The following is a 60,948-nucleotide window of genomic DNA, read 5'->3' as shown; positions in this document are numbered from 1 at the left end:
TGTTAAAGCAGACCAGAGGATGAAAGTTAGGGGGTGCTCAAGTCCTATCTCTAGTCTTCATCAGGTGACACTAGAAGTCTATAGTCACAGGCAGGTTCTGGTAGTGGTTTTTTTCTGAGGTAGACAATGCACATGAGGAAAGCTATGTCCTCACTTTAAAAAATTTTCTCTCCCTTTGGTCTGTTTACTGTTTCATGTCGAGGTAAATCTAGCTGTGAAATCATAATTTATCTCTCCTTTTGACTATGCTATGCTTACAGAAAATGTTAGCCATCCCTTTTATAAGATCTAAATTCAAATGTGCATCTTAGAGAATCCTTTAGTATAGAGTCGGTTTCTCACCTTGAAGAGAATAGAGGAATGAGGGAAGAAGTCAGGCTTAGAATAGAGAAATGAGGGAGGAAGTCTCAGATCGCTTACTGACAATAGCAATATCAAATAAACACTTAGAAAGCTATTTCAACCGTTAGATAACAACTTAGGAAAACATTTACCAGAAGGTCCAATGCCTTCTATAAATTCTAAGAATACATGTATTTGGAAACATCTTTTAAATATCTAACATGGTGTAGCTTGTTTAAGCAGCAAACTCAAGCACAAACATATAAAAATGTTTTTAGTTTCTTTGTACCAACAGATTTAAAACATCTGATACAGAGATTCAGGTCACATGGATCAAAATGTATCTTTGATTAATTTCAGCAGTTTAAATCAATGCGCAATCTTTTTATCTATAAGCCAGTTAAAACAAAGCTCTTAATAAATCTTCCCATGGGCAAACTGTTGAAATCTTTACCTAATATATACTAAACTGATCTTCTGTATATAAAGAGAATTGAAAATGAATCATGATGTGATTGGAAGGGGAGAAGGAGTGGGAAAGGGGAGGATTGCAGGTGGGAGGGAAGTTATGGGAGGGGGAAGCCATTGTAATCCATAAGCTGTACTTTGGAAATTTATATTCATTAAACAAAAGTTTTTTTAAAAAATAAATCTTCCCATGAAGACATACAATATGTGCACACACGTAACATACAAGATAGAACAATAAAGCAGTTTCAGTAATAGCTTCTTGAAATCTTTAGGTCTTTTTTATTACCATATACAAAACTGTAGATGTCAAAAGATTAAATTGCCACATTAAAAATTATAACCTCATTAACCAACAAGAGGCACTTGCTTACTCCATTGTTTTTGAAAGCACCTGTAGTATTTTACAGAACATTTAACCCTTTAGGCCTCTGGGCCTTTCTCATTAAGATAACCATCACGTCTAGTAACACAAAATCATTAGACTTTTTAACTTTCAGACATTTATATCAGGGGCATTTTATATTATCAAAACTTAAAATTTAACACCATATCACATCTTGATAGTACTTTTGATATAATCCAAATAGCCAACAGACACATGAAAAAATGTTCAAGATTACTAGCCATCAGGGAAATGTAAATCTAAACCACAATGAGATTTCACCTCACCCCAGTTAGAATGGCTCTCATGCAGAAATTAACAAACAAGAAATGCTGGTGCGATTGTGGGGAAAAAGGAAACCTAATCCACTGTTGGTGGAATGTAGACTTGGAAAACCATTATAGAAGGTAGTTTGGAGATACATCAGAAATCTGAATGTAGTCCTACCATATGACCTAGCCATCCCACTCCTGGGAATTTACCCAAGGGAAATGAAATCAGCATATGCAAGAGTTATCTGCACTCCCATGTTTATTGCAGCTCAAATCATAATAGCTAAAATATGGAATCAACATAAATGCCCATCAACTAAGACTAGGTAAAGCAATTTTGGGATATGTACTCTATGGAATACTACACAGTGGTAAAAAAGGTGAAATCTGATCATTTGCAACAATGACTCTGGAAAACATCATACTTAGAGAGAAATAAGCCAGTCCCAAAGGGTCAAAACCATATGTTCTCCATGATCTGTGATAACTAACAGAGCACCTAAAAGGAAAGCTGTATAAAAATTAAACTGTCACTATGAGAAGCAATGAATTAAACAACCTTTGTCTTATCTGTTGAGGAGCAGTTTTTTAAATTTTTTAAATTATTATTATTATTTTTTTTACAGGCAGAGTGGATAGTGAGAGAGAGAGAGAGACAGAGAGAAAGGTCTTCTTTTTGCCATTGGTTCACCCTCCAATGGCCGCTGCAGCCAGCGCATCTTGCTGATCTGAAGGCAGGAGCCAGGTGCTTCCTCCTGGTCTCCCATGTGGGTGCAGGGCCCAAGCACTTGGGCCATCCTCCACTGCCTTCCCGGGCCATAGCAGAGCGCTAGCTTGGAAGAGGGGCAACCGGGATAGAATCCGGCACCCCAAATGGGACTAGAATCCAGTGTGCTGGCGCCGCAAGGTGGAGGATTAGCCTGTGAAGCCAGATTAGCCTGTTAAGCCGTGGCACCGGCCTATTTTTTAAAATTATTTTTATTTTTTCCTACTTAATACCATTGGTTGAACTCTTTCTTTAACATAGAATTAATTAAAAAAATAGAATTTATCATATGTTTATAAAGTCAATTGAAAGCAGATCCCTGTAAATAATAAAGGTGGAAAGAAGAGAGAGAGAGAAACTGTATAGTTTTGCATACATCCCCATGGACTTACTTCTAAGGGTAAACCTAAAATCTCACTCTGATACTGCAAAACCCATGAAACTAGGCGGTAATAATGCCATCTTACATGTTAAAGTGATCATATTATGTTTAATTGATCATATAGATAAGATTAAGTGTCAGAGGGATCATATAAATAGGATCAAGTGTTTGGTAATAACAATAGAGAGAATTAAAATGGAGAGAATGATACAACGTGGGAAGTAGTCCACACGAAAGACTTATAGAATGACAGGCGTCCTAAGCAGCAAACAGTGTGTATATTTTCAGGGATAGCCCTATCATATAAAATGACATTGGTATTTATAACTTGCTGGTCAGCTCTGTTTCAGTTTTAAATATCACTCTTATTTTTTATTAAAATATTTCTAGATGACATTGTGTTTTTTGAGAGGTAGAGAGAAATGGAGAGAGAGAGATGGTTGAGAAACCAACCTTTCACTGCTTCACATCTCAGTGCCCACAGTAGCTGAGCCTGAACTGAGGCCAGAGCCAGGATCCAGGAAAAATGCAGACTGAAAGGGACCCAATATCTCTGAGTCATCACCACTCACTCAAAGGGTTTATTTCTTGGGAATCTGGGGTCAGGGGTCAGAACCAAATTACAAACCAAAATAGTGTCATGTGGAACAAAGTGATCTTTTTTTTTTTGGTAAATAAATCCACTTTATTGCAGAATCTATAGCAGAAGCAACAAGAAACTTAAAATTTAATATAAAAAAGATCTGACTTTATAATAGCAACAGAAGTTATACATAGAAAAAAAGCTGACAGACATACAAGAGTTTTATCACCAAATTAGAAAATGTTTTTTGAAGGATATTTAAAAATCAACATAATATTAATATATTGGATGACAGAATTTTATAAAGATGTCATAGCTCCCCAGCTTGAACCTATAAATTTAACTCAGCAAAATACCAAAAAAAGATTTTTAGTGGAACTCGACAAAACTGATACTAAAGTTAGTATAGACATCCCAAAATAGATAGTACAATTCTAAAAATGAACAAAGGTACACACGCTTCTAAATATCAGAATTGTTTATTATACCACAGTAATTAAGAGTGTGACATTGGCTCAGAATTGGTTTGATCAGTGGAAAAGAACAAACTGGGGAAATATCCATGCATATATGGAAACTGTACAATCATGGAACAAGGTGATCTTAATTGCTAGGCTAGATGCCTAAACAAAACGATTTTTAGTTTTGCTTATTTTACAATGTTGGATTACAAGCTCCCTTTGATTACAAAGTTGAAAATGTGAAGAAACACATGAGAAAAATTTCAGGATCTCCTAGAACTGCATTGGTTCTTTAAAGCTTTCAAAGAATTTTTATCAGGTTTTATGAGAATAATGTAGCACTTGGGAACAAAGATGCAGCCCAGGAGCCCTGCACTGGAGACCAAGATGGAGAAGACCTCCACAGTCACCATGACCTTCCCCTTGGTGCTGTGGTAGACAGGCAGGAAGGTCACCCAGACACTGCAGAACACCAGCATGCTGAACGTCAGGAACTTGGCTTCATTGAACGTGTCAGGGAGATTCCTGGCTAGGAAAGCCACAGTGAAGCTGGCCAGGGCCAAGGAGCCCAGGTAGCCCAGGACACAGTAGAAGGCAGTGGCTGAGCCCTTATTGCACACCAGGATGATGTGGTCAGGCACAGAGTGTGTATCTAACTCAATAAATGGAGGAGAAGTTCCCAACCAGATGCCACAGAGAGCCAGTTGGATCAAGGAGCAGATGGGAATGACAGAGTTAGAAGCTCCTGATACCAGCAATCGCCTGGTAGTTCTTCCAGGTTTCAGAGCTTTGAAGGCCAGAATCACAGTGATGGTCTTGGCCAGCATGGTGGAAACAGCCACTGTGAACACAAGGCCAAATGTTATTTGCTGGAGGAGGCAGGTGGCTGTGTTGGGACGGCCAAGGAAGAGTAAGGAGCAGAGGAAGCACAGGAGGAGGGCGATGAGCAGGATGTAGCTGAGGGTCCGGTTATTGGCCTTGACGATGGGAGTGTCTCGGTGCTTCACAAAGACCCAGAGGACCGCAGCTCTGAGGACAGAGAAGCACAGAGCTACACAGGCCAGAGCCATCCCCAGGGCATCCTCAAAGGCTAAGAAGGTCACCAGCTTGGGGAGGCAGTGGTTTCTCTCCTGGTTTGGGTACTCGTGATCTGCACACGGGATGCACTGCTCTGCATCTGTGGAGAAAAGGAAGACTCAGTGTTTCCATTTCACAATTTGCTCCTTTTTCCCTGTTAAGGAAAATGGTCACCTTTGCAATGTCATGGTGAGTCCAGCCTGTTCTGATGTATGCCAGGACACACTAAAGGATATTTCTGCACTCCTGACCCAGAGAGAATGCTCGTCTCTAGGTGTAGGAAACTCATTGAAACAATCTCCTTAGCAAATGGGGCTCTGGGGACTCATTTTGTCACTCAGAGATATTTCTTTCAGTGTTTTATTTTCTAAAAATGATGAATTTCCTGTATTTCACATGGGCATAGATTCTTCCAAACCTTCTTCACTACTGTCCCTAGTGTTTTTCTCTGGAGAACCTTGTATTCACATGGGTTATAACATTTTTCTGACGTTACCAGGTTTAGGTTTTTTTTATACTCAAATGGAGATGACCTACTTAAAATATCTATCACTCCTGGGACATCCATACATCATTCAATACTCTAATTTCCTGGACTCATCACTCTTTCCACATAAATGCTGAGATACTGTGATTGTATAGAAAAGAATTATTGCTACTAGTTTTTATACGGTTATATGGGAGTGATATTTTCATCCCAGTATTGAAAGAGAACTTTCCACTCATTTCACGGAAAGAATGGCTTGTTCATCATTTTAGTCATGTGAACTCCACATGGGCACCACATTGTCTCTGTTGAAGTAATACACTGCTGCAGCAGCAGCATGAAAGAAGTCATTAAGAACAGGCCAGTTTGTGGACATGTGTCTCTTTCAATCATATGTCAATTTAATAAACAAAAACAGATTCAGTGTTGTGGCATGATATGTAAAGCCACCACCTGCAATGCCAGCATCCCTTATGGACATTGTTTTGTGTTCCAGTAATCTATTTCCAATCCAGCTCCCTGCTAATGGCCTGGAAAAAGCAGAAGAAGATGGCCCAAGTACTTGGGTCCCCATGTGGAGACCCAAATGAACCTGGCTGCTGGCTTCTGCCTTGCCAAACCTGGTCAATTGGGTAAGTCTGGAGCATGAATAAGTAGATGGAATCTCTCTCTCTCTCTCTCTGTCTCTCTCTGTCTCCTCTGTAACTCTTTGAAATAAAAAAATAGTTTTTAAAAGAAAGGAAATGATATTAGTTGGCCCACACTTGTAGTAAAGTTCTACTCAGGTTTTAACTTGGTAATCATACAAGCTTCATGGACTGGAGGTGTTATGTAGTTGCATAGTTATTAGGATGTTTTGTCTGTGTATTTCACTCTTATTTTCTCTTACTCTAGTATAGAAAATAAAAGAACAAAGGAGGCATTCATTATGTGTACTACACAGCATGCACTACGTAAAAGACCCAGCACAGAAAGTAATACAGTATTCCCATCACAATTCCTGTGAAGTAGCTCCCTGCTTCTCAGTTGTGTATGAAAGAGTTTTGATTTCAAGATTTCTAGAAATCCTTAGGGAGCCTTAACAAACACTCATCTGATATTTTTTGTTCAGACATTAGTAGGCCTACTAGAAGATCTCAGATTGAGACAGTCTCATCCAGCACTGGATGGAAAAGAAGGATGTCGGAGAGAATCAGTGTCAGTGTTGAGCTAGAGAGGATGAGCACCACCAGACTACAGCTTACACATAATGAGATGGCGAGAGTGAGCATACAACAAGTGTATGGAAAGAGTGAGTGAAAGTGTGCATGGAGAACAATGGGACACTCTTTTCCTATTATAAATATTCTTGGTTTCCTTTTTATCTAGAAAGAGTTAAGATGGTGGAGTTTTCATAGTGAGTTATATGTTTTCTACCTGTATGATTGGAAATGTCTCTCTCTGGACAAATAACACAAATGTAGCAGCAGACAGCTCTTCCTTCCTGTGGCATTTTCCTGAATCCTGGACCACACCTCTGGCTACATAAAGACTGTGGAGTCTGAGGGGGAAAGAGAAGTGATGGTCATTGTTTTGCACATCATTAGGCACTGTGATAAGATGTCTCTATTTGCCCCATCACGCTGAAGGTCATCACTGTCTTCCCCAGTCTGTGTCTTGTTGATTTTTTCATACATCCAATTTGTAGTCTATGATGCTCGTTCCAGGTTTGTCAATTGTCTACCAAACATTATGAGGGTACCTGATTGCTGTAATTTTGTTCATCACCAGATCTATTCTTCTAGGCCTTTTTTTCTTTCTACTACATTTCTTCCTCTGAAATCTTTAACATTCAGATTATTTTTCTGTAATGTGTATATTTGAGACTGAGTATTCAGAAAGAGACAAGGCCACAGAGAAATGATGAACAAATGTTATAAAAACATGGATTGTGTATCTAATCCTCTTCTGGACTTCCAGATGCAGGGAGAGTATCAATTTCAAGAAACTAAGAATGCACTTTGGGCATAAAGCATGATAGTTGTACAAATGAACCACAAAATTCCCTGGGGGATTTCAACATTAGAATGATGATAAAACATTTGATCACAGCTGTGAGATGCTATGCAGAAGAGAAACTGAACTTATTGGCAACCACAATGACAATGAAAATGAGAATGGTTTCTACAAATAGGCGATGGATAAATCAACTTATAATCTACTTGTGTTCATGCTGCATTAAAATATGTGACTCTCATCATATTTGTTTAAGATATCACTGTTCTTCTAAATCTGTATATATATATAATACATGAAATGAAATTTTTTTCACCTTATATAAATAAAAAATTGAAAAAATTTAGAATTTCTGTACACATGTATTTTGTAATTTGATGTCTATATACTGATCTCTATCTCTATTCATTAACATTGCTCATTTTAGTCACTCAATATCTGAATGCATAATTATTTCCAAAGTAAAAACAACAATAACTGATACAGATGTACACTTCTAATACACATTGACTCATATATGTGTTGGGGACACCATATCTTTTGAAGCCAAGATGATAATTGAGAATTGAATGCTTATTTAAAATCTCACACTTAATCTCCTCTCAGACACTCTGTATGTATCCAATTTTCCATGGATCCACACCTTCTTGAATGCTATAGGCCATTCTATCATCTCTTCATTGAGGACCAAGCCTTGGTCATGTGCACTCTCAGAGGAGAACTCCCCAATTTTAATCAGCAAACGAAATCCAGCAGGAAAATTCACAATGTTGTGGATATCATAGTGTGCCATACGGTGTCTTGTTTCATGGAAGGAAACATCCTCCCCAACACTGTTGGTAAATTGGATTTTCCTCAGGAGTGGATGAAGCTGGAGGGGCGGCACAATTGGAAAGAGGGAGAACATTCAGATTAGAGTTGGGAGGTGCATATGACTGAGAAATCCTTCTTTTGCCTCCTGTCTATCCTCAGGGTTTCTATTTGGTGGAGGCTGACTTTTGTCTGGATGATCATCATATCATGTGTTCAAATGCAGGGAATTCTACCCCCCACCCCCGCTAAAATGATGGGGATCATTTGAATCCAGAGAAATCACAGGATGTGTCCCACAGGGTGGCTGACTATGAAAGATTGGTTAGAGGTTTAGGAAAGCTCATCTTAGTTTTCCAAATGTGAACAACATGGCTTTATATATGCAATATCTTCATTATTGTGATGGTTCCACAGGTGAATGCAAACATGTGCACTTTTCAAAATATACCCCCTCCCAAATAGAATGAAATCTTCTCTTTGACAAAAAATGAGTGCAACTGAAGACCTTTATGCTTATGTTTACTGAAATAAGCCAGTTCCAACCAGAAAATACCATTTGTTTTCTGTGATGTGTAGTAGTTACTATAAATGTAAAGAAAAACCAAACCATGTATCAAAATGAAACTGATATCTTAGATTTCATTTTTGCTTATCATCTTGTGTAAGTTCCTGTGGAACATGGTCTTTCTACTTTTCATTTATGAATCATTATGATTACTGTGGCATTACACCTGTGATTATAAAGGAAATTGAAATGATATTTTTGCAAAAATTAAAAAGAAAGGAAGGGGGGGGAGAATGAGAGAGGGAGGGAAGGAAGAATGGATATCTTCTTAGAATTGCATCTATGAAATATATGAAATCTATCCTTTTCCTATCAAAATTTTTTTACTTTAACAAAATTTGGGCTGGTCTTGTGGTGCAGCAGGTGAAGCTGCTGTCTTCAGTGCCCAGCATCCCTGTGAGTGCTGGTTAAATTACAGTTGTTCTACTGCTGGTTCAGGTTTCTGCCAATGTACCTGGGAAAGCATTAGATGATGGTCCAAGTGCTTGGGCCCCTACGCTTACATGGGAGACCCAGTTAAACTCCTGCATCCTGGCTTAGAGTGTTCCCAGTCCTGGTCCTTGCAGCCATTGTGGAGTGAATCAGCAGATGCAAGATCTGTCTCCTTTTCTCTTTCTGTCTCTCCCCCTCTCACAGTAACTTTGATTTTCAAATAATTTTTTTATAGTTTAACAATATTAAATGAAATATCAGTTGAATTCTGTTAAATAAAATAGAAATCCAAGCATAATTTTTCATAACAAAGTTCCTGGAACCTGACATCCCTGGCTGCTGCTGGCAAATCCAAACTTGTAAAAATGTTTATACTGTTTATGTGTAATTCTATTTGTATAACATTTTCAATGAAATAATGTCAGAAAACTTGCAACAGAGGCAAATTGATAGAAACAACCAAATTCAACAAATACTCAGGGGCCCCAACAAATTAGACCAGAAGAGAAATTCACCACAACACATTGGGGCAACACTCAGCTCAGTGAAACACAAAGAACAAATCCTAAATTGTTCCAGAGAGAAACGACAAATCACATTCAGGGATAATTTAATCAGACTCACCCCAGACTTATCGCAAACACTACAGGCAAAGAGATAATGGCATGATATAGTCCAAGTTTTAAAGACAAACAATGCCAACCTAGAATACTATACCCAGAAAAGCTATCATATATGAATGTAGGGGAAATAAAGATCTTCCACAACAAACAGAAACTGAAAGAATTTGTACTCTCACGTCCAACCCTACAACACTAGCTCAAAGACTTGCTGCACACAGAAATACAGAAACAAGAACTTCAGTACAAAAAAGGTGAATGTAGAAAATGAGCCAACTAAACTACAAACAAATCTCAAAATACATAAACAGCTTATTTAAGGAAACATGACTGGAAAAAGACAGCATTTAATAATAGTCACAGTGAATGTAAATGGCCTCAACTCTGCAACCAAGAGAGACAGACTAGCTGATTGAATTAAAAAAGAGAATCTATCTATGTGCTGCCTTCAGGAAACACACCTTATCAGCAAAGATGCCTGCAGACTGTAAGTGAAAGGATGGAAAAAGATACTCCAAGCTAACAGAAATCAAAAAAGAGCTGGGGTGGCCATCCTAATATCAGACAAAATAGACTTTAACACAAAAACTATTAAAAGAGAGAAGGGCATTATATAATGATTAAAGGATCAATCCACATGAAGACATTACTATTATAAGTGTATATGCACCTAATTATAGGGTACCTGGCTACTTGAAAGAATTACTAAAGGACTTAAAGGGAGATATAGATTCAAATACAATAGTAACAGGGGAATTCAACATGCCACTCTCACCAATGGACAGATCAACCAGACAGTAAACCAACAAGTAAACAACAGAGCTAATTGGTGCTATAGACCAAGTAGACCTAGTAGATATGTTCAGAGCCTTCTACCACACAGCCACAGAGTTCACATATTTCTACCCAGTACATGGAATGTACTCTAGGGTTGACCATATGCTAGGCCATAAAGGGAGCCTCAAAAAATAAAAAAAATGAAACTATACCATTCATCTTCTCAGACCATAGTACAGTGAAACTAAATCAACAACTCGAGAATCTCTACACCATATGCAAACACATGGAGAATGAACAACATGATTCTGAATGAACAGTGGGCCATAGAAAAAATCAAAAGAGAAATCAAAGGATTTCTAGAAACAAATGAAAATGAAATTACAACCTATCAAAACTTGTGGGATACAGTAAAAGAAGTCCTAGGAGGAAAGCTTATAGCAACTGGTGCCTACATCAAGAAACTGGACAGGAACCAAACAAATGACCTCTCAATGCACCTCAAGGATATAGAAAAACAGCAGCAAATCCAACCCAAACTCAGCAGCAGAAAATAAATACTATAGATTAGAGAATAAATAAACAGAATTGAAACAAACAAACAAAAAACAATACAAAAGATCAACAAAACTAAGAGCTTGTTCTTTGAAAAAATAAACAAAATAGACACATCATTGGCCCAACCTACCATAAAAGGAGAGGGAAGACCCAAATCTGTAAACTTAATGATGGTAATGGAAATGTACCAACACACACAACAGAAATAAAAAGAATCATTGGAAACCATTACAAAGAGACGTAAGCTAACAAATTGGGGAACCTGGAAGAAATGGAGAGATTCCTGGACCCTTACAACCTTCCTAAACTGAGCCATGAAGATATAGAAAACCTAAACAGACCCATAACCATGAAAGAAACTGAATCAGCAACAAATGCACTAATGAAAAAGGCCCAGGACTGGATGGCTTCACCGCTGAATTCTACCAGACTTTTAAAGAACAACTAACCCCAGTTTTTCTCAAGTTATTCAAAACAATTGAAAGGGAGGGAATCCTCCCAAATTCTTTCTATGAAGCCAATATCATCTTTTCTTTTTGACAGGGGAGTTAGACACACACACAGAGAGAGAGAGAGACAGAGAGAAAGTCTTCCTTCTATTGGTTCACCCCCCAAATGGCCGCTGCAGCCGGCATGCTGCTTCAATCTGAAGCCAGGAGCCTGGTGCTTCCTCCTGGTCTCCTGTGTGGGTTCAGGGCCCAAGCACTTGGGCCATCCTCCACTGCCTTTCTGGTCCACAGCAGAGAGCTGGACTGGAAGAGTAGCTACCAGGCAGAACCAGCACCCCAACCGGGACTAGAACCAGTGCCGCAGGCAGAAGATTAGCCTAGTAAGCCATGGCGCTGGCCACCAATATTTTCTTAATTCCTAAGCCCTGGAAAGACACAGCAGAGAAAGAAAACTATAGACCTATCTCCCTGATGAACATAGATGCAAAAATACTCAACAAAATCCTTGCAAACCGAATCCAACTACACATCAGAAAGATCATTCACACGAACCAAGTGGGATTTATCCCTGGTATGCAGGGATGGTTCAGTGTTTGAAAATCAATCACATTAACAAGTTGACAGACTGAAATCATAGGATTATCTCAATAGCAGCAGAGAAAGCATTTGACAAAACAACACCATTTCATGATGAAACTTTAAGCAGATTGGGGTTAGAAGGAACATTCCTCGACACAACTAAGGCAATTTATGATAAACTCATGGCCAGCAACATATTGAATGGGGAACAGTTGGAGGCATTTCCATTGAAACTGACATCAGACAGGGATGCCCACTCTCACTATTGCTATTCAATGTAGTCCTAGAAGGTTTAGCCAGAGACATTAGGCAAGAAAAAGAAATTAAAGGAATACAAATGTGAAAAGAGGAAGTCAAACTATCCCTATGAGCAGATGACATGATCCTATATATAGGGGATCCAAGAAATTTTTCTAAGAGAATATTGAATCTCATAGAAGAGTTTGGTAAAGTAGCAGGATACAAAGTTAATGCTCAGAAATCAACAGCCTTTTTATACACAGACAATGCTGTGGCCAAGGAAGAACTTCTAAGATCAATCCCAATCACAATAGCCACAAAATATTGAAGTACCTTGGGATAAATTTAACCAAAAATGTCAAAGATCTCTATGATGAAAACTACAAAATCTTAAAGAAAGAAGCAGAAGAAGAAACAGCCCAGGTCAGAGCCACAGATCTTATTGGCTCTAAGCTGAAAAGCCCTTCACTCAGCCCAACTTCCAAAGTGACCACTGCAGCTGAGGGGATGGTCAAGTAGGGTCAGCAACATTGCAGGCAGAACTGTAAATTTCTTGTTAGAGATACCACCTGCCTTTACCTGGCCAGCTCTCCTCCCAGCCCAGCCAAGTCATGAAAGTCAACAGAGTGCCTTCCCCTAGGAGGTTCACACCTCCCTTAGGATATACCCCATGTGAAGAGATAGATAGGTCTGGGCCTCTTAACTTACAAGGCCTAAAGCCCACCAGATTATTATCAAGCCCCTTCTATCAGGTTCTATTTGCCTCTCAATCAGAAAACTTAATTGTAGCTTAGACAGTACCTTTCTTAGCTCCTCTAATAATGACTCTGTCCTTTGTTCTAGACCCTGTCTAGCGTACTTGGGCCTCATTCCTTCGTAATCATAACCTCTACTCTGCCACCAATGGCTCTACTCCCAACCTGTGTGTACTGATGGTCCTCTTCCCCACTTAATGCTGTATAATTGTTCAAACCTGGTAAATGCCACTCTTAGGATCATTGGTTACTATCCTCACTCTGTCTTTTATGACCTGGTCTAAATATGATCAGAGTCGGCAAACTTGGAAGGCTTCCATAGCCTTGGCAACTCATGACGACAGCCTAGGATGGTTACTGGCGCCATAAACTAGAGTGTCAATTTGTTGGGTCAACAACAGGAGCCACTGTGCACTTGCTCCTCATGTGGGATCTCTGTCCTTAATGTGCTGTCCATTTTGATTTAATGCTATAACTAGTACTCAAACAGTATGTTTCACTTTGTGTTTCTATGTGGGTGCAAACTGTTGAAAGCTTTATACTAAATTGATCTTCTGTATATAAAGAGAATTGAAAATGAATCTTGATGCAAATGGAAGGGGAGAGGGAGCGGGAGTGGGGAGGGTTGTGGGTGGGAGGGAAGTTATGGGAGGGGGAAGCCATTGTAATCCATAAGCTGTACACTGGAAATTTACATTCATTAAATAAAAGTTAAAAAAAATAAAAAGGAAAAAAAATAAAAAACAAAAACAAACAAACAAACAAACAAAGGGAAGAATCTGCCATGTTCACGTATTTGAAGAAACAATATCATCAAAATGTTCATTCTCCCAAAAGCAATTTACAGATTCAATGCAATACCAATCAAAATACCAAAGTCATTCTTCATAGACCCAGAAAAATGATGCTGAAATGCATATGGAGAAACAGGAGACCATGAATAGTTAAAGCAATTCTTTACAATAAAAACAAAGCCGGAGTCAGACTTCAAGACATACTACAAGGCAGTTATTATCAAAACAGCCTGGTACTTGTTCAAAAACTGATGGACAAACCAATGGAATAGAATAGAAACACTGGAAATCAATCCAAACATCTACAGCCAACTCATATTCGACAAAGGAGCTAAAACCAACCCCTGGAACAGGGACAGCCTCTTCAACAAATGGTGCTGTGAAAACTGGATGTCCACATGTCGAAGTATGACGCAAGACCCCTATCTAACACCATATACAAAAATCCACTTAACATGGATCCAAGATCTAGATATATGCCGTGACACCATGAAATTAATTGAGAGCATAGGGGAAACCCTTCAAGACAATGGAACAGGCAAAGAATTCCTGGAGAAAACCCCAGTGGCACAGGTAGTCAAAGCTAAAATAGCCAAATGGGATTACCTCAAATTGAGAAGTTTCTTTACAGCAAAAGAAATAGTCAGGAAAGTGAAGAGGCAACCAACATGATGGGAGAAATTATTTGAAAACTACACGACTGGTAAAGAATTAACAACTAGAATCTATAAAATGATCAAGAAACTCCACAACAACAAAACAACCAACCCAATATAAAGATGGGTCAAGGACCTTAACAGCCATTTTTCAAAAGAGGAAATCCAAATGGCCAACAGACACATGAAAAAATGCTCAGGATCTTTAGCCATCAGGGAAATGCAAATCAAAACCACAATGAGGTTTCGCCTCACCCTAGTTAGAATGGCTTACATACAGAAATCAACTAACAACGATGCTGGAGAGGATGTGGGGAAAAAGGGACACTAATCCACTGTTGGTGGGAATGCAAACTGGTAAAGCCACTATGGAAGACAGTTTGGAGAGTCCTCAGAAACCTGAATATAGCACTACCACAGGACCCAGCCTTCGCACTCTTTGGAATTTATCCAAAGGAAATTAAACCGGAAAAAAAGAGCTGTGTGCACCTCAATGTTTATTGCAGCTCAATTCACAATAGTTAAGACATGTAATCAACATAAATGCCCATCAACAGATGACTGGATAAAGAAATTATGGGTATGTACTCTGTAGAATACTGTACAGCCGTTTAATAAATGAAATCTGGACATTTGCAACAAAATGGAGGAATCTGGAAAACATTATTCTGAGTGAATTAAGCCAGTCCCAAAGGGACAAATAGCATATGTTCTCCTTGATTGGTGACAACTAACTGAGCACCTAAAAGGAAACCTGTTGAAGTGAAATGGACACTATGAGAAACAATGACCAGATCATCTCTTGTCTTGACTGTTGAGGAACAACTTACTATTTTATTCCTTTTAGTATTTTTGTTTGTTCTACTTAATACCATTGTTCGAACTCCTTAGTTAATACACAATCATTCTTAGGCATTTAAAATTAACTGAAAAGTGATCTCTGCTAAATATAAGAGTGGGAGTAAGAGATTGAGGAGATATACAGTTTGGCACATGCACACTCAACTTACCTCCAATGGTAGAGTTAGAAATATGCCAGGGGATTCCAATTCAATCCCATCAAGGTGGCATGTACCCATTCCATCTCACTTGTTAAAGTGATCATTTGAAGTACATAATTGATCAAAAAGGCTAAGTTTCAAAGAGATTGCACAAATAAGACCAGTGTATGCAAATAATGAAGGATAGAATTAAAAGGGAGACAACGATCCTACGGGGGAAGCAGGATACACAGCAGACTCATAGAATGGCAAATGCCCTGAACAGCACTCCAGACTCAGAATCAACCCTTGGGGCATTCAGATCTGGCTAAAAGGCCCATGAGAGTCTCACAGGCATGGAAAGCCAAGGCACTGTGGCAAAAACAACCTGAATGAAACATCTCGGTGAATGAGATCCCAGCAGAAAGAATGGGCCATCAAGGAAGGAGGCAGCTTTCTCTGAAGGGAGGAATGGACCCCCACTTGTGATATGGCCTTGACTAAGTAAGATCAGAGTTGGTGAACTCAGGAGGCTTCCATAGCCTTGAAAGCTCATGGCAAGAGCCTCGGGTGATTACTGACGTTATAGATAAGAGTGTCAATTGTTAACTCAACAATGGGAGTCACTGTGCACCTGCTCTCCATGTAGGATCTCTGTCCTTAAAGTGTTGTACTATGAGAATTAACAGTAAAACTACTAGTCAAAGAGTACTCTATATCTTGTGCGGTTGTGTGGGTGCAGTCTGTTGAAATCTTTACTTAGTATATACTAAGTTGATCACCTTAGTATCACCTTAGTAAGTATCAACTTAGTACTAAGTTGATCACCTTAGTATCTTGTATATAAAGATAATGAAAATGAATCTTGATGAAGACTGGGATGGCAGAGGGAGTGGGAGATGGGGTGGTTATGGGTGGGAGAGAGGTTATGGGGGATAAAGCCACAACAATGCAAAAGTTGTACTTTGTAAATTTTTATTTGCTATATATATATATATATATATATATATATATATATATAAAACAATACCCTGATGGCAGTTAGTATCTGAACAGTGTGTATTAACTCTTGACTTTCAGAGTCTCCTGACACCTGTTGTGGGACAGCCAATTTTTTATTTATTTATTTATTATTATTATTTTTAAATTTAATATACTTTATTATTCAGCCGCTTGTAATCAGAGTTGCTAAATTACATTATTTCTTTTTTTTAAAACTTTTATTTAATGAATATAAATTTCCAGTGTACAGCTTATGGATTACAGTGGCTTCCCCCTCCCATAACTTCCCTCCCACCCGCAACCCTCCCCTCTCCCGCTCCCTCTCCCCTTCCATTTGCATCAAGATTCATTTTCAATTCTCTTTATATACAGAAGATCAATTTAGTATAAAGGTTTCAACAGTTTGCACCCACATAGAAACACAAAGTGAAACATACTATTTGAATACTAGTTATAGCATCAAATCACAATGTACAGCACATTAAGGACAGAGATCCCACATGAGGAGCAAGTGCACAGTGGCTCCTGTTGTTGACCCAACAAATTGACACTCTAGTTTATGGCGCCAGTAACCATCCTAGGCTGTCGTCATGAGTTGCCAAGGCTATGGAAGCCTTCCAAGTTTGCCGACTCTGATCATATTTAGACAAGGTCATAAAAGACAGAGTGAGGATAGTAACCAATGATCCTAAGAGTGGCATTTACCAGGTTTGAACAATTATACAGCATTAAGTGGGGAAGAGGACCATCAGCACACACAGGTTGGGAGTAGAGCCATTGGTGGCAGAGTAGAGGTTATGATTACAAAGGAATGAGGCCCAAGTACGCTAGACAGGGTCTAGAACAAAGGACAGAGTCATTATTAGAGGAGCTAAGAAAGGTACTGTCTAAGCTACAATTAAGTTTTCTGATTGAGAGGCAAATAGAACCTGATAGAAGGGGCTTGATAATAATCTGGTGGGCTTTAGGCCTTGTAAGTTAAGAGGCCCAGACCTATCTATCTCTTCACATGGGGTATATCCTAAGGGAGGTGTGAACCTCCTAGGGGAAGGCACTCTGTTGACTTTCATGACTTGGCTGGGCTGGGAGGAGAGCTGGCCAGGTAAAGGCAGGTGGCATCTCTAACAAGAAATTTACAGTTCTGCCTGCAATGTTGCTGACCCTACTTGACCATCCCCTCAGCTGCAGTGGTCACTTTGGAAGTTGGGCTGAGTGAAGGGCTTTTCAGCTTAGAGCCAGTAAGATCTGTGGCTCTGACCTGGGCATCCTTCGACTCCAGGCAGGTCCATTTCCAGTGATCCAACTCTTGGCAGAGCTGCCAGGGCTCTTCACAAGCTGACTTCTGCTGAAGCCCAGGCTTACCACATTGAAAGCCACTGCAGTGGACTGGCCTGTTGGGTCTCCTTGAGGGCAGATCACTGTACAGATCAGCCATTAATAGGCCTGCCACCCATTGCTTCTGATGCCTAGCTTTCTTTTCCTCCTGGTTTGTGTTAAAGTAGACCAGAGGATGCAAGTCAAGGGAGTGCCCGTGTCCCATCTCTAATCTTCGGTGGCCTGAACTACAAGTCTATAGTCACAGGCATGTTCTGTAGTAGTTTTTCTAAGGTAGACAATGCCCATGAGGAAAATTATATTCTCACTTTAAAACTTTCTTTCCCTTTGGTCTGAAAGGGAGGTTTTTTCTACTTACTGTATACTTTGCTGATGGCGAAGTGAATCTAGCTATGAGATTATTATTTAAATTCTTATTTTGGCTATGCTATTACAGAAAAATTTTAGCCATCTCTTTTATAAGGTCTAAAGATTAAATTGTGCGTCCTACAGATTCCTTCATAATAGAATGAGTTTCCTACCTTGAAGAGAATAGAGAAATGAAAGAACAAGTTGGGCTTAGAATAGAGAAATGAGGGAGCAAGTCCTAGATCGCTTGCTGACAATAGCAATATCACATGAATACTTAGCAAACCATTTCAACCATTAGATAACAACTTAAGAAAACATTTACCAGAAGGTCCAATGCCTTCTATAAATTTTAAGAATCATGTATTTGAAAACACCTCTTAAATATCTAACATGGTGTAGTTTGTTTAGCCAGTAAACTTAAGCACAACCATCTAAAATGTTTTTAGTTTCTTTCTACCAACACGTTTAAAACATATGATACAGAGATTCAGGTCACACAAATTAAAATGTATCTTTGATTGATTTTAGCAGCTTCAATTTATGGACAATCTTATCTATAAGCCATTTAAAATAAAACTCTTTATAAAATTTCCCCATGTGGACATACAATATGTACACACATATAACATAGCATAATAGACCAATATAGCATTTTTAATAATAGCTTTTAAAATCTTTAACTCTTTTTGTAGATTGCCAATTGATTTGAATTGCTTTTTTAGTAACCTCAGTTAACCATACTTTCTCTCAGTTGGTACTGTTAATACATTATTGGCTTCATCTGTTTACAGAGCCATCCCAAAGTACTGAGTACAATAAAAGTGGCTGGAAAAAGTCCATAGGAACCTATAGGAGGACAGTTACACACAGAACCAACAATGCTTTAGTTTTATGAGCAGCACATCATATATAACTGTGGATGACAAAAGACTTTAAGTTGCCATGTTTAAAATTATAAACTCATAGACCAAATTTGATCTTGTTACAAGGTGATTATTCAAATCTTTGAAAATAAGCACATATTTACATAACCCATAGCTCTTAATAAAAATTCAGCTGTTTTTGAACAATTAGAATTTAACAGACATCAAGAGAACATAATAGATTACTTTAACACATTGCTTTAACAGAGCATCAGAGTTTAATTCTATGTCAAAGAGAAATTGAGCTTCCTGTGATCTTTTGCTGTGAGGTTTCCTTCCTTTACCTTCTTTCATATTGGTGACCATGTTGTTGTGTTTCTGTGTGTAACACATCTTTAAGCATCTTTTTCAGGGCAGGATGAGTGGCAACAAATTCTTTCAGTTTCTGTTTGCTATGAAAAGTCTTAATTTCACCTTCATTCACAAATGAGAGCTTTGCAGGATATAATATTCTGGGCTGGCAGTTTTTCTCTCTTAGTACCTGGGCTATGTCTCGCCATTCCCTTCTAGCTTGTAGGGTTTCTGATGAGAAGTCTGCTGTGAGTCTAATTGGAGATCCTCTAAGAGTAATCTGACGTTTCTCTCTTGCACATTTTAGGATCTTTTCTTTGTGTTTCACTGTGGTGAGTTTGATTACGACGTGCCGTGGTGAGGATCTCTTTTGGTCATGTTTATTAGGGGTTCTATAAGCTTCCTGTACTAAGATGCCTCTGTCCTTCTCCAAACCTGGGAAATTTTCTGCTAGTATCTCACTGAAAATGCCTTCTAATCCTTTCTCCCTCTCCATGCCTTCAGGAACTCCTAGAACCCGAATGTTGGGTTTTTTAATAGTATCCTGTAGATTCCCGACAATATTTTTTAGATTTCTGATTTCTTCTTCTTTTCTTTGGTTTGCCTGTTTCCTTTCCTGTTCTCTGTCTTCTAAGTCCGATATTCTCTCTTCTGCTTCGCCCATTCTGTTTTTAAGGCTCTCTAATGTGTTTGTCATTTGATCTATTGAATTCTTCATTTCATTATGATTTCTCGTCACTATCAGAGTTTCTTGTTCCACTAATTGTTTCATATCATTTTGATTCCTCCTTAATATTTCACTTTCACGAGAGAGATTTTCTATCTTGTCCATGAAGGATTTCTGTAGTTCAAGAATTTGTTTTTGAGAACTTCTTAATGTTCTTATCAATTTTTTGAGATCTGCTTCTTGCATTTCTTCGATCTCATCATCTTCATAATCTTGCATTGGGGTGTCTTTTTCATTTGGGGGCCTCATAGTGTCTTCCTTGTTCTTGTTACCTCGATTTTTGCATTTGTTGTTTGGCATGTTGGAGATATTTGGTTTCTTCACTGTGGTGTTTTTTCTTGTTACACTATGGCTCTATATTAAGTGGACTGTCTGCTTTCGGTGGAGCCTTAGAGGCTTGAGATGAGTGTGGACTGAGAGCTGTGTTTGGTTCCTCAGGGCTGAGGGTGTGTCAAAGATGACACTCCCAGGTTAGGCGTGGTAAATCTCTCTTTCTTTTTTTTTTTTTTTTGATTCAAAAGGGAAGTAATTCCACACAGCTGAACGTACTTGGAGGTAGTTAGCAGGCAAATGATATACCCACAGGAGCCAGAGATTAGAAGCTCTTTCCCAAGGACCACACAGGGAATCTGTGCTGCCCTCAGTGTGGGCTCCAATTCTCCTGCAGTCTCCCACTGGGTTGCCAAGTTAGATCCTAATCTCCTGTTATTTCACCCCTCCCCCCAGAGTCAGGTTTTCTGCTAGGCTCAGGGCCGGTGCAGACCTGAGGTCGCCCTGCTTATGACGTATGTCCAAAATGGCGCCTGCTCTTTGTCTTGCTCGCCTTTGAGAGGTGAGCGGAGAGAGAGAAACTCGTGTCCATATCGGTCACTTTTTTTTTCCTCTCTCTCTTCTAGTTAGCCTGGTGAACTTTTCCCCACGGAGTTTCAAGCCTCGTTCCCTCTAGCCTCCTCTTTCCGCTTGCCCGCTGGCGTCTCGGGGTATGGAGGTTCGGCTCACCTCGCGTTCCAGCGCTGGTGCGTTGAGTCTGCCGCTGGTGTCCCGAACTTGGGCTCCCACGCCCTCCACGCAGGTCCACTGTGAATCACTAGTTCCGGAAGAGTTTCCTCTGCTGTTTCTTCCCCTATTCTTCCTTGACCCTGCAGTATCTCCACTTATATTAACGTGTGTCTTGACGAACTATCAATGTGCTCCCTTCCTATTCTGCCATCTTGCCGCTCCTCTCGACAGCCAATTTTTTAAAGGACTATCATTGTGTCTTCACTAATTTAACCATGAACTTCATAAATATTCTATAATCTTATATTTGTAAGCCTTCTTGGCCAATACACTTACTTTTAAAATGTGAGTCTATCAAATCACAAATAGTATGTTACTTAATATTGGATGTAATCCCAGAAATTACATTGTGAAGTAAACATGCTAAAGTCAATTTAATTTACATATATGTATAATATAGAATATATATTTATCTTCTGTGAGACATTCAATTTATTTGATATACTCAAATAATTTGATCAGGATATTTTCCTGTTTCAGAGTCATTTTATGATAAACTGTGCACCCCAATGCTATTTGCCCCAGTAATGTCTCACAGAGGGCATGGACTGCAGCACACAGCTGTAGGGGATATTATTATAGGATACATAGCTGCTATGGGATATGTCCAGAGTCCACATTTCCTAGCCTTACATACATTCCAACAAAAAGAGTACTTTTGATCATTTTTTCTTCCCAGTCTTTGCAATGAGCTGTGTTAAGATATTTTAAATATTGCACCATACTGTGAGGAACATTATTCTATGATTTGTCATTATAGAGTCTGAACTGAAAATGTTACATGGAGCTAAACTCACTCCCTAGAAAAAGTCTCTTCAACAAATGCAGACATTTGGATTTCCACATGCAGAGATTTTAAATCAGACTGCTACCCTACACCCTATACAAATATGAACTCATAGTTTATCAAGGATCTAAACCTAAAACCTGAAACCATCAAATTACAAGAGGAAAACATTGGAGAAACACTGCAAGTCATTTCCCTGGCAAGAATTTTTTGGATAAGATCCCAGAAGTAAAGGCAATAAAGGCAAGAATATACATTAAGCTAAGTAACTTCTCATCAGCAAAAGACATACTCATCTAAGTGAAGACACTACTTACGAAATGGGAGAAAATATTTGCAAAACATGGATCCAATACAGTGTTAATCTCCAGATGTATAAGGAGTTCAAGAAAGTTAACAATAACATAACCAACAATCTAGTTAAGACATGAACTAAGGATATGAACAGGCATTTTTCATAGGATGAAATACTAGTGGCCAAGAGAAACATGAAAAGATGTTCAGGATCACTAATCATCAAGGAAGTACCAATAAAAACTAAGGTGGCATTTCACTTCATCCCACTTTGAATGAATATTATCCAAAATTTGAAAAACAGCAAATTCTGTTGAGGATCAGGAAAAAAGGTACCCTAATACAATGTTGATGGGAAGGATTGTAAGCCAGTAGAAACATAATGAAAGACAATAGAGGAACTCCTCAGAAAACCAATATTGGTTCTACAACATGGCCTAGTTGTCTCACACCTGGGAATGTATCCAAATGAGTTGAAATCAGCACAAGAGTGAGTCTCCTGCACTCCCAATTCTATAGAAGCTCAATGCACGATACCTAAGGTGTAGAATCATCTAGATGTCCACCAACTAATGACTGGGAGAAGGAATTGGTGAGATACTTATATATATATATATATATATAATATCATTATATCATATATATGAATATTACACAGCCATGATTAAGAATGAAATCTTGACCTTTAAAAGTGGAGGTCATCACAGTAAATTATATAAGCCAGAGCTACAAAAATATTATGTTTCCTCTCATTTGTGTTAGTTAGTATATGAGTATAAAATTGTGTGGACTTTAGATCATTTCCTATGTAATTATAAATAGTGCTTCCCTAAATCAAATCATATTACTGACAATATGTTCCTCTTTCACAGACTAAAAATAAAATTGAGTGGTGTCTACTTAGGATGCTTGAAGTACTAGTAATGCTATGTTCTTCATTTGGGTGTTGGTTATGAGTGTGATAAGGTGACCAAAAACTCATTTATCTCTAGACTTATGTGCATTTCTTAGCATATATACCATTTTAAAATGATTTTTAATATGTTGCATAGCAGAAAATTTTTTTTAAATAAGCAAATGTGATTTATTTTTCTTTTTTTGCATTTTTTTCATTTATTAAACTTTTATTTAATGAATATAAATTTCCAAAGTACAGCTTATGGGTTACAATGGCTTCCCCCCTCCCAAAACTTCCCTCCCACCCGCAACCCTCCCCTTTCCTGCTCCCTCTCCCCTTCCATTCGCATCAAGATTCATTTTCAATTCTCTTTATATACAGAAGATCAGTTTAGTCTATATTAGGTAAAGATTTCAACAGTTTTCCCCCACATAGCAACACAAAGTGAAAAAAAATACTGTTGGAGTACTAGTTATAGCATCAAATAACAGTGTACAGCACATTAAAGACAGAGATCCTACATAATATTTTTTAAAAATTAATTAATTTTCTATGCCATTTCCAATTTGACACCAGGATTTTTTTTCATTTCCAATTCTCTTTATATACAGAAGATCGATTCAGTATATAATTAGTAAAGATCTCATCAGTTTGTGCCCACACAGAGACACAAAGTGTAAAAATACTGTTTCAGTACTAGTTATAGCATCACTGCACATTAGACAACATATTAAGGACAGATCCCACATGGGATGTAAGTACACAGTGACTCCTGTTGCTGACTTAACAATTTGACACTCCTGTTCATGGCGTCAGTAATCTCCCTAGGCTCTAGTCATGGGTTGCAGGGCTATAGAAGCCTTTAGAGTTCGCTGACTTTGATCTTATTCCGATAGGGTCATAGTCAAAATGGAAGACTCATAGAATGGCAGATGTCCTAAACAACACTCTGGCCTCAGAATCAGCCCTTAAGGCATTCAGATCTGGCTAAAGAGCCCATGAGAGTATTGTAGGCATGGAAAGCAAAGATACCATGGAAAAGAAAAAAAAGAAGAAGACCTAAATGAAAGATCTCTGTTAGATCCCAGTGGAAAGAACGGGGCCATTAAAGAAGCAGGTACCTTTCTCTGAAGGGAGGAGAGAACTTCCACTTTGACTATGACCCTATCGGAAGCAGAAAATATTTTTAAAAATGTTCCATAGCAGATAACAAATCCTCCACACACAGCTAACAATTACAGATGTATCTATGCCCAGTGTGGTGTGAAAGAACCCACTTTCCATTATACCTGATCATGGCAATCTCAACATTAAAATATGGTCATGTGGTACTGCAATAAAAATACCTGAGGAATCGAACAGGTGTTCATGCATGTCCTGTTCTAGGAGATGTTTACCTGCCATGGAAGAATCCTAGGTTGAGCTGCATCCCCTGGAGTTCCCTTTTCTATTTGCTCTGAAGGCATCTTATGGAGGGCATGGGCCACTGCATACACAGCATTGTAGATGAAATAGCTGGAGTCAGATATGGTCAGCATATCAATGTGCCCTGGGAAAAACTCAAAGGAAGCATTTGGTGGGCAGACTCCAACTGTTCCACAAAGTGACCCAGGAGGTAAGCAGTGAAAAGCATGAAGCCATAGTTGACTGAGGAAGAAATCTTCTGGGTAGTGGGAAGGGTCCACTGTCTTGACAAAATGGTTGAGGCCAGGGATTTCCCCCTTGTGCTGTGAAAATGAGAAGCCTCCATGGAAGGAGTGCAGCATGTGGTCTGTCTCTTTCACAACTATTTCCCACTTTGCAGCCATGATCCATACCTTCCCCAGGGTTAAATAGTATTTGCTAAGAAATTCCATGGTATAGAGGCTCCTCACATCACCATATAGAATATACACATTTGCAGATGAAATTCGAAGCCCTTCTAGGAAGGATATTTCAGTTTCTTCATATCTTGACTTAGTGTCTGGGAGCTTTATTATATTGGCCAAGCAGACACCTTTCTTTACCATCTCAGCTTGAATTTCCCGAAGGAAGTGCTCTCCTTTTATGTCATTAGATACAAAGATCACCATCCAAATCCAGCCAAAATGTAGCAGCAGGGAGTGCATTCCACAGGCCAAAGAGCTGTCACTGTTGGCCATCTGATAGAGTGATGGAAACTTGCCTCTCTCACTTAGCATGGGATCAAAAGGGCCATATGTGATCTGAATGGAAAGAAAACCAGCATGATTTGACTTTTGTGGGTTTTGAGTTATCTGTCTTAGGAAGTGAAAAAAAAGTCCTCTGAAGAAATATTCCATGTAGGCATAAGTAAATTCTATCATTGGGGAGCAGTGTAACTTTACTTTATGCCTGTTGCTTTTAGGAGAAGCAATGTAAATCTTCATTCATAGCATGAAAGATAATGTGTAAGATACTCATGTTCTTCAGTATATTTGTAGGGAGAAGAAGGTATGTATTTTGGATTCAGAATCACCAGAACATTGGTCTTTCCCACCTCTCACCTCATGAGGCATGTGGAGAACAGCTCCCACTGCAACTGGTGTTAGGTGTTTCCTCTGGGACAAATATTTTGTGTGGGTTGATCTCCTGATACTTTGAATTTCATTTGTTTTCACAGCATATCCTAAATTGCCTTGAAAAATATATTCACCTACCATCTCTGAGTTTAGGTAAAATTGCTTTTCAGACCACAATCCTCCTAAGCTATTTCAGTCTGAGCTTGGTGGTAATGTGTGCAGATTGCTACCTGTTTGCAGTTGGTCTCCATTAAGAATCCTGGAAATGTAAATACAGGCCCTGGTAAGCAGTTTGATTGGTTATATGATTGGGTTCCTGACACCTCCTTGGAAGATTTGGATTGAGTGCTTTTACCATGGCCAGTGAGCACCAGCACTATGGTGGCTATTTTGTGACTATACCATGAATAGGTGTGCACTGTCTGCCTATATTTGTTTCTTATTCTGTCAAACACACACTAAGATCTAAATCTTAGTTGCACATGGAAGTGAACTGGGAGTCCTGTGAATGAATCTGCTGAATATGAGGAAGTCAGGATTAGGCATAGGGAGAGAGTAAAATCTCTTCTAAGTGTAACTCAGCCCCAAATACTCCTTGATGATCTTTGGGACTGCCATGGACCTCAGTGGGTTCCAAATGGAAAGTCTGGGCCCAGGCCTTGATACACCCATGTCTAACATTGAGTCAACCTAAGATATCACTACGCTGTGGGTATTTCCTGTCAATAGTCAGCAGTCAACTTTTTCAGCAGGTGGGGATGGATACACTGGGCCTAGACAGTGATCTTTCTCACAATCTAAGGAATTCCTCAGTATCTGTTTCAAATCGTGGTTCTATATGTGCAGTTGGCTTCCACATGAGCCTTGCTTCAAATTGGACAGGTCTGGTGGGAGATGGTAGAATTTCTCACCAGAATTCACAACACATTTACCTGTGGGGTTTTGTACAGCTCCAATATCATTCCAATTTCAGCTGAAAATGCTGACATGGTTCCAGCAATGATGGCAACCGTCTTGCCTTGTGTCTGGCAGGTGTAGTTAGGGATGAGATGATGCTTTCCAGTCAGCCAGTGCAGAGTGCTCCTCAGGGTGAACTGACCACTGGTAACAGAATTGTAGAGTTGGAAACTGAGGGTCAGGTTGGGGAGTAGCTGGGGGTCCTTATTGATCTCCTGGATGGCAAAGCGGAAGGCCAGCACATATTGGTAGTTCTTCCACAGCCACCTACAGAGAGCGGCAGCATTGGGGAGAAGGGTCATACCATGGAATTCAGAGCAACAACACAGCGATGCCCTGAGGCAGCAATGGTCAGACTCAGGCTGCGATTCAGTGGTGCCTCAGCTGTGGCACATGGAGGAGGTGTGAATGAGGTTCCAAGGGCTCTAGAAGAATTTGGTATGGCCTCAGATTCCTCTGAAGCAAACTGTGTCCATGATCACACTCACCTTCCCTAGTCCTTCAGGAAAGTCTTGCTGTGTCCCAACATGGGATTTCACTTCTACTAGGGATGGAACCCATGAGACAAGCATCTCTGTTTTCAATACCCTCTGAAGTAGTTGAACACCATCTGACTTGTTAGTCATTTTAGCGTTTGGAAGCATCTCTAATCTATTCACCAAAGGGATTTTCATAAGCTCTTTCTGTAATTTTCTGGAATAGTATACAAATACTAACAGAAGCATTTTCATTCAGTTATGTTTGCCTTGAAAATGAGCATTTCATTCAGAAGTTGAAATTGTCAGAATACTTACAATGTTTATTTTTATTCACTCTTTTCCTCATGCATGAAATTCCATTTTATCTATATGCTACTGAAGTCTGTTTAATTCTTAGATTTACTTATTTGAATGGCCAATTAATAGCATTAATTGAAATGTTTCTTGCTCTTAATCATTTTGCTTAAATGCAATTAATTATCTCATGAAGGGCTTTATTTTTCAGTGCTTGGTTACTTGTAGCTCTTGCTGTCAGTTTAAAGCTGACAAGTTTGCTTCTTTTTCCCCCAAATACATGCCCACCAGGTATTAAGTTTGGACCATGTACAAAGTTGATAAAAATCCAGCAGAGATCATAAGCATCAGTGCTAGATATGTGTATTCAGGACTGACAGCTCACTGAAAACCCAATTTTTTTTTCAGTTTTCTTAACTCATCTTTCAAGTGTATGCAATAAGCTGCAGTGATAATAAAATAGAGATCTCTCCAAACTATTTCTGTGATTCTTATAACCTTGAAACAAATTTAGAATATAAGAAATGTTTTTCATTAGATTCCACTTAGTGATCTCAATGCTATTATTTCAGAAAACATGGAACTTAAAGCAGTTTAGAATGGTGATTTGACACAGGATCCATGTTTTGAAATATGGCCTTGTTTCATAAAAAATGTGCGAAAGTGCTTGTGTGTGAAATGTTTTTTAAACTTGGAAGATTTTTAAAAATTGAGGATAAAGCAAGATTGATTTTAGAATATGATGTCTGGAGGCAGAACAAGTCTATGATTGCTTTATTGATCAAATTTGCCAAATATTTAGGTTATAGATAACATCAATGGTAAAGTTTATATTCAGAAGATTGAAAAGCATATATTCATAGTAAATACATTTGAAGTAATTACATTTCATCTATAAGGATGCTGGACACTTGCTGGTGGGGGAACAAGCGTTTTTTTCTTTTTTAACTTTTATTTAATAAATATAAATTTCCAAAGTACAGCTTAAGGATTACAATGGCTTTCCCACCTGCAACCCTCCCCTTTCCCCCTCCCTCTCCCCTTCCATTCACATCAAGATTCATTTTTAATTCATCATGCTGAGTGAATTAAGCCAGTGCCAAAGAGACAAATTTCATTTGTTTTCCCTGATCGGCGACAACTGAGCACCAAAGGGGAAACCTGTGGAAGTGAAATGGACACTATAAGAAACAATGACCTGATCAGCTCTTGTCCTGGCTCTAGATGTACAATGTAATACTTTATCCTTTTTAGTATTTGTTGTTGTTGTTGTTGTTCTAGTACTAGTGGTTGAACTCTATAATTAACACACAATTATTCTTAGGTGTTTAAATTTTAACTGAAAAGTGATCCCTGTTAAATTTAAGAGTGGAAAAAGAGAGGGAGATGTACAATTTGGGACATGCACAATCTGACTTGCCGCAAATGATGGAGTTAGAAATGTGCCAGGGGATTCCAATACAATCCCATCAAGGTGGCATGTATCAATGCCATCTCACTAGTCCAAGTGATTAATTTCAGTTCACAACCGATGGCTCTGATAGGTCTAAGAGTCAAAGGGATCACACAAACAAGACAAGTGTCTGCTAATACTAACTGATAGAATCAAAAAGGGAGAGAAAGAGCCAACATGGGAAATGGGATACACAGCAGACTCATAGAATTGCAGGCGTCCTAAACAACACTCTGGACTCAGAATCAGCCCTTAAAGCTTTCGGATCTGACTGAAGAGCCCATGAGAGTATTGTAGGCATGGAAAGCCAAGATACCATGGAAAAGAAAAAAAAGAAGAAGACCTAAATGAAAGATCTCTGTGAGTGAGATCCCAGTGGAAAGAACGGGGCCATCAAAGAAGGAGGTACCTTTCTCTGAAGGGAGGAGAGAACTTCCACTTTGACTATGACCCTATCGGAATGAGATCAAAGACAGAGAACTCTAAAGGCTTCCATAACCCTGGCAACTCATGACTAGAGCCTAGGGAGGTTACTGACGCCATGAACAGGAGTGTCAAATTGTTAAGTCAGCAACAGAAGTCACTGTGTACTTACATTCCATGTGGGATCTGTCCTTAATGTGTTATCTAATGTGCAGTGATGCTATAACTAGTACTGAAACAGTATTTTTACACTTTGTGTTTCTGCGTGGGTACAAACTGATGTGATCTTTACTAATTATATACTGAATCGATCTTCTGTATATGAAGATAATTGAAAATGAAAAAAAAAACCCTGGTGTTAAATTGGAAATGGCATAGAAAATTAATTAATATTTTTTTAAAAAAATATTATGTAGGATCTCTGTCTTTAATGTGCTGAACACTCTTATTTAATACTATAACTGGTACTCCAACAGTATTTTTTTTCTTTTTTTTCTTTTTCTTCACTATGATCGTTACCTAATATATACTAAACTGATCTTCTGTATATAAAGAGAATTGAAAATGAATCATGATGTGATTGGAAGGGGAGAGGGAGCGGGAAAGGGGAGGGTTGTGGGTGGGAAGGAAGTTTTGGGAGGGGGAAGCCATTGTAACCCATAAGCTGTACTTTGGAAATTTATATTCATTAAATAAATGTTTAATTTAAAAAAAAACACGAAAAAAATCACAATGTACAGCACATTAAGGACAGAGATCCAACATGAGGAGTAAGTGTACAGTGACTCCTATTGTTGACTTAACAAATTGACATTCTTGTTTATGTCGTAGTAATCACCCTAGGCTCTTGTCATGAGTTGCCAAGGCTATGGAAGCCTTTTGAGTTCACCGGCTCTGATCATATTTAGACAAGGTCGTAGTGAAAGTGGAAGTTAATTTGGCAAACAAAAAAGCCATCTGCACATTAATGTTTATTGCAGCTCAATTCACAATAGCTAAGACCTGGAACCAACCCAAATGCCCATGAACAGTAGACTGCATAAAGAAATTATGGGACATGTACTCCATAGAATACTATACAACAGTAAGAAACAATGAAACCCAGTCATTTGAGATGGAGGAATCTGGAAAACATCATGCTGAGTGAATTAATCCAGTCCCAAAGAGACAAATGTCATTTATTTTCCCTGATCGGTGACAACTAACTGAGCACCAAAGGGGAAACCTGTGGAAGTGAATTGGACACTATAAGAAACAATGACTTGATCAGCTCTTGACCTGACTCTTGATGTACAATGACATTGATGTACAATGTAATACTTTATCCTTTTTAGTATTTGTTGTTGTTGTTGTTGTTCTAGTACTAGTGGTTGAACTCTGTAATTAACACACAATTATTCTTGGATGTTTGAATTTTAACTGAAAAGTGGTCCCTGTTAAATATAAGAGTGGGAAGAAGAGAGGGAGGAGATGTACAATTTGGGACATGCTCAATCGGACTTGCTCCAAATGGTGGAGTTAGAAATGTGCCAGGGGATTCCAATACAATCGCATCAAGGTGGCATGTACCAATGCCATCTCATTAGTCGAAGTGATCAATTTTAGTTATCAATTGATGACTCTGCTAGAGTCATCTAAGAGTCATAGGGATCACACAAAGAAGACTAGTGTCTGCTAATACTGATAGAATCAAAAAGGGAGAGAAGGATCCAACATGGGAAGCGGGATACAGAGCAGACTCATAGAATGGCAGATGTCCTAAACAGCACTCTGGCCTCAGAATCAGCCCTTAAGGCATTCGGATCTGACTGAAGAGCCCATGAGAGTATTGTAGGCATGGAAAGCAAAGACACCATGCAAAAAAAAAAAAAGACCTAAATGAAAGATCTCTGTGAGTGAGATCCCAGTGGAAAGAACGGGGCCATCAAAGAAGGAGGTACCTGTGTGACCTAAATCCCAATGGCCAGCCCTCCACTGAAAGACAGGGGCTTGGGGAGGTAACCTATGCGAAAGCTTGTCCGGTGGACATAAAGCAGTGTAAGGAATTGAACTCTGGGCCTGGGAACTCGCCGCCTCAGGCCTACCCTGTTAATTTAGCTCCGGGGGCTAATAGGCCCTTGGAATGGTACCCGTGGGAGGCCAAGGACCTCAAAGAACTCCGCAAGGCAGTAGCAGAGGATGGCCCAAACTCCCCCTGGGCCCAAACATTGCTACAAGATATAGCCTATCATCCATGCGTCCCCAAGGACTGGTTGGACGTGGCCAAAGCAGTCCTCACGAGTTCACAGTTCATAAAGTGGTGCGCCTTCTTTAAGGAGGAGTGCCAGGTGAGAGCCGAAGCTAACCCAGCAGCCCAGCCAGCTATCCTCATTACATATGCTATGCTGGCTGGGATGGGGGAAGGGTTCTCTACGGGGATCCAGCAAGCTGTGCTACCTGCTCCATACCGTGAACAAGTGAGGCAGGCAGGACTTAATGCTTGGTACAAGCTGGATGAGGGGCCCACAGAATCTCCCATCGTGGGGGTGCGACAAAAGCCAGGAGAGTCATTGCCAGATTTTGTAGTTAGGGTCGAACACAGTCTCCATCGTAAGTTGCTGGCTGGGGACCTTTGGGATCAGTTTGTTAAAATGCTGGTTTGGGAAGGAATGAATGCTGATCATAGGAAGGCCTGCGCTGGCCTGAGGGAGGCTCATAAATCCCCAGAAGCAGTTAAAACTAAGGTGGAACTTTCAGGTGTGGCAGCAACCCCTAAAAGCCCAACACTGCCTCAACGCACTGCGCCTCCAATTCCGCCCATGTGGCCACCCCTTTATGGTTATTCCCCTCCCTTGAATCACCCACCACCATCTTGTAAACAGCGTGCCTACTCAACCCCACAGCCAGTCCTGCTAGGCCCCGACATGCACAGTCTTCCCTGTAAATGGGGGACCATGGCTTTTCTCTGCACTCTCTTCCAGTCAGTGTAGCCTGTTGCACCCTTGCAGGCCACAGCCAGATACTCTAGGGAGACTAGTCCTTGGGCTGCTTTTTTCCTCTCCATTTACAATTCAATGCTGTCCTCACTAGGAGGGAGAAGAAAAAATGCCTTTGGCTACCACTGGCCTTACCTAAAGGAACAAAAACCTTCATCCATTAACCCTTTCCAACCTAATGAGTCTTTATTTGCAGTTAATAAGACTTTTTCTCCAGCACTACGGAAGTCTCTCATTCCCTGCCGCTTTGTTTCAGATGTGTTTCCCTGTCCTAAGCAATGGGCTCCTATGCTGATGACCAGCTCTTTTCTGTGCAGCTGTAGTTAACTTATCTAAGAGTTTGCACGTGTCTTGAAGGTTTCGTGTTTTATTGGATTTGTCTGTCTTTAATGTTTAAGTGATTACCTAACTCTGATCAGATCTACCCCACAGCTTTGGTTAAAATACTCAGGTTATACGTGCTAGTTTTTGGCTGAGTGGTTTGACTCTCTAACAGTTTAAATTCTCAAATGGAGTCTAACAACTTTGGGACTTCCAGTAGGATCCCTGGAACTCTCAAAGGATGGGGCTCTAAATTTGTTAAAGTAACAACTGTTTGAGTCAATTCAAATTATGCAAAGTATATTAAAATGTTGTGAATAATGTCAGACCTGTACTGTATTCATGTTCTTGCTTTCCAGCTAGAGTGGCCTTACAAAAATGAGTAAATTCTGTGTATACAAGCCCTTATATTGTTAACTAAAGTAAGCCAATACAGATTGGTTCAGAGAATTAAGTTAATGCCAAAGCCCTTCGGTTTGCTTGGTAGCTCACTTGCTCGGTTTTATGCTTTAAATTTGTTTCTCTTAACGATGAAGATCTTTTCAAAGTTGTAAACATGTACTAGTGTCCATGTTTGCTGTCCAGGAGGAGTTAATGGTGTGGTATTCATTAATAACTCAGTGTCTTATAAGAGAGACTTTTTGAGTTTGTTAGCATGTATTCTCATAGATTGTCCATACATGACAATTCAAGACTATGTAAAAGTAACTACAGGTATAAAGTTTCAGAAGGTGTGAGCAAGTCATGAAAGGTTTTAAAAGGTTTACAACTTTAAAATTGTTTACAGAGTTTTCTTTAAGTTATGTGCTAATGCCAAAATTACATTGACCTAAAGTTGAAGTAAAAAATGTGCACTAATGTTAGTAAATATCTGGAAATGGTCTAAGTCGTAAATCTTGGAATCTGTTTTTGCAAAAACTGTAACGTCTATTTTAACAGTGTCTGCTTAATGGGTTACTCTGCCATTTCTAAAGTTAGGTCCTTTTTAGCTCTGTTAAATAGTTCTAAGTTATGTGAGGATTTTGTGTACTAACTCTTATGTTCAAGGTGTTTATTTCTGGTTTATTCAATAACAAAAAACATAAAATTCATGTTCTGTCAAGGTAATCTATTGTGTACTCTACTGTCTCTGTTAAGTTCAAATTGATGAAAAGCATTGCTAAATACCTTTATGATTAGATCTGGTCTAAAAGTGTTAAGATCACCCTGTCTAATAAAGGGCTATCATTTCAGGAATTCTATTCTAACCAGATACTCTAAGTTCTCTTGGCACCTTTAACAAACTTTCTAAAAATCAAAGTTCTAAATTCTCTAAACTTTTGGTATCTTCAAAAGGGCCCCTGGAGGTATCAAAAGATATATCTCTCATATTACAGAGATAATAACCAATTGGGATGTTTAAAAGTGCTGCCAAGATGTAAAACGATTCAGCACTCTACTAAAATTCCTCACAACCCACAGGAACAGGCTATGGTGAAAAAAAAAAACAAAAACAAAAACAAAACAAAACAAAACAAAAACCATCAATGCCTCAAAAAACAGTTATTAAAACAAAAAGGGGGAGTGGCTACCTCCCATCTACAGTTACATAAGGCCTTGTTTACTATCAATATTTTAGATTTTTCGAAAGGGTCAAGGGAGTCAAGGTTCCAAAAACATTGGGGACATTTAACCGCTAAACCTCAGATGCTCGTTAGATGGAGAGACCCTCTCACCCGACTCTGGAGAGGGCCTGACCCACTGATTCAGTTGGGAAGAGGATTTGGCTGTGTGTTCCCCATAGGGGAGTTGACTCCAATTTGAATACCGGCCAGAAATATCAGGCCTATGCCCGATGCAAGTAACAACCCACCCAGGGAGCAGTTTGCCCCTGAGGGAGATCCCCTTGTCTTTCCTCTTCCAGAAACGGACAGAGATCCAGAGGCAGGTGATGATGTGGACGCTACTCTTCACTGTGATCCTGAAGTGCCCAGCCCAGTGACGGGGGATTCGATGACCCAAACGAGATCATCAAAACACTTCAGGAGGACCTGAAAAAGACGAAGAGAACTCCAAGAAAGCCCCTTTTGGACTAGCCTTAATGGACTCTTGCCCTACCTCTTCCCTCTTCTTGGACTGCTTCTTGCCCTGCTTTTAATCCTTGCTATTGGCCCATGCATAATGAATAGGCTTATACAGTTTATACAACAGTGCATAGAGGCAACAAGGGTAAGACAGGTTGAGGTTCATTACTAGAGGCTGCTAGCCACAGAGGGCTATGATCCCCTGAACTGGAGAAGTGTCCCCGGTGCTCTCCACATTGCCAACGACGGGTAAGATTCCGGATGGACCGGAACAACCTAAGACAGGCGGTGGAGAAAGCTCACCACGCTCCCATAATAACAAGTCACGCGACACCCCAAGACGGGTAAAGCACCCAGCATCCTGCACCAACCTAAGACAGGGCTCATGGCCAAGCTGCCTGGGTTACCAATGACGGGTAAGGGCAAGGACGGCCAGGGGCAACCTAAGACAGGGACCGCGTGCTAAAACAAAAAAGGGGGAATATGTGGGGAAATTAGTTACATGATGGAGCCCCAGGGGAAGTAAGGTGGGCGGAATCCAAAATTGTTTACCACTAAAACTGATTGGCTGCGCAACATCAGGGGAGGTAACAAAACTAGTAACAAGTGTATAGACATATGGCTAGTCCTATAGAAAGCCCCCTGTAAGGTGAATTTTTAAGTGATTGGTTGGTCCTTAGCCCTGCCCTAATGACTCTGCAGTTTTGTGCTATAAAAGGTTCTATTTCTCAGGAAGTAAATGAGTTCTTGCTAGACTTGGCTCCCCGCTGCGTCTGATTGTCTCCGGGATCGGGAGGCTGGGGAACGGGCGAGTGGCGCACTCACCTTTCTTCGGACCCAGTCCATCCTTGTACGGGTGGACTAAGACCCAGCAATCGTGTTCTAAATGGTGCCTTGGTCATGGAATTATATGTCATCCCGAGCACTGTTTGCAAATTGTATTTCCATTGGAAGTCATTGAAGCTGTAGGACAGGCATAATTGGAAAGAGAGAGAGCAGTGTAATGAGAGGTGGGAGGTGCATGTGTACTCAGCCGACCTTGTTTTTCCTCAACCTCCCTATTCTCAAGGTTTATTTTTGATTGAAGTGTAGTGTTTTTTTTTTGTATATTTGAGGCCACCATTTCATGAGTTTAAATTGTGAGAAATTGATTGTTCATGCACCATTGCAACAAATTGGGAATCGTTTTAACTCAATCAAGAAAAGTGTATGGGCCAGTGCCACTGCTCAATAGGCTAATCCTCTGCCTGTGGTGCCAGCACCCTGGTTTCTAGTCCTGGTTGGGGCACTGGATTCTGTGCCAGTTGCTCCTATCCAGCCCAGCGCTCTCCTGTGGCCTGGGAGGGCAGTGGAGGATGGCCCACATCCTTGGGCCCTGCACCTGCATGGGAGACCAAGAAAAGCACCTGGCTCCTGGCTTTGGATCAACACAGTGCGCCAGCCACAGCACGCCGGCCACAGTGGCCATTGAGGGGTGAATCAACAGAAAAGGAAGACCTTTCTCTCTGTCTCTCTCTCTCACTCACTGTCCACTGTGCCTGTCCAAAAAAAGTGTATGAGGTAGTTGCAAGGGTAGTTAGGGTATGAGCTGTTGTAGAATCCATCCCACAAAGCTTTGGTTGCAACTTTATGGAAGCTAATTTAGTACTTCAATAACATAAGCAAAACATGGATGGAGATATTAATATTAATTTGTGTAGCTCACACAAGTGTGAACATACAGGATTAGGTTTTTAAAAATAATTTTATTTTAGTTTAGAAATGAAATTCAAGTTGTTTTTTGTTCAACAATTACAAATACACCCATGGAACAGGCCATCAAGGAGAGAGGCGACTTTCTCTGAAGGGAGGAAGGAACTTCCACTGTGACACGGCCTTGACTAAACAAGTTCAGAGTCGGTGAACTCAAGGGACTTCCATAGCCTAGACAGCTCATAACAAGAGTCTTGGGTGATTGCTGACGTCACAAATAAGAGTGCCAATTGTTAAATCAACAACGAGAGTCACTGGGTACATGCTGCCCATGTAGGATCTCTGTCCTTAATGTGTTTTACTATGAAACTTTAAAACACTACTAGTCGAACAATACCCTATACCTTGTGCAGTTGTGTGAATGCAGCCTGTTGAGATCCTTGCTTAGTATATACTAAGTTGATCTTCAGTATATGAAGGTAATTGAAAATGAAACTCAATAAAGGGTGGGATGGGAGAGGAAGAGGGGAGGGCCGTGGGAGGGAGGGAGGTTGGGGGGGGAAGCCACAACAATACAAAAGTTGCACTTTGTAAATTCACATTCATGAAATAAAAAAAATAAATTAAAAAAAAAACAAATACATCCATGGATTTTTTCAGATTTCACAATTTCTGTTTACTGACACATTGTATTACCTAGTAGGCTCAAACTTACAAAAATGTAAAAATGCAATTTTATGTATTCATGTCATATTACATAGATTATTTTCTGTCTCTATCATTGGACTACTTATTGAGTGTGATTTTCTTTGATATTATGAGAATCTGGGTATGACCAAAAAGAAAACTTCCAAATCTTCTGACTATATTGAAATTATCTATACTGTGAGCTAACCCTTTTCTTCTGGATCACATGATGCCTGATGTAGGATATATTAGGAATATATCATTGGAATCCTTTGACAAATTCACTTCTTTTCTAAGGACTAAATAAGCTCACAGAGTATTTCAAATAATATTATTATAAGTACAAATTGAAATTAGATGGTGAAATAAACTTTCTGAGGTTAAATTTTACATCTGGGTATTTGCATTTTCCCTAGATTTTAATTCCTCCAACTAATTTAATTAATGTGTTTGTCCCATGTACATGTATATACAAGTTCTTAAAAATATTCTACACGTAAGCGATGGATTCAAATAATAAAGGCATAAATTTCACTCAAATCCATCTATAACTCCAGGAAAAAAAGGCATCCAGAGATTGTAGTGATAAAGCTTTCAAGAAGAGCGTGAGCATGTCATCTACAAATACGCACATACTACATGGTGATGTAAAGAATCTTGTCATTGTACACATCGTGGAAATGTGCTTCTGCACATTGGGAAGATGTAGATCGTGGCAGCACTGTGGGGCATTGTTGTGGGTGAGGCAGTCCCCATGCTGTTCTACGTCATTGTGAGCACAGATAAGACCACATTTCACATGCACAGTGCTTTAAGAAGAGTGACTCCCCACTCATTTCATGAAAGAAAAAATGCACCATCACTGGCTCTGTATGCTTTACAATTCCTACTGAGGAAGACATGAACATTGGGTGTAGCATCATCAGGACAGTGGTCTTTCCCTTATTTTCTCCTCTTGTCTTTGGGGAGCAGAATGCCCTCTCTCAGCAACCACTGCTATATGTTCACTCTGTGACTAATGTAAATCTTTACTGCATTAATGTCTTACAACTTTGGGGTTCATGTGTCACCACAGCATAACCTGAGTTACCTTTTGTAATACAATCAATTTCCAGTCCAGAATCCTCCAAAGCTACTGTGTTCTGTGTTTGGCAGTTATATGTCCTGACTGTGGCATGTTTGAAATGGTTATTCCATTAAGAATCTCTGAGATGCTGTCCCCCAGTACTATTGTATTAGGGTCTAAGTCTCCCTTTAAGTCCCTTAACAAGTCTTTCAAATAAGCTGGTGCCCTGTAATTAGGTGCATATACATTGATAATCGTTATATCTTCCTGTTAAATGGATCCCTTAATCATTAAATAGTGCCCCTCTTTGTCTCTCCTAACAGTTTTTGTGGTAAAGTTTATGTTGTCCCATATTAAGATGGCTACGCCCGCTCTTTTTTCATTTCTGTTGGCATGGTATATCTTTTTCCAGCCTTTCACTTTCAGCCTGTATGGATCATTGTTGGAAAGATGAGTTTCTTGTAAGCAGCAAAAAGATGGGTTTTGTTCCTTAACCCTATCAGCCAATTGGTGTCTTTTAACTGGACAGTTCAAGCCATTAACATTCAATGTGACTATTGAGAAGGAGTAACTTTGCCCTGCCATTTGCCAAAGATATTTTCTAATATATGGTTTGAGATTCCTGTGATCTTTTGCTGTGGGGTTTCCTTACTTTACCTTCTTTCATATTGGTGACCGTGTTTCTTTGTTTCTGTATGTAACACATCTTTAAGCATCTTTTGCAGGGCTGGACAAGTGGCGACAAATTCTTTCAATTTCTGTTTGCTGTGAAAGGTCTTTATTCCACCTTCATTCATAAATGAGAGCTTTGCAGGATATAATATTCTGGGCTGGCAGTTTTTCTCTCTTAGTACCTGGGCTATATCTCACCATTCTCTCCTAGCTTGTAGGGTTTCTGAAGAGAAGTCAGCTGTGAGTCTAATTGGAGATCCAAATGCAGACCATTAAGTCATCAGAAATGGCCCATGTAGTTTTATTCCTAACACCTATATTGGAGACTTCTATTGAGTGCCTGGCTCTTGGTTTCTTGCCAGAGCCAGATGGGCTTCTGCCATTGATGTGTACTTTTAGTGAGAAAACAGCAAATAAGAACTCTCTGTCTTTCTTTGCCTGTTTCTCTGCTTCTCAAACAAAAGAATAAGAGGTTGTAATGAGAATGTAAAGAGAATGTAATGAGATAGCACTGGGTGTGCTTTGACGAAATCTGCTTTTGTGGAAGAGATTGTGGCAGGCTTGGGCTTGGGCAGATGAGTGTGTAAATTCCAGTGTAACTGTAGCTGAGCCTTAAATGCTCTTTGGGGAATCTTCAGGACTAGCATGGCCCTTAGTATCATCCCAAGTGGAAATAAGATGTACAGGTCTTTACCTCTACACATCGAACAACCTTTGGTCCCTGGATGCCTTGTAAGAGTCTTGTCTGAGGACAAGACATTTTTGTGTGATTAGTCAATAGCCAATATTCACAGAAGGTGCAAATAGTTATATTATCCCCAGACAGTAATAAGAATGGGGTCTCTCAGGTTGCACTGCTTCCTACCTGTATTACTTTTTTTTTGACAGGCAGAGTGGACAGTGAGAGAGAGAGAGACAGAGAGAAAGGTCTTCCTTTTGCCATTGGTTCACCCTCCAATGGCCGCCGTGGTAGGCTCACTGTGGCTGGCGCACCGCGCTGATCCAGTGGCAGGAGCCAGGTGCTTATCCTGGTCTCCCATGGGGTGCAGGGCCCAAGGACTTGGGCCATCCTCCACTGCACTCCCTGGCCACAGCAGAGAGCTGGCCTGGAAGAGGGGCAACCGGGACAGGATCGGTGCCCCGACCGGGACTAGAACCCAGTGTGCTGGCGCCGCAAGGCAGAGGATTAGCCTAGTGAGCCGTGGCACCGGCCAACTACCTGTATTACTTCTTCCACTTGTCAGTATTCTCAGAATCCAGCCAACTCCCTGAGATACATTTTATACCATGGTAGGATACCCATCCTTGGCTTCTACATTTCCCTTTCATCAGATGCAAGAGAATGATGTGGGTGGAGATTCACATATGGCTCTTCAGAATTAGAATCCATTTGCCTTTGGGGCTTTTAGAGCTCCTAGGAGTTCTGGTCTAGGCAGAAAATGCTGACATGGTTCCAGCAATGACAGCAAGTGCTTTGAATTGTGTATGGCAGTTATAGTTAGGGGGAGTAAATGCGCTATGTAAAGAAAATGCAAAACATTCCTAAGGATGAATTCGGCCATGACAAAGGCATTGAGATTTGGAATCACATGGATAGATTGAGGCAGTATTGGGAGTCCTTATTGATCTCCTGGATGGCAAAATAAAAGGCCAACATGTATGGGCAGTTCTTTCCTAACCACCTAAATGAAGTAGCAGATTTAGAGAGAAGGGTGATAGCCTGTCCTTCAGTGCAGTTTCACAGCCAAACCCTGAGGTAGCCAAGTCTGGATTCAGGGTGTTAGTGATGCTCCTGGGACCCTGGAGGATTGTGGAATGTCCCTCTGACTTCTAGGAAGCAAACTGTGTCCGTGCACCACCTCATCTTCATGAGCCCTTTGGGAAAGCTTTGGTAGATTCGCATGTGGTAGGTCATTTTTGCTTTAGAACAGAAACCAAGGTGCATCTCTGTTTTCTGTAAGTTCTGGAATAGTTTGAATAGAACTTTGTTTGCCACTTGTTCAAATATGTGAGAGTATTATCATCTCTGACCATATTCACCAGTGTGATTTTCCCAGGCTTTTTGATAATTTTCTACTCTTGTATGTCAACTCTTGTCAAACAGGCTTATTAAGTTAGATTTTCAGTGAAAGAAATACATCCAATTCAGGACTTCTGGTATCAGAGAATTTACAGTGTTTATTTTGCTTCCATTGATTGATTTCCTGGATACTGAATTTACCTTTGTCTTTTCACATTTGGCAATTGAACGTTCTCTGTATTTTCCCACATTTTCTGCCTGAAAATATGAGTTCTTGGAATTTAAGATGGGTTTATGTTATTGTGAATAAGAAATCAGATGTTCTGTTTTCTCACTTTGAGTTTTTTTTTGCTCACCTTTCCTTGGAATTCTGGACTTTACCTTATTTCCTACATTTTATCCACAATTTGAATGTCAGGAAAATTGTTACTTGTTAATTATATGGGAAGAAATATATTTATCCAATCATTTCTTCAGTTGGTACACATGATTTTTTAGTTTTCAATGTTGAATTAACTAACAAAGTGCCATTTCAGTTTTGTTCCTTCATATGAAACATTTTCACAGTTTCAAGTTTGCAGTGTTTCATTTTTAGTATAAAGGTACTTTTCTATTTTGTCACACTGTGTTGTATGTATTATCTTTACACATGAATTTAAAATTTTCTCCTGTGGTCTAACAGGTGTTGCTTTCTCATACACCCCTGACTAAAATTGGATTTCTAATCACAGATAGTACTCACCTGTGGAACACTAAATAGATCTGGTACAAAAATTATGTTGCACATGTCTTCCATTGAATCATTTTATGTATTTTTAGACAACTTTTATTTAATAAATATAAATTTCCAAAGTACAACTTTTCGATTATAGTGGTTTTTCCACCAAAACCACCCTCCCACTCACAAACCATCCCACCTCCTACTCCTTCTCCCATCACATTCTTCATTAAGATTCATTTTATTTTATTCTATTTTTTTTGACAGGCAGAGTTAGTGAGAGAGAGAGTGAGAGTGAGAGCGAGAGAGAGAGCGAGAGAGGGAGAAAGAAAGGTCTTCATTTTCCATTGGTTCACCCCCCAATTGGCTGATACAGCTGGCGTGCTGCGCCAATCCGAAGCCAGGAGCCAGGTGCTTCCTCCTGGTCTCCCATGCGGGTGCAAGGCCCAAGCACTTGGGTTATCCTCCACTGCCTTCCAGGGCTACAGCAGAGAGATGGACTGGAAAAGAAGCAACTGGGACAGAACCGCCGCCCCAACCAGGACTAGACCCCGAGGTGCCAGCACCACAGGTGGAGGATTAGCCTAGTGAGCTGCAGCACTGGCCAAGATTCATTTTAAATTACCTTTATATACAGAAGATCAACTTAGTATATACTACATAAAGATTTCAACAGTTTGCATCCACACAGGCACACAAAATATAAAGTAGTATTTGAGTACTAGTTTTACCATTAATTCTCATAGTACAACACATTAAGGACAGAAATTCTACATGGGGAGCAAGTACACAGTGACTCCTGTTGTTGATTTAAGAATTGACACTCTTATTTATGATGTGAGTGATCACCCAGGGCTCTTGTCATGAGCCGCAAAGGCAATGGAAGCCTCTTGAGTTCAAAAACCTTGACCTTATTTAGACAAGGCCATAATCAAAGTGGAAGTTCTCTCCTCCCTTCAAAGAAAGGTACCTCCTTCTTTGATGGCCCATTCTTTCCGCTAGTATCTCACAGAGATCTTTCATTTAGGCATTTTTTTGCCAAGGTGTCTTGGCTTTCCATGCCTGCGAAACTCTCCTGGGTTTTTTAGCCAGATCTGAATGGGTTAAGGGCTGATTCTGAGGCCAGAGTGCTGTTTAGGGCATTTGCCATTCTATGAGTTTGCTGTGTATCCTGTTTCCCATGTTGGATCATATCTATTAAGTTCTGTACTATGACTAAGTTGGTAGAAAACTTGAAGACTGAAGAACATATACTTGTAAAATTCCCATCTTATTTTAAGCAACTGGAAATATACTAATGCAAAAAGTCTGAGTAAATGTTATGCGAAAAGTGTATTTCACTCTGATACAGGGTATAACCTGGGTAAAACATGAAAATATTGGGCAGAGAAAGAAGCTCATCACAAAGGGTGACAAAGTGAAATAGAGATTCTTGTCTCCCAATAAGAACTGAATGTCAGACATAAGATGGAACTGTGATAAGCAAGGCAGCAACATTGAATGAGGTAGTGCATGCATCAAAATAGATAGGCACCTCTCTAGACAGATCTGGATACTGGAAGTCATGGTCCTGTGTTCCAACAGTCTCTTCCAGGACAAGGCCCCCAGAGCTGTATCAGTGGATGTGCTTCTGGGGTAGGCACAAAAATCTTGGTGCCTGTCCTCTGCCTCTGAAAGGCCTGGGAGCAAATGGAAAAGTCTATGGAAAGCAAAACAAAGGTGAAGACTTCAGCTTCCATGATCTTCCTTCCTCCCATCCATTTCAGAATTGCCAATAGGGACAGAACATGCACAGGCACAAACATACACTGACATTCAATCACAGTGCTACTTAACACATACACACAACCTTGAGCTTACAAGATGCTGACACTGTATTTTCTGATTGAACCTAAGAGTCTGGTTGTGTCTCTTTCTGTAGACTTTCTCTGTGGACATTTATCTTCAGATAAGTTTGGCAGCTACTGACATATTTTTCCAGTGAAGTGTGCAAGGCATGCAGAAGTGGGCAGAGAAAAATCAGAGCTGATGGCATGTCAAAATCTCCCCAACATAGAGTCAGAGACCAGAGTCTCAGCTGAAATGGGGAGAACATGGGGTAGATGCTGCCTGCAGTCTGCCCTCTACAGGGAGAACTGGTCTCTGTGTAGGGCACAGCCAAGTCCCAGGATTGCTGTGTCCTCAGCCTATAGAATATGCATGACTGTCTAGTGAACCAGACAAAAGCACAGCTAAAAGCCAAAGGGAGACATTTCTAAGTCACAGTACTGAGACCTTACCTTTTTGTCACTGTTGTCAGAACAGGTCTGACCTCTTGGTCATTTTATTGCTTTATCCCTCTCTGTCCCAGGAACTCAAGGAAGCACCCTGCCCTGATGCTCTGCACCTATCACCTGCATTTTGTTGAAAAAAACTGTTTGGAAAAACATATTTTGACTGGCTCTCCTTCCTGGCCTCTATAATTTCATCATGATCCAATAAGTGTTTAGGGACCACAGAACCCTCAGAAAGAAGCAAGCAGCTCTGCAAACTGTGTGCACAGAGTTCCTAGGGCTTTTGTGTCAGTAGAATGTTCATGGTATTTGCACAGTTTGAAAGAATTGATATTGTAATCAACAAATACCCAATTATAGCATTCCATATGAAGCCTTATGAAGAAGATGAAGTGAGAACATCAAGGTGCACCCCAGGAACTCTATCCACTATTGTCTCCTATCACTTCCAGGTCTACACTACCCTGCTGGATTTGTAAATGGCAGAGTACATTCCAGAGAAGGGTACACTTTCATCTTTCTCACCTACCCCTGCACAGAATTAATCCACTCACTCATTATCCTGATTCTTTATTGATGGTCATTATTCTTCACTGTGAGAATCCTAGCAGCAACCGCATTGCCTTCACAACCAGATTAGGTCTCTTTTCCACAAGATTCAATCACAGAACAGGACAAAGAACAGTAATTCAATAAACACATGAAGGATTAATATTTGATGGATGACAGCGTCATGCAACAGAAGTCAGTGTGGAGGTAGTCCTGCCAAATCAAGAATGACAAGGGTGATGAACTTCAGGCACAGAAGTGTTCTGGTGCAACTTTGCCACAACTGCCCTAGTCTGAGACTTAGCTGCTCCCAACAGGGCTCTCTAATTCATTTCCTTTACCAATGTGTCCTCAAAGTACTGCCAGAAGGTTCTTACCTTTAAATTTTGACTAATGTAGTAGACACTAAGATTTCTTTTTCCAAATAAACCTAAACCATACTTCCACCTCACACACACACAAAAGAATGAAAAGGGTGACTAGGTGTGTGAATGTTGTGGCATTTTCTAGATTTCCTGAAGAAATTTTGACAGAATAAATTGTTGCCATTGTGGACAAGTGGCTGACTTTGAGGACCTCAGGGTGACTGAGAAACAGATTGTAAAGAATGCGTTGGGGTGGACAGCTTTGTCTTGTGCCTCCTGACATCAGGATCTGAATCCTCCTTGTCAATGGTTCTGACTTTTCTTCCACAGGATGTGTGAGGAGCTGACTGTATCCCAGGTCCAAGATGGCTCTCCTCCTCCAGTTGAATTTAACTGAATATTCCAGCTTCTCCCTTCCACCAACATCCCAGGTCATGGTCATCACAGGCTTTCTCTGGGTCAAGAAGACCTGAGCAAAGGACCCTTTATTGGAAAAGGGTTTGAAGTGAGAGGCTTGGAGAGGATTTGCTTTCTGAAAGACCTGCATATTTGTGAAAGAGGGTCTTTGGGGGACCACAGGACAGGATAAGTGGGTGAAGTGGGAGGCAACTCTGGATGAGAGCATGGCAGTGTCAGCATGATGTGTTCAGAACAAGATGGGTCTTGACCATCTCCTTGGTGTGCAGGAAGGATATCTGCTCTCATCCCTGTCCTTGACACAAAGCAAACACTGATTTAGATATTGTCCAGAGAATACACTTGCCTGGGCTCACTTGGTAGCCCTTTGCAATAGGAATAAGCCAGCCAGCAGCGAGCTGGGGAAACAGGACACAGGCAGTCAAGCAGCCTGCAAGCTTCACCCATAGCCATCCATGTACCGGGCTCCATCTCTATTTAAAATATATCTTGTTTTTTTTGTTGTTTACAATAAAAGTTACCTAGAAAATTCTAAAAGTATGCTTCCATCTGTTTCCATAAATTGACATTTAAAAATGATTTAGCAGGTTATCTTAAATTTTAAGCAAACTAGAAATTTCTAATGCTGTAACTGGGAGAAAATGCACCTCCTTAATGTTTTGAATGCTCACTTGAGTGAGTGTCATTTTTTTATTAAACTTTTATTTAATGAATATAAATTTCCAAAGTACAGCTTATGGGTTACAATGGCTTCCCCCTCCTAAAACCTCCCTCCCACCCACAACCTTCCCCCCTCCCACTCCCTCTCCCCTTCCAATCACATCATGACTCACTTTCAATTCTCTCTATATACAGAAGATCAGTTTAGTATATATTAGGTAACGATTTCAACAGTTTTCCCCCACATAGCAACACAAAGTGAAAAAAATACTGTTGGAGTACTAGTCATAGCATTAAATAAGAGTGTACAGCACATTAAAGCAGAGATCCCACATAATATTTTTTTAAAAAATTAATTAATTTTCTATGCCATTTCCAATTTAACACCAGGTTTTTTTTTTAATTTCCAATTCTCTTTATATACAGAAGATCGATTCAGTATATAATTAGTAAAGATCTCATCAGTTTGTACCCACGCAGAAACACAAAGTGTACAAATACTGTTTCAGCACTAGTTATAGCATCACTGCACATTAGACAACACATTAAGGACAGATCCCACATGGGATGTAAGTACACAGTGACTCCTGTTGCTGACTTAACAATTTGACACTCCTGTTCATGGCGTCAGTAATCTCCCTAGGCTCTAGTCATGAGTTGCCAGGGCTATGGAAGCCTTTAGAGTTTGCTGACTTTGATCTTATTCCGATAGGGTCACAGTCAAAGTGGAAGTTCTCTCCTCCCTTCAGAGAAAGGTACTTCCTTCTTTGATGGCCCGGTTCTTTCCACTGGGATCTCACTCACAGAGATATTTCATTTAGGTCTTCTTCTTTTTTTTTCTCTTCCATGGTATCTTGGCTTTCCATGCCTACAATACGAGTGAGTGTCATTTTTAAGACTAGCTGTAGTTTCTCTGATTATTGTAGTAACTGTGTTAATATGAAGAGTTTGGGATGAGTGTACTCATCAGCAAAGCACTTAAACTGCTTGAGTATTTTGTCACCATTTACTACTATTAAATAACATCATAACCAAGTTTCAGAAAACATGTATTTTTAAAAATTGATATAAATAATTAAATGAATATGAAATAGATGTTTAAGAAAATAGTCATTAAAAAGCAACATAAGGAAAAAGTCATATGTTAAACATACTTTACTGGCTATAGCTTTGTAAGTTATATGTGCCCAGAATTTTAACTCCACATATTTATATTTAAGTATTTTGTTATTTGTATAGTAGAGTCTTGCTTCTTCAGTATCTTCACTATTTTCAAAAACTTTTCCTTTGCATGTCACTTATTTTGGGGAGTGTCTATTTGTTCTCTAAATTTTAGAAAGTTGCCTAAACATGAGTAAATAAAGGCTAAAAGTTTTTACTAAAATAAACATATATTCACTACAGTTTCCTAAGAACCACTTGAAATATACTGTGCACTCAGAAGAGCTGAAGGTGCCTACCCAAACACATATTTGTACAAGAATGCTGAGAACAATCTGTTCATAACACTGAAAGTGTGGAGACAACAGAAATAGACATTTGTGAATGAATAAATTGAGTGTGGGAAATCCATAAGAATGAATGTTATACAGCTGTAAAAAGAATGAAGGGTACCTACTATAATTTGGATGAATTGAAAATTCAATGCCATGTTAAAGAATTTAGATCTAAGAAGTCATATGTTATCTCATTCCATTGCTAGGAACTGTCCAGAATAGGCAAACCCATAGCAACTAAAAGAGATGAATGGTTGCATGAACCACATTCATGGAAGCTTGCAAGTGGCTGCTTAGTGGAGAAAGGCTTTGAATGTGGGTGATGTTAAGGGCTTCAATCTACACAGACATGAAAATTGTACAACTTGTGAAAATATTTTATGCAAAATCATTGTAGAATGGGAATGTGGAAGTACTATGATACCACTTCCTTGTACAATACTTCAGTGATTCATACTGGGTATATGAATTTCAGCTCAATAGAAACATCATTCTTTCCTGTGTGAAACTGGAATAAGAACTCTAAGCAATGGCCAAAACAGAAAGCGGTCAAATGATAGAGGACACAATTATAGAATCATTCCTATGTAATCATGAAAACTACCTACATATGATAAAAATACCATTTCAAAATAGGCTGTAATTATTTAATAAGAGGTTTATGAACAATACAGCGTGCAAAGAGAAGACTGCTCAAGGACTCTTGTATTTGGGAAAGACATTCTACTTAAATTATTACCACAAAATGGCAAATTCTCCATGACCTTCAGAGAAACAATATAAAGCAAGTATAACTGAGACATGTTATCAAACATGAATATTTATAGCATCTAAGTTGATAAACAAAGTGGATACTAATTAGTGTGCGTATTTTCAGGGATAATCCTATCATATAAAATATTGCTATTTATAACATGATGGTCAGCTCTGTTTCAGATTTAAAAGTATCTCCATTTATGTTATATTAAATTAGTTCTAGCCTGATTTTTGTTTTTGAGAGGCAGAGTGAGAAACATAGAGAAAGAGAGAGATGGTTGAGAGCCCAACTTTTCACTGCTTCAACTCTCAGTGGCCACAGTAACTGAACCTTGACTGAGGCCAGAGCCTGGAGCCAGAAAAAAGTCGACTGACAGGGACCCAATAGCTCTGAGTTGTCAGCATTCACTCAAAGGGTTTATTTTCCTGGGAATCTGGGGTCAAGGGTCAGAGCCAAATTAGAAACCCAACTAGTGTCATGTGGGACAAGGTTATCTTAATTGCTAGGCTAAATGCCTCAACAACAATGGTTTTTATTTTGCTTATTTTACAATGTTGGAATGCTATTTCCCTTTGGTTGTTGATTACAAAGGTTGAAAATGTGAAGAAACTCATGAGAAAAATATCAGGATCTCCTAGAACTGCGTTGGTTCTTTAAAACTTTCAAAGAATTTTTATCAGGTTTTATGAGAATAATGTAGCACTTGGGAACAAAGATGCAGCCCAGGAGCCCCACACTGGAGGCCAAGATGGAGAAGACCTCCACAGCCACCATGACCTTCCCCTTGGTGCTGTGGTAGACAGGCAGGAAGGTCACCCAGACACTGCAGAACACCAGCATGCTGAACGTCAGGAACTTGGCTTCATTGAACGTGTCAGGCAGATTCCTGGCTAGGAAAGCCACAGTGAAGCTGGCCAGGGCCAAGGAGCCCAGGTAGCCCAGGACACAGTAGAAGGCAGTGACTGAGCCCTTGTTGCACACCAGGATGATGTGGCTGGGCTCAGATTTGGCATCTAACTCAATAAATGGAGGAGAAGTTCCCAACCAGATGCCACAGAGCGCCAGTTGGATCAAGGAGCAGATAGGAATGATGAAGTTAGAAGCTCCTGATACCAGCAATCGCCTGGTAGTTCTTCCAGGTTTTGTAATCTTGAAGGCCAGAATCACAGTGATGGTCTTGGCCAGCACGGTGGAAACAGCCACTGTGAACACAAGGCCAAATGTTACTTGCTGGAGGAGGCAGGTGGCTGTGTTGGGACGGCCAATGAAGAGTAAGGAACAGAGGAAGCACAGGAGGAGGGCAATGAGCAGGATGTAGCTGAGGGTCCGGTTATTGGCCTTGATGATGGGAGTGTCTCGGTACTTCACAAAGACCCAGAGGACCGCAGCTGTGAGGACAGAGAAGCACAGAGCCATGCAGGCCAGAGCCATTCCCAGGGCATCCTCAAAGGCTAAGAAGGTCACCAGCTTGGGGAGGCAGCGGTTTCTCTTCATGTTTGGGTACTCATGATCTGCACATGGGATGCACTGCTCTGCATCTGTGGGGAAAAGGAAGACTCAGTGTTTCCATTTCACAATTTGCTCCTTTTTCCCTGTTAAGGAAAATGGTCACCTTTGCAACATCATGGTGAGTCCAGCCTGTTCTGATGCATACCAGGACACACTAAAGGATATTTCTGCACTCCTGACCCAGTGAGAATGCTCATCTGCAGGTGGGATAAACTCATTAAAACAAGTTCCTTAGTGCATGGGGCTCTGTAGCCTCATCTTGTTGCTCAGTGATTTTTTAAAGTGTTTTAATTCCTAGAAAGTGATGTATTTCCTATATTTTATATGGGCATGGATGCCTCCAAACCCCCTTCTCTACTGTCCCCAGTGTATTTCTCAGGAGAAGCCTTCAGTTCACAAGGTTAGAATATTTATCTGGGGTCATATTGTTTAAGGTTTTTCTTACTTATACTGAAATGGAGATGGCCTGTATAAATGATATGTCATTCCGGGGATCTCCATACATTAATGAATATTCTTTATTTCTACATGGCCTCATCTCAGTGTTTCCATATTAATGCTGATCTACTATGATTGAATAGAAGAGCAATGTAGCTCATTGTTTTTATGTGGTTATACTGGAGTAAGTGATATTTTCATGACTTTATTGAAAGAGAACTTGGCCTCATGTTCATGTGAAAACATGGCTTGTTCACCGTTTTAGCTCTTGTGAACACCAATTGGGCACCACATTGTCTCACTTGAGGTAATGCATTCTTGCTTCTACAGCATGAAATGAGTCATGAAGAACAGGCCATTTGGTGCCTATGTCTATGTTTTAATCAAATGTCAATTAAACTGGCATAAATTGGTTGAGTTTTGTGGTATGGTAGGTAAAGCCGCCGCCTGCAATGCTGGCATTCTATATGGACATTTTTGTGTTCCAGTTGATCAATTTCCAATCCAGCTCCTTGCTAATGGCCTAGAAAATGCAGCAGAAAATGGCCCAAGTACTTGGGATTCATGTACCCACGTAGGAGACCCAAATGAAGCTCCTGCCTTTTGGCTTCTGCCTGGCCCAGCCCAGGTCTTTGTTTCCATCTAGGGAGTGAATGATTAGATTTAAGCTTATCCTCTCCCTCTCTCTCTCTCTCTCTCTCTCTCATGTTCTCTGAATCTCTGATTTTGAAATAAACTGAATTTTTTTTATTTGGCAGGCAGAGGTAGACAGTGTGAGAGAGAGACAGACATATTGAAAGGTCTTCCCTCCTCTGGTTCACCCCTCAAATGGCCGCCATGGCCAGCGCACTCTGCTGATCCAAAGCCAGGAGATAGGAGCTTCCTCCTGGGCTCCCAAGCGGGTGCAGGGCCCCAAGCACTCGGGCCATCCTCCACTGACCTCTCAGGCTACAAAGAGAGCTGGACTGGAAGAGGAGCAACTGGGACTAGAAGTCAGTGCCCACATGGGATGCCAGTGCCGCAGGTGGAGGATCAATCAAGTGAGCCACAGCACTGGACCCTGAAATGAATATTTTTTTTTTAAAGAAAATGTTGTTAGTTGGGCTATACTTGCAGTAAGAATCCTACTCAGTTTTTATCCTTGGTTCTCATGCAAGAATACAAGCTTAAGGGACTGGAATTGTGATGTAGGAGGTAAAGCCACTGCCTGCAATGATGGCATCCCATGCAGTCACCAGTTCATGTCCTGGCCTATCCTCATCCAAAGCAGTTCCATGCAAATGTGCAAGGGAAACCAGCAGAGGAAGGCCCAAATGTTTGTGCCTCTGCAAGATCTCGAGGAAGCTTCTGGCTTTGGTCTGGCCCAGTTTGGGCCATTGCCTCGATCTGGGAAGTGAATCTACCTGATGGACGATCTTCTCTGTCACTTCTCTCCCTCTCCGTTACGCTCTCCCTCTGTCTGTAACTTTGACATTCAAATAAATAAAAATATTTTGTAAAAAAAAGGGTATAAGCATCTCAAAAATTTAGAGAAATTTTCTCTTACAATTCTTTTCAATGTGTAACCTTTACTTTTCATAGAATGTGCAAGTGCTTCAGGCACCTGTCTCAGAGATACACTGGGCATACATAGGCAGGTGTATATTGTAAAAAGGGTCAATGCATGATACTTATTTTTTATTCTTTCACTAACTTACTGATGTTGAATATTTTACAGAAGTTGGAAGTCATTTTTTCTTATCTTCTTCATAATAGAAACTATATATAGCTTATTTGAAGATACTGAAGTCAAAATATTTCTGTACCTAAGATGTGAATTGAAACATGCTCTTGGAAGAATTATAAACATGTTTATTATACATTGAACAGTGGAACTGTTTACCAATGAGGCCTAGTAGATTTTTGCATTTCAGAAAGCAATTGGCTTTGTTATTTAATTTAATATTTAATATTCCTTAAATGTTTAAATGTTTCCTTGTGCATAGGTTTTTGATGTTGCCAAGTTGCATAATTTTTAGGATGTTGTGTCTCTATATTTTAGCTTATTACTTTTCTTTTTCTATTTATATACCTCCAAAGGACAAGATGGTTACATTAGGAATGTGCACTGCACAACATACACAATGTCAAAGATGTAGCACAGAAAGTAATACAGTATTTCCATCACAATTCATGTGAAGTAGCTCCCTGCTTGTCAGTTTTTTAAAATTTTATTTAGTAAATATAAATTTCCAAAGTACAGTTTACGGATTACAGTGGCTTCCCCCACCTATAACTTCCCTCCCACCCACACCCATCCCATCTCCCACTCCCTCTCCCATTCCATTCAAACCAGGATTCATTTTCAACTATCTTTACATACAGAAGATCAATTTAGTATATATTAAGTAAAGATTTCATCAGTTTCCACAAACACAGAAAGTGTAAAATACTCTGAGTTCTCGTTCTAGCATTAATTCACATTGAACAACACATTAAGGACAGAGATCCTACATGGGGAGTAATTGCACAGTGACTCCTGTTGTTAACAAATTGACACTCTTGTTTATGTTGTCAGTAATCTCCCTAGGCTCTTGTAATGAGTTGCCAAGGTTATGGAAGCCTTTTGAGTTCACTTATTTTGATCTTATTTAGACAAGATCATAGTTAATGTGGAAGGTTGCATATGTCCAGGAATCTATCCATTTCTGATAGATTTCCCTGTTTTCTGGCATACAAGTCCTTGTAGTAATTTCTGATGATTCTTTTTATTTCTTTGGTGTCTGTTGTTATGTTTCCTTTTCATCTCTGATTTTATTGATTTGGGTTTTTTTTATTCTTTTTTTAGTTATTTGGGCAAATGGCGTGTCAATTTTGTTTATTTTTTCAAAAACAGCTCCTCATTTGGCTTATTTTTTGTAATTTTTTGGATTCAATCCTGTTCATTTCTTCTCTGATTTTAATTATTTCTCTTCTCCTACTAGATTTGGGTCTGGTTTTCTGTAGTTTTCTAGATCCTTGAGATGCACTGAAAGCTCATTTATTTGGTGCCTTTCCAATTTCTTGATGTAGGCAGCTATTGCTATAAACTTTCCTCTTAACACTGCTTTTGCTGTATCCCACAAGTCTTGGTATATAGTGTTGTTATCCTCATTTATTTCCAGAAATTTTTTGATTTCTGTTTTGATTTATTCTAGCACCCAGTGTTCATTCAGGAACATGTTATTCAGTCTCCATGTGTTTGCACGTGCTCTAGGGATTCCTGAGTTGATAATTTCCAACTTCATTCCCCTATGATCTGAGAAGCTGCATGGTATGATTCCAATTCAGTGGATTTTGCTGAGACTTGCTTTATGGCCTAGTATGTGGTCAATCCTAGAGAAGGTTCCATGTACTGCTGAGAAGAATGTAAAATATTTAGATGTAGGATTGAAAGTTCTGTAGATATCTGTTAGATCCATTTGGGCTATAGTGTCGTTTAAATCTACTGTTTCCTTATTGATCTTCTGTCCGGTTGATCTGTTTCTGAGAGTGGAGTATTGAAGTCCCCGAGTACTATTGTATTGGAGTCTAAGTCTCCCTTTAAGTCCCTTAACATATCTTTAAATAAACTGGTGCCCTGTAATTAGGTGCATATATATTGATAATCATTATAGCTTCCTGTTGAATTGAACCCTTAATCATCATATAGTGCCCCTCTTTGTCTCTCTTGAGAGTTTTTGTGTTAAAGATTATTTTGTCTGATATTAACATGGCTACGCCCACTTTTTTCATTTCTGTTGGCATGATATATCTTCTTCAGGCTTTCACTTTCAGTCTGCATGCTTCTTGTTGGAAGGATGTGTTTCTTGTAGGCAGCAAATAGATGGATTTTGTTCCTTAACCCAATCAGCCAATCTGTGCCTTTTAACTAGAGAGTTGAGGCTGTTAATGCTCAATGTGACTATTGATAAGTAGTAACATTGCCCTGCAATTTTCCCAAAGACATTTTTTAATATATGCTTTGATCTTCCTATGATCCTTTGCTGTGAGGTTTTCCTCCTTACCTTCTTTCATATTGATGGTTGTGTTTCTGTGTTTCTGTGTGTAACACATCTTTAAGCATCTTTTGCAGGCTGGAAGAGTAGCAACAAATTCTTTCAATTTCTGTTTGCTATGAAAGGTCTTTATTTCACCTTCATTCACAAATGAGAGCTTTGTAGGATATAGTATTCTGGGCTGGCAGGTTTTCTCTCTTAGTACCTGGGCTATGTCTTGCCATTCACTCCTAGCCTGTAGGGTTTCTGATGAGAAGTCAGCTGTAAGTCTATTTTGAGATCCTCTAAGAGTAATCTGACTTTTCTCTCTTGCACATTGTAGAATCTTTTCTTTACATTTCACTGTCGTGAGTTTAATTATAACGTGTTGTGGTGAGGATCTCTTTTGGTCATGTTTATTAGGGGTTCTATGAGCTTCTTGTACTAGGATGTCTCTGTCCTTCTCCAAACCTGGGAAATTTTCTTCTAGTATCGCACTAAAAAGGCCTTCTAATTGTTTCTCTCTCTCCATGCCTTCAGGAATTCCTAGAACCTGAATGTTGGGCTTTTTAATAGTATCCTGTAGATTCCTGACAATATTTTTTAGATTTCTAACTTCCTTTTCTTTTACTTGGTTAGACTGTCTACTTTCTTGTGCTCTGTCTTCTAAGTCCAATATTTTCTCTTATGCTTCACTGAATCTGTTTTTAAGGGTCTTTCATGTGCTTGTCATTTGATCTATTTAATTCTTCAATTCATTTTTATTTCTCTTCACTATCACACTTTCATCTTCTACTAGTTTCTTCCTTTCATTTTGATTCCACCTTAAAATTTCATTTTCATGAGAGAGATTTTCTTTCCTGTCCAGTAAAGATTTCTGTAGTTCAAGAATTTGTTTTTGAAAACTTCTAAATGTTCTTATCATAAATTTTTTGAAATCTGTATCTTGCATTTCTTCTATCTCATCATCTGCATAATCTTGGCTTAGGGTGTCTTGTTTATTTGGGGGTGTCATAATGTCTTCCTTGTTCTTGTTTCCTCTGTTTCTGCATTTGTTGCTTGGCATTGTGGAGATATTCTTTGGATTCTTCTTCCCTCACTGTGGTGTTTTTTCTCATTATACTGTGACTGTATTAAGTGGACTGTCTGCTTTGATGGATCCTTAGAGGCTTTTGATGGGTATGGCCAGAGAGCTCTGTTAGGTTCTTCCGGGTTAAGGGTGTGCCAAAGGTGACACACCCAGGTTAGGCTTGGTAAACCTTTCTCTCTCTCTCTCTCTCTCTCTCTCTCTCTCTCTCTCTCTTTGATTCAGAAGGGAAGTAATTCTGTACAGCTGAGCGGAGTTGAAGGCAGTCAATTTCTGATCTCTGTGGGTATAACATTCATCTGCTCTTTCCCAAGGACCACACAAAGACTTTTTGCTGCCCTCAGTGTGGGCTCAAATTCCCTGCCGTCTCCCACCAGGTTGCCAAGGTTACAGCATTGTAGCACCTCTGGGGAGTACTCACGTGAACTCCATGACTTCTCTCACCCACCATCTCTTTTTGCACAGTCTCAGTTCATTAGCTCCACACATTCACCAGGTCCTAACCTCCTGTTCTTTTATCCCCCCAGAATCAGGTTTTTCTGCTTGGCTGATGGTGGGTGCCGCTTTACGTATGTCCAAAATGGCGCCTGCTCTTTGTCTTGCTCACCTTTGATAGGTGAGCGGAGAGAGAGAAAGACTCATGTCCATACCGGTCCTTTTTTTCCCTCTCTCCTCTTGTTAGCCTAGTGATCTGTCCCCTGTGGGGCTTCAAGCCTCATTCTCTCTAGGCTCCTCCTTCTACTTTCCCACCAGTATCTTGGGCTACTGAGGTTTTGGCTCACCTTCCATTCCAGTGCTGGTGCATAGATTCCACGGCTGGTGTCCTGAGCTGTGGGTGCCCGTGCCCTCCACACAGGTCCACCATGAATTACTAGTTCCAGAAGAGTTTCCTCTGCTGTTTCTTCCCCAACTCTTCCTTGAATCTGTAGTATCTCCACTTTTATTGAACTGTCTCTTCCCGGACTCTCAGTGTGCTCCCTTCCTATTCTGCCATCTTGCCGCACTCTTGCTGCTTGTCAGTTGTGTGTTAAAAATTTTTGATTATAAGCCTCTAGAAAAACCTTATGGAACCTTACCCAATTTTCATCTTACATTTCTTCTTTAGACCTTAGTTATCAGTTTGAGACAGTCTAGTCCATCACTGGATGGGGAAAAGGATATCAGATAGTATCAGTGTCACAGCTGAGCTTGAGAGGATGAGCAGAACCAGGCACAGCTTAACATAATGAGATGGTAATAGCGAGCACACAACAAGGGTATGGAAAGAGTGAGCAAAGGTGTTCATGGAGACAATAGGGAACTCTGATCCCATTGCAAATATTCTTGGTTTCTTTGTATCAAGAAATAGTATAGTGGAGTTTTCATAGGCAAGTTATATGTTTTTTACCTGTATGATTGGAAATGTCTCTCTCTGGACAAATAACACAAATATAGCAGCAGACAGCTCTTCCTTCCTGTGGCATTTTCCTGAATCCTGGATCACACCTCTGGCTACACAAAGACTGAGGAGTCTGGGGGAAAGAGAAGTGATGGTCATTGTTTTGCACATCATTAGGCACTGTGATAGGGTGTCTTTACATGCCTCATCACTCCCAAGATTATCACTAAGTCTTCCCCATTCTGTGTCTTGTTGATTTTATTCATACATCCAATTTGGAGTTTGTATGATTCTCATTCCAGGGCTGTCACCTGTCTATCAAATATTATGAGGGTACCTGATTGCTTTAGTTATGTTTATCACTGATCTATGCTGTTAGGCATTTGTCTCTTTCTTTTGAATTGCTTCCTCTGAAATCTTTTCAGTTCAGCTTTTTATGTGCTAATTATTCTCAGAACATATATGTCAGAGATAATATTACATGCCTCTTTCCTTGATTGAGCAGAAGATTTTACATGCCAGAAAAAAATATCCAAAAAGCATGATGACTAGGTACACTTCTGTGAGTAACTACTCAGAAAAACAGAAGCCCACAAAGAAATGATGAGTGAATGTTGTAGACCATGGATTATGTGTTTATCTACTTCTGGACTTCTAGACCCAGGGAGAGTATGAATTCTAGATACTATCAAGACATTTGAGGTATAACCAGAATAGTTATACAAATCACCAAAAATTTGTCTGGGGTATTTCAACAGAACAATGATGATAAAATTTTTGATCACAGCTATGAAGTGCTATGCAGAAGAAAAACTGAACTGATTGGCAAGCACACTGAAAATATAGAGAATAGGAATGGTTTCTACAAATAGGTTATGCATAGGTCCACTCAATTTACTTGTGTTCATACTGCATCAAAACATAATAATGACTCTCACCATATGGTTAAAGTATCACTATGCATACATGCATTTTTTCACCTTATATACATACAAAGTGGAAATAAAATGTTAGAATTTGTGTAGACATGCTTTAAGTTATTTTTTGTCTATATACTGTTCTCTATCTCTATTCTTTTACATTGCTCATTCTAGTCACTCTGGATGCATAAATATGCCCAAAATAAAGATAGCATTATGTAGTGCAAACGTGCCCTTCTAATACACACTGGCTCATATATGTGTAAGGAACACCGTATCTCTTGAAGCCAAGATGTGAAATGATAGTTGAATGCTTATTTGAAGTCTCACACTTCATCTCTTCTCAGACTCCAATAAGACCCTCTGTATGTATCCAATATTCCCATGGATCCACACCTCCTTGGATGCAACAGGCCATTCTATCATCTCTTCATTGAGGACCAAGCCTTGGTCATGTGCACTTTTAGAGGAAAATTCCCCAATTTTAATCAGCAATCGAAATCCAGCAGGAAAATTCACAATGTTGTGGATATCATAGTGTACGATATGGTGTCTTGTTTCATGGAAGGAAACATCCTCCCCAGCACTGTTGGTAAATTGGATTTTCCTCAGAAGTGGATGAAGCTGGTGGAGAGGCACAATTGGAAAGAGGAAGAACATTTAGATTAGAGGTGGGAGGTGCACACATACTGTGAAATCCATCTTTTCCCTCCTGTCTATTATCAGGGTTTTTATGGTGGAGGCTGACTTTTATCTGAATGATCACCATATCTTTGGTTCTGGTGTAGGGAATTCTGCCTATCCCCTATAAAATGATAGGGAGCATCTGATTCCAAATGGAGAAATCACAGGATGTATCCCACCAGGGTGGCTGACCATGAAAGATTGGTTAGGGTTTTAGGAAAGCTCATCTTAGTTCTTCCGCATGAGAACAACATGGCTTTATATGTGCAATATCTTGTTTGTTGTGATGGTTCCACAGGTGAGTGCATCCGTGTACACTTTTAAACATTTAACTGCACCCCAAAAAGAGTGAAATGGATGCAGCTGGAGACCCTTATGCATAATGAAAAATACAGGTTTCTTAAAGAAAATATCAAATACATTTTTTGGGGATAGGTAGTACATAATATAGAATGCAAAAAACCCACAATGTATAAAAATGAAATGGACATCTCTGGATTTGATTTGTGTTCATCACCCTTGTGTAAATCCTGTAGATCAGTGATCTTTCTTTGTTTTGCGTTTGCAACATTATGATTAGTAGGGCTTCATCACTGGGATTTAAGTAAATTGAAATGATGTTATTGCAAAAATTAGAAGTAAAAAATGAAAGGAAGGAGGCAAGATTGTGAAATGAAAAGAAGAAAGGATGGTTATCTTAGAATTACATCAATGAAATACATAAAATCTGTTGTTTTATATCAGTGAGGTTTTTTTTAATTTTACAGAATTTTTGCTGGCCTTGTTATGCAGCACTGTAATGTTCACAGTGCCCAGCATCCCTGTGAATTCTGGTTCAAATCCAGTTGCTGTACTCTTGATTCATCTTTCTGCATGACTCTTGGAAACAACAGATGAGGGTCCAAGTGCTTGGGACCCTGCACTCACATGGGAGAGTCGGTTGAAGCTCCTGCATCCTGGGTTAACCTGGCCTAGTCCAGGTCCTTGCAGCCATTGTTAAGTGAATCAGGAGATGAAAGATCTGTCTCCTCTTTCTCTCTCTGTCTCTCCCATTCTCACAGTAACTCTGATATTTAAATTTTTTTAAAGATTAACAAAATTGAATGAAATATCAGTTGATTTCAGGATTTTCCATTTTAAACTGAAATTGAAAGAATTTGTATCTTCATGCCTATGCATAATGCACTGGTTCAAGGATATGTTGCACACAGAAATAGGAACTTCACTACCAAAGAAGACAAATGTAGAAAATGATCCAGCAAAAGTACAAACAAAATCCAAAATGCATAAACAACTCTACTTAAGGAAACATGGCAGGGGAAAGATAATATTTAACAATAATCACAGTGAATGTAAATGGACTCATCTCCCCAATTAAAAGACACAGACTAGCTGAATGGACTAAAAAAGAAAACCCATCTAGCTGCTGCCTACAAGAAACACACCTTAGCAAGAAACATGTATAGAGACTGAAAGTGAAATGTTGGAAAAGATCTTCCATGGCAACAGAAACCAAACAAGAGCTGGTGAGACCATCCTAATATCAGACAAAGTAGACTTCAACAGAAAAAGTATTGAAAGAGACAAAGAGGGACACTATGTCATGAATAATGGATAAATTCAACATGAAGATGTGACTGTTTTAAATGTTCATGCACCTAATTTCAGGGTACCTGGCTATTTGAAAGAATGATTAAGATATTAAAAGGGAGATATAGACTCAAGTACAATAGTAACAGGGGACTTCAATACCACACTTTCAGCATGTTCAGGGCAACCAGATAGAAAATCAACAAGGAAACAACAGAGCTATGGTGACAAGTGACACAATAGACCAAATAGACCTAGCAGATATCTACGGAGCCTTCTACCCCACAGCCACAGAGGACACAGATTTCTACCTGGTGTATGGAGTTTTCTTTAGGATTGACCATATGCTAGGCGATAAAGGGGGTCTCAGCAACTTCAATAAATTGAAATCATGCCATGCATCCTCGCAGACTACAATGCAATAAAGCTAGAAATCAACAACACGAGAATCTCTGCATCATATGCAAACACATGGAGAATGAACAACATGATTCTGAATGAATAATGGGTCATAGAAGAAATCAAAAGAGAAATAAAAAAAATTTCTGGAAAGAAATGAGAATGACAATACAGCATAGCAAAATTTATGGGACACAGTGAAAGCAGTGCTAAAGGGAAAGATAGCAATTTGTGCCTACATCACGAAACTCTAAAGGCACCAAATAAATGAACTCTGCATGCACCTCAATTATTTAGAAAAAAGAGCAGCAAACCAAACCCAAATCTAGTAGAAGAAAATAAATAATTAAAATGAGAACACTGTAATTAACACAAAATTATTCTTAGGTGTTGAAAGAAGACCTCGAATAGCCAAAGCAATCCTGTACAACAAAAACAAAGCCGGAGGAATCACAATACCTGATTTTAGGACATACTACAGGGCAGTTGTTATCAAAACAGCATGGTACTGGTACAGAAACAGATGGATAGACCAATGGAACAGAATAGAAACACCGGAAATCAATCCAAACACCTACAGCCAACTTATATTTGACCAAAGATCCAAATCTAATCCCTGGAATAAGGACAGTCTATTCAATAAATGGTGCTGGGAAAATTGGATTTCCACATGCAGAAGCTTGAAGCAAGACCCATACCTATCACCTTACACAAAAATTCACTCAACATGGATTAAAGACTTAAATCTACGACCCGAAACCATGAAATTATTAGAGAGCATTGGAGAAACCCTGCAAGATATAGGCACAGGCAAAGACTTCCTGGAAAATACTCCAACAGCAAAGGCAGTCAAAACCAAAATTAACATTTGGGATTGCATCAAATTGAGAAGTTTCTGTACTTCAAAAGAAACAGTCAGGAAAGTGAAGAGACAACCAACAGAATGGGAAAAAATATTCGCAAACTATACTACAGATAAAGGATTGATA

The 60,948-nt window shown here is 39.6% G+C and overlaps 2 protein-coding genes across 2 annotated transcripts in view; both read right to left on the bottom strand.

Annotated features, from left to right (window-relative positions):
• Window positions 1–3,922: 3,922 nt before the first annotated feature.
• Window positions 3,923–26,881, bottom strand: LOC133749973 (vomeronasal type-2 receptor 116-like). Its single transcript, XM_062179341.1, has 5 exons — window positions 26,555–26,881; window positions 24,501–25,307; window positions 7,862–8,089; window positions 6,640–6,763; window positions 3,923–4,836 (listed from the first exon to the last, which is right to left on the bottom strand). Exons 1-5 carry the CDS (start codon window positions 26,879–26,881, stop codon window positions 3,923–3,925), a joined length of 2,400 nt encoding a protein of 799 aa, XP_062035325.1.
• A 21,702-nt stretch (window positions 26,882–48,583) lies between these two features.
• LOC133749972 (vomeronasal type-2 receptor 116-like) overlaps window positions 48,584–60,948 on the bottom strand; it is a 23,790-nt gene continuing 11,425 nt past the window's right edge. Inside the window, exons 4-6 of the mRNA XM_062179340.1 lie at window positions 57,683–57,910; window positions 56,376–56,499; window positions 48,584–49,497 (exon numbers count right to left, since the gene is read on the bottom strand). Coding sequence (XP_062035324.1) covers window positions 48,584–49,497; window positions 56,376–56,499; window positions 57,683–57,910 — 1,266 coding nt within the window. The remainder of the gene's footprint in view (window positions 49,498–56,375; window positions 56,500–57,682; window positions 57,911–60,948) is intronic.

Source organism: Lepus europaeus, chromosome 20, assembly GCF_033115175.1.
Source record: "Lepus europaeus isolate LE1 chromosome 20, mLepTim1.pri, whole genome shotgun sequence".
In the NCBI taxonomy this organism is placed as follows: domain Eukaryota; kingdom Metazoa; phylum Chordata; class Mammalia; order Lagomorpha; family Leporidae; genus Lepus; species Lepus europaeus.
The sequence above is the reverse complement of the archived record's forward strand: the minus strand, read 5'-3'. Positions and strand labels throughout refer to the sequence as shown.

Coding starts and splice junctions, on each gene's coding strand:
- LOC133749973 (XM_062179341.1), bottom strand. CDS start 26,881: ATGACCCTTCTCCCCAATGCTGCCGCTCTCTGTAGGTGGCTGTGGAAG. Junction 6,764..7,861: donor GGCCTATAGCATTCAAGAAG/GTGTGGATCCAT, acceptor TTTCCCCCTCAG/ACTCCACAGTCTTTATGTAG. Junction 4,837..6,639: donor AGACATTTCCAATCATACAG/GTAGAAAACATA, acceptor TTTTCTCCACAG/ATGCAGAGCAGTGCATCCCG.